General features: G+C 46.1%; 1 protein-coding gene across 1 annotated transcript; it reads left to right on the plus strand.

The window, feature by feature from the left end:
- Positions 1-21,629: 21,629 nt before the first annotated feature.
- On the plus strand, positions 21,630-52,384 carry LOC146210079 (uncharacterized). The gene is made up of 4 exons (XM_084581772.1): positions 21,630-21,744; positions 25,349-25,404; positions 51,046-51,666; positions 52,286-52,384. Exons 1-4 carry the CDS (start codon positions 21,630-21,632, stop codon positions 52,382-52,384), a joined length of 891 nt encoding a protein of 296 aa, XP_084437898.1.
- The last annotated feature ends 19,705 nt before the right edge of the window (positions 52,385-72,089 follow it).

Here is a 72,089-nt window from a genome sequence, read left to right on the forward strand (position 1 = left end):
TGTTGAGAGTTGCCTGGCCTAGGCTGGTGTCTCATTATTTAAGCTTATAATGATTAAAGCTATATAGTTACATTTGAATTATTGGCTTCAAGAACAATTAGTATCAATAAGCAAGTTGTAAACTGTCTTCCAAAACAGCTTACAGAAATGTTTGCACCAAGGTGCCTTCTATTTTGCACATCTTTTTCTTCTCTGTCTTGAACGGCAACAAACCCAATAAATAAAGTATCTGCATGAGAGCAATTCCTCTACAATGTCCCAAAACGTGGCTTAGACAACAAAATCGGCTTTTGTCAGAAGTGCTCTCCATGGATTTGCATGATGTTTGTGAGAGATATGTGAGCAGCTAGTCATGAAGTTTGGAAGCCAGCTATGGAAATCATACCATGAAGCAAACATTGCGGGTAGCTGTTTTTCAGCACTATTTACAACTTTAGAACTGATGCTTTGCTCCTGGGGCCAATAAACTAGTCACTAATTAGTTTTTACTACCTGCAGAAAAACAATGGCATATGGAAAGCCACTGGAGACTAGGGCAATCACCTCTGAATAGTTTCAAGTTGGTTTCACTAGCCTGGACCACTCTACCTGATTTAAGGTTTGATCAAAATTCACCGGGATACTTGGTATGCATCGTTTGCTGGCATCTCTTGGGGTCAGCTTCAAGTGAAACGGTCGTGACGCAGCTGTGGTCTTAACTGATATGGTGGAAGCTGTCTTATAGTCTCTTATCAGATGCTTTGTATTGGAAGGGGATGCTTGCTTCTGGGATTATCATGAGAATAAGCAGCACTTTGAGGCCCGTGGTTTGATTTGGTTTGTGGGGTTTAACGTCCCAAAGCAACTTGCGCTATGAGAGACGCCGTGGAGGAGGACTCTGGAAATTTATACCACCTGGGGTTCTTTAACGTGCACTGATATCGCACAGCACACGGGTGCTTTGCTTTTCGCCTCCACGCAAAAGCGGCCGCCAAGGCCGGGATTCCATCCCGCATCCTTGGGAACAGCAGTCGAGCGCCGTAACCACTGCGCTACCCCAGCGTGGACTTTGAGGCCAATGTATATGAGATGGCTAACTCTAATGTGCATTACAAGTACACGTACACACTGCTTCTTGTACTTTCTCCTGTCGTGACTTTGAGTAAATTCTAAAGGGCTTGATCCCAGTGCACTGTAGGGATAGTTTGAGGGAAAAGAAAAGAGGAAACTGCATGAAGAAATAAGGAGAACAAGAATTGCTACATAGTTTCAATTGCATTTATTCTTTCCTACTGTCCTTGTCCTTTAGCAGTGTTTTTGCTAGTTCCTCATGACCCATTTTAATGTGTTGTGTAAAAGTTATAAAAGCAAGATAAACCGACATATTTTCCCCTGAACAAATTTTTATTCCATGAAACGCAGTGTTGTAACTATCTTGCACACTTTCCAAAGAGAAATGTCCTTCTTGAATCCCAGTTTAAAGGCCCACTGTCCACCCTCCGGTCGAAAATATTTTCTTCCCCGGTGACTGTGAGACTTCGCTCCTGGAACGCAAGGCCGCAAAATGTTTTTGAAAAGAGTAACTAATAATGCAGTTACAGCCACCGCAATCACCCGATTCTATCCTGCCTCTCTCCTTCCTTTCCCTCGCAAAGGTTTTTCACTCCCCTGCCCGAGGTCGTCTAGCCTCCGCAATACAAATTCCCCTTCCTCCTCCGCGTTTGGCGGGAGGTGGGGCGTGGCTCTCCGCGAGCGCGAAAAAAAAAAAAAAAAAAAACGGTCGAGGGAGCGCGCGCCGCTGGATTCAGTCTGACCGTGGGGAGGGAAAAGCGCGCTGCGAGCGGTAGACACCCATCCTTCTCCCGTCAGTCAGCGAGACGGACCAATGGACGTCGTTCCCGGTACGTACGTCCTTATCGGGGCCCGTCGGGCCAGCGCAGGAAGCGGTGAAGCTGGCTTCTCAAAGGAGAGCATGAGGGAGCTTTGAATTGTATTTTCGATGCTTTGCGGCGCGCGTGTCGCTGTAGAATTTTGCACAGACTATCTCCGGTACCTGATCAAAACACTGGGCTCCTTTTCTTAAAAGGGCCTTCCCTGGACAGTGGCCCTTTAAAAACACACAGCCTGGCTGTTTGTGTCATTACCGCAACTAAAAAAGAAATAAGTTCACATATACAGCTACACCTCGTTAAAATGTATTTTAGTGACCCATGTATTTTTCATTAATAAGCACAGCAATGCTTGCAAACAAAACTGCCACTGTGGTACCGAGGTTTATATTATAGTGTGTGAGGGCTTTTAAGGCTCTTTGCATTTGCGTAGGAAAGTAACACAGACTGAATTACATGGCTGTTACTCTGTGAAACTGCCATCATACCGTTCATTGCACTGTGTACAATATTTTTGTGAATTAATGAATTGTGAAGCACACTGAGACCTTCAGCTCACACACTCTGCTTCCCAAATCACTTTTTCTTATGTTAAATTAGCAGCAAGTCACCACTACAAGGCTTGGCAGCTCATTTACTAGTCATTCCACAAAATTAATTAAGCTGCCCGCTTAATTGTAACCATTCTGTTATAACCTTATCCTGCAAAGCTAAGGTAACACTCTGCATAGATGCAAAGCAGAGTAGTGAATCTGTCAATGCAAACAGCAAATCCAATCCAAGCAGAAAAGGAATGAATTCAGATTAAGTTACATGTGACCTCAGTGTCAACAAGTCAGGTGTTTCATCCATGCCTCAGAGCTTTCATAGTGAATCAACATCAGCATTATAGAACCAATACCCATGTGATAATGCTTAACACGATGAAAAGATAAGGTAATTAGTCTTTGCAAATGTGGTATGAGACCATGCACAGTGGTGGCCATACAGCAAATGTAAACTGATATGCGAGAAAACCCAGTTGATCACTTCATCATCATCATCATCAGCCTGATTATACCAACTGCAGGGCGAAGGCCTCTCCCATATTTCTCCACTTAACCCGGTTCTGACAAAGTTGATCACTTTGCAAGGTGCACAAAAAGTTTAGGCGAGCAGCAAATGTAACAAGGACTAAGAAAATCTGTAATGCATCCTACATTGTTGTAAGGTTCGCATACGTACAGGATCGATATCACTCAGTAGGCAAGTAATCATGGGAGTCCCAGCAAAATGAAAGCAGCAAATAGGCACGGACATGAGCATCGACGACATCTGATTTTGATGGCATCGGAAATATCTCACTGGTACACCTTAGCAAAGAAATGCAGCTGAATAGCCACTCAATACCAATGAAACTGAGTTGGCATGCAGTCTGGAGCACGGTGGAAGAATAGACTAGGTGCCTGAACGGCACCACCTCTCCAGAGGGCGATGTTGACGACCACCGGGTCGTGTTTTCAGAAAGTGCCGTGAGATGGCGCTGGCAGGTTAGAGGGTCTAGGGTGCTTCGATGCGCGCCCGCTCTCCGCTTAGGTGAGGACAACCACGTCGTCTGCTAGCGCGACCACCATTCTCTTGCATCCGCTGGTCGCGAGGCGCGCGTTTGCTGCGTGACGCGCCTAGATAGAGGAGGCCCCTCTACCAGTGGTAGCTTGAATTGAACTTTGCCTTTGATAATCATTCCTTTTATAGTTTAGATGAATAGTAAGAGTTAAAATTTCGTGATGTATTCGCTATTTCGAGACGATTAACGAAAGTGTAGCGGTTATCTTTGTTCTGCGATATGTGATCACGGCGGTCAACTGTTCGCCGTCGTTGTCACACCAGCGCCGTCAACTTTCTATCATAGCGCTTATGTGTGGATATAGCGGAAAGTGAAGTACGCGAAATGAACAGTTGCATATTCAAGCGCGAACGCATGGCATGCTTACGTTCACTTACACTATTATGCAATGGTGGCAAACTGTGTCATGCATACACTATGAAGCCAAAACAGACTCAAGCGCACGCAAGAACAATTATTTATTACCTTGATGCACAAATAGGTTGCGTTCTGTCTCTAGGTGGCTTTCACTTCTTTGGAGCAACTGGAAGCAGAAAGATGTACAAACCAATGATCAAATTGAGCACAAAGCAAATGGAAAAACAGGAATCATGTAATATGAAAAATCAAGGCAAAGAACAGAGCGAAAAGAATGCATGACTAGCGTGTCGGCAATATTTTTTCCCACAAACTAAAATGTCGCTTTGGTTAATTTCATTTGTATTAATTAAAGAAGGCGACCGATTCGGCCTTTCAAGTGGTAATGGGTTAAAGGGGTGTTTGAGATGAAGTTGTGTTAGCCGATCGACAGTCGAATTGAATAAAGGGAATGCTTCTGATAAGAGCGTGAGAAGCAGAATTGATATATACACACGTACACATAACCTGTTAAAGGCGAAATAAGTGACCCATGCCCTGCCTGAGGCTCATATGTCACTGAAATGTTTCCGAGAGACCCCTAAATTTTTGGTAACGAATATATGCAATTATGCAGTGAATCAAATGGGAAATACCTTCCCCTGAATGGGAAATTCGTTGGTACACCATTTTGCTTGTTTCTTTCATCAGTCTGCCTTATTTTGTTCAAAACAAGATTCATCAAAGTGAGCCTGTACGAAAAATTTTTGTTGCTATTATAAATGCATTATTCCCTGAAAAATAGGATTAAATTAGATAAATCAAGAAAATCACTCAAACGCACACTGACATGCATATGGGTTGAACTCCGTACACACGCACAAAATAAAGATCTACTTCAAATTATTTTTTTTTCATTTCTATGCGGTACTTCCGTGACATAGAATAAACGATAATAAATGCCTTGAATAGCATAGTTTTCGCAAAGAACAAAAGTATAAAATATCTCAATCTGACGCAACGTAGAGAACAAAGCCTAATGCATCGCATGCTATTCTGAGCTCCGAGGGTCACATAATTTTCACGCTGCCAGATGCGCCTTTCAAAATTAAGCGGGCTGCGAGGCTTTTTGTGAAATAGTCGCGATGAACTCCGGTTCAAGCTTCGTGGCTGAGAAAGATCGTAATATTTTTACCAGCCTGGAGCCTTAATTGTAATGCTAAGTGTATTAATGAAGGTGTAAATGCGTTGGAGGATCCATATCGCTCTCGAGCTCTAGGAGATTACGTCCGTTTACAGCGATCAAATACCAAAAGGCTGCAAAAGGATGATATGGCGCCTGCGACATGTACACAAAATGGTATGTCTGGTAATCAGAAACAGTCGCATACACACGCTTACATAAGATGAATTTAGCACTGCAGAGTGGTCGGATACTTACGCTGCATATGCAAGAGTAGTTCGTCGGCTGCCAGTTGTCACAGTCCATAGAAGAGGTGGGCTCAGAAAGGAAAACATTCTCCGGTCATTTTTAGCGCTGTTAGTGCACTGGATAACGCAGCACCCAGCAATTCTGCAGAGAATATGTGAAGAATGCCGCTTTCCGTGTCTAGCGGCGGGAGCGGAGTGGAAGAAAATGGCGGCGGCGCCTCCCGATAACCGGTTTTGGCGGCGACGACCCCTTCTAAGAGTGGCGCCACCCTCAGCGGAGAGCGGGCGCGCATCGAGGCACCCTAAGAGGGTCAGCAGGCAGCACAAGAGCGCGGGCGGCTGCAGTTGGTGGAGAAGCAGTGATCGCTGCACTTTTGCGCCACGTGTGTGTGTTTTTTTTGCCCATTACGTTTTTCGTCATGCACTCGTGTGCACTGTGGTGATGGGCAAAAGTTGTTTTGTTCCCCGCTGCTCTACGGGATACAAGTCCTGCCGCGACAAGTTCTCTCTTTTCTCAGCGCCAAAGGATGAAGAGCGACTACACGTGTGGCGACGCGCCATCCCAAGAAAGGATCGTCTACTGCAGGCGACAGACTACGTGTGTGAGCGGCATTTCGAGCCTCACCTTGTTTCAAAGACTTGGACTGCAGAGCACAATGGACACGTCCTGGTAAGCACGCCTCGTCGAGCCTTATTAGCAAAGGACGCCGTGCCCACGAGGTTTCCCGATTGTCCTGCTTATCTGTCTAAAACGCTGAAAAGTAGGAAGCGGCCAACCGAGAGACAGCTTCTCGCCCCATCGAAAAAGAAAAACAGCCCATCGTGTGTCAGCTCCAGTTGCGACAATTCCGACGAGGTTCAGGATCTTTGCATGCCATCAGTACCAGTGCGCGGTGATGGCTGCATGAACGCAACTGAAGTTCAAGGGGAAGCAGTGGCACCTTCAACTTTTGATATGTTGTTCGACGACCCGTCACTCGTATGTCTGCCCTCCAAATCGTGGGGATATCATCGTATTGAAATGGGTGAGGCAAAGAGCATCGTCTTCCTTGAGTTGACGCGAACTAGGACCCCTCAGAACCGCTCTTCCAAGTCAGCACTTGCGGTTTCTGTGCGAATCACATCGGAAGCATGTCCTCCAGAGAGTATTGGCGCCGGTGGTTTGTTTACCGCTCCACGGCTTGTTGAAATTGACGAGACTATGGAGGTCCGCACAGTACTGATGGGGAGGTCTGTTTCCATTGAAAAGCTCCAACATTCAAACAGTTTGGCAACAGTTGAGGACGTGAAGTCCTTTCTACAGTACGTGCCAAATATCAAACTTTGCGCTGGTGGACCAAGCACTGCTGAATACCCACAAGCAGAGCCAAAGAGTGCCTTCATCGACATTTGCAGCAAGTGGCGCCACAAGAAGTGTGAATTCTTGCCGAGAGGCGAGGCGTCAGTTTGCCAAAAATGTCTCAGCCTGTCAGACACTTTGCGGATCCACCAAGCACGGGTTCTGAAGAAAAAGAGCAGCTCAAATCCAGGTGGTATTCACCTTTTGCGTTCCCAGCAAAGCAGTGAAAGACTTGCTGCACTGCGGCGAGCAAATTATGCACTGAAGAGATCGAAAAACCGCCTTCTTCACCGCTCTAAGAATCTTTCGTTGCAGCTTAAGGAAGCCCGTGAATGTTTGGAAAAGATTTCTGAGGAAGAGCTTGAGAGCAAGCTTTGCAAGCTTGAGCTTCCAAGTGTGCAGGTAACTGCAATCAAGGAATGCTTAGCTGCAGCAAGGCTCGCCAACAAGAAAAATCGTCGCTACATTGAAGATTGGCTCCTGATGTGCCTCTTGTTACATATACGAAGCCCATCAGCGTACACATTCCTACGTGAAAACAATGTGCTCCCTCTTCCATGTGTGACAACAGTGCGGAAATATCTTAGCATGATCAGGGTGAAATGTGGCTTTGATAGCAGATTTTTTGCTGCATTTAAAAGAAAGATGGCTACCAAGGACGAATATCAGTGTCACGGTATCTTGGTATTTGATGAAATGTGTGTCAGAAAGGAAATGCGTGTGCATTCTAAATCAATGACCTATGTAGGGTTCAGCGATTTTGGTCATGGTGCAGGGGCCAGTGATGACCTCGCTGACCACGGACTCGTGTTTGCATTCCGTGCATTCGGAGACCAGTATTCTCAGCCCATTGCGGTGTTTGCAAGCAAAGGACCGACAAAAGGAACTATTCTTGCACAGCCTGTTTTGAAAGCTGTTTTTATGCTGGAGGAGGCTGGCGCTTTAGTTGATGCAGTGGTGTGTGACGGAGCAGCCACCAACCGGTATATGTGGAAAGAGTTTGGAGTAAGTGGCAGCTTAAACTGCACCAAAAGCTCCTTCACACACCCTGTTGATGACAAGCGCAGCATTTTTGTTTTTTCGGATGCTCTGCATCTTATGAAGTGTGTGCGCAACCGTTTGCATGCTCAAAAGGTTTTGAACTTTCATGGTGGTCGTGTCCAGTGGACACACTATGATAAGCTGTTTGTTGAGGACAGAAAGCAGCCTGGGCACTTGCGTGTTTGCCACAAGCTCACATATGCTCATCTAAATCCATCAAATACTGAGAAAATGCGAGTAAAGCTCGCTACCCAGCTGTTCAGTAGAAGTGCGGCTTGGAGTTTTACTCGCACAGAAAGACAATTGGACTAGAGAATGTTAAAGCAACTGTGGAATTCACTTTGAAATTTAACGATCTGTTCGATGCTCTTAACCGAAATCATCCTAAAGAAGGAATCACTGCAGGAAGCAAGGACTTAAGAGTTCTTGCCTCTTTCTTGTACTGGTTGAACAAGTGGGAAGGAGAAGTGGTGGCTGGGAGGATATCCCGTGCACATTTTTTGACCGAACAGACTGCAGCAGGGCTGCGTGTTACAGTTCTTTCAGCTTTAGAGCTAACAAGGTATTTGCTGAAACACTGTGGCTTTAAGTATGTTTTGACTGGCAAATTTAACCAAGATATACTGGAGCGTTTTTTTGGGACCATCCGCCAAGCAGGAGGTCAGAATGACCATCCCTCCTTGCCCACTTTTCTTCAGTTATACAATATGCTTTCAGTGTACACTCTGATTAAACCGCCAAAGTTTGGAAACTGCCAGGTGGAGCAAGCTCGAGAAGCACATGTGCTCACATTGGCTGATCTCAAGTTTGCATTTCAGGCAGACGAAAATCAAAAGACTCATCTTCAGCAGTTGAAATGCAAAATGGATGGTTTGGTTGCCGCTGAGGTTGAGTGTGATGAGGCTTTTGACGAGATCTACTCAGAGCCAGATGCAGTTGACTGCATTACCTGGCTGGTTTTATGTGCAGAAAAATTGTCAAGTATTCAACTTGCTCAGTGTGCCGACAGAGCCTCATAGAAGATACATGCTCAGCATGAAAGCATACTCTTGAATTCTAAAACGAGAGGTGGCCTCCTACATTTTTTCTTTACTGCTGGTGGCTGAAAAAGAGTTTCAGCAACATGCCACACTCAGGAATGCATATGAGCTAACAGTAGAGGCTATGCTGGAAAATCATACCTTCTCGTTCCCATGCAGGGACAACAAAGAAGACATTATGGTAAATTTGTTGCACTACTATATTGCTATGAGGATGACACAGGTCTGCAAACAAAGAAAGATGGAATACAAGACAAACATGCAGCATCTCAGGAAGCTTTCTAAGCTTGCCTAGGATGAATATCTTTGAGAGCTTGCAGAACCGTTTCCTCATGTGCTACCATGCTTATGGCGTGTGAATAAACGTCCCTTTTCTGTATCCCTGGCAGTGTTGCGTTAAATTTCAAAGGCACGGCCTGCAAATTCTACTTGGTGTGCGTTCGCAGTGAACCCGCAGCATCGGCGACGCAGGTAATCGAAAAATGCGGCTACCTGGAGCTCGCGCAGGGTCGTAATTTTTGCGTTAATATGGAGCTGTAAATCAAGACACCTACAGGCCTCTGACGAATAATGCGAGAGAGAAAAACGTGTGCGAATCAACGATCGCCTTCTTTTATTTAGCAGGAGCCCGTTAGTGTGACATGCGCGGCTAGAGACAGCCTTGACATCCAAATCGCGTGCAGTTAGAAACTGCTTCTCAAGCATTTTACATTCCGCAATAGGCGGATTGTTTTGCAATCGTAACGAAGCTGGGCGATAGTAAACACGCAGTCTCTACAGTGGATCACTACTTTCGAAGCACATTTAGGTCTGGATATGGCTACTAAGCTTAGATATTTAAAAAGATATACCTTATTTTGCTTCCCAAAAGCTCGCCAGAACCTTAGACTGGTATACAGGCATATATGGAATAATTTACAAACGATTCTTTAACGCGCGAGCAAGTTTGAGGTGCCCCGCGCGCCGCGCCAGAGGCTGTGGTTGACCCCCCAATGACCCGCGCCATCTGCCGAGAATGACGTAAACCACGACCAAGAAAATCGCCGGCGCGGCAGCCTCGTTCGCTGTCAAAACAACACGTATGGGATGTAATGTGTGCAACTCCATAACAGCATCATGTCAGTATAAAGCCTACATACATCATTTATCTAAGCAGTTGTTCAATGAACTTAACTCACCCAAGTTATGCTGGAAGAAAGCAGCTTGTAATCACAATTTCATTTTTTTCTTTTTAACCAAATATGTTTTCATGTTCAAAATGTCTTAGGTATACCAAAGTGTCCATATCATGAGACACAGTTGCATATGGTGTGCCTTTTTTCATAAGCATAACCTCCCGCCATACTGTACTTGTATGGCATCGCGTCTAAATGTTTTTTTTTTAAAGACCTGATGTGGTGATAAAGTGTTTAGGCCATCACATACACAACTGCTCAGTCGACCGATTCATCGCACAGATACTTATTGCAGACATAGGTGCACATAGCTAGCAGGAAATAAAAATAAACCGGAAGGTACTCTCAAAGTGACAGCTGCCGTGAAAGTACGCGATATTTTCAGTTTACACAGTGCCGTCGAGCACCCATATCAGCACAAAGCGCAAACCGCGGAAAAGTGGCATATTAGTAGCCCGAAAGCCATGCAGTTAACGTCGTCGAAGGGCTCGGCAAGCGCAGCATATACACGGACCGCGATCAACACAGGTGGTCGACACGTCGCGGAAACAACGTCGTGTGCTCGTTTCTGTTGCGGTCACTGCGACCAGCGGAAGGGGTGCCAGACTAGCTGTCACCAAGTTAATTTCAGCATTAGGAAAACACAGTGTGTGACGAACTTTGCAAACATGGACAGTCCTTTTCCTTGCTAGGAGGCAGTCGCTCAAATCGTAAACACTTTCGAAACACATGCACGGGCACTGTTCGATGCGCTGAGGAGCCGATTCGTGCGCATGAAAATCACCGTGAACTACTGTCGCTGGCCATCGGCCGTGAAGATCCTCGCGGCTAGCGATAATCACAAACACATCGTGATACCGGTGCGACCTAGTACACTTCGCCGGTTGGAAGATCACTGTCCAGCTCAGCGCAGATAACAGTGGCGCATATGATCTGACTTGAGGGGAAATCACAGTCGATAGGAACACTAGTATTAGCAATGCGAGCTAAGTATATTGGTTTTTGCGGCAAAGCAACAACTACCATCTACGCTTCGCTCGTCGCTTCGCTTCGCACCGCTGGCGGCCATGTTTCCCTGGCAAGATCGAGGAGGAGGAGCCAGAGACGTCGCCTACAGCGCAACCAATAGCTGCAATCCGGTCGCCTTGCTGATCAGTACGTGCGAGCAAAAAGTTGAGCATCTTGAGGTAACAGCGCGGAACACAGGACGGGAGCACGAGATTAGAGGACGACACAACGAGCGCTCGTTGTGTCGTCCTCTAATCTTGTGCTCCCGTCGTGTGTTCCGCGCTGTTACCTCAAGATACATAACCAACATGCCCAAGCTGCTATTCTAGCTAAAAAGTTGAGATTGAGTCAACTTTTCTGCGGACGAAGGATGCGGGTGTGCGCTATTGTATGCCCCTCCGAACCGGTCGTCTCGGTGCGCCCGCATTCGTGCGGAGAGGGTCTAAAAAGCAACCGTACAGCGGCCTTTAACGAAAGCGGATGTGCGTCGAGCCCCAGCCGCTTGGTGCGCTACAGCCAATTGGGCAGCTGAGCCCTATGGAAGTGTCCGCTGTTTACTAAATTCCTTTCTCTGGCCAAGGTTTGCTCCACGATGACAAGACAACCGCCGAGATGCGCTATCAGGCATAAGTTGCCGGTAAAGGTGTGTCCACACGACGGACCACGGACCTGCTTTGGTCCGCGGACCAAGCGTCACGTGATGTTCCACTTCTGGTTTATGAGGTCCGCTCCAGGTTCGCGACCCGGAGCGGGCGAAAATGGCTGGGCATTTTTTTCTCGGACCGCGACCTGCCGGCGTCTGTGAACGGGGGGGGGGGGGGGGGGGGGGGGGGGTGCGTTTGCGCCCGATTAAAGCACTTGAGCTAGCCCACATTAACAAAGTGCACTTTGAGCACGTTTTGAAGAGCACCAAGTAACATAGACCGTGTCTAGAGTGGCGTAAGACGGTTCTTTTATGCAGCATTCGAGCACCGCGTACCACGGTACGTGCAGCACTATACGTACTGCTGTCCCGTCACATCCCGGCGTGTTTAGGGAAAAGTGTCAAAAAACATCGGGTCCCTGCTACATCATGAAAGAGAAGTTCCCAAATGAACACGTGCGACGCCGAATGCCGCGAGTTTACCGGAGTGGTGCCGCCGCAAGCGCGGTGGACGACGGCGCACTGGCTGCGCCATACTCCCTAGTCGTCACTAGGCCTAGATTGTAAGCCACTGCGAAAGGTGCTTTTGATTTAACCAGCACTCTTGTAAACGGCCTGCCCAGTGAAAAAAAAAAAGAGAGAGAAGAGGTCTACCAACTGCCTTGTAAGGATATGGCTATATATGGGCGAGGGCTCAGCAGCGGCGATAGCGCACAAGAAGGCCGGGTGAGCAAGCGCTGCACATGTGCGGAAGCTGTTATGCAGAAACTTGCTTGTTATCACAGTGATCCTCACGAAGTCGTCCGTTCGGATACGCATTTATGTCGTGCTTGTTATTATAGGAAATACTATTTCACTACATACGTTGGCGCAAGAGATATCCGCCGCTGCCGTAGCGCGCATCTACGCGACGGTAGGGACATGCTTGAGCGCGCTATTGCCGCCCGAGTCGGAAGAAACTCCACGCACGGTGTTATACATACTTAGGATATTTGTAACCGCAGCTTCGTTATGCTGATCGCCTAAAGGATAACGGTAGTGCGCTGTGCAGCAGTGGTGGACTGCTATTCGCGTTAATGCGGCTAAGTTCGATCCACAGTTAAGGCGCCCGCTTATGTTGAGGTGGTCCTTATCACCTTCATCCTCGCGTCTGGAATTGAACGGATTAAGTGGAACGCTGTCAAATTAGGTACGTTGTTAGCGCTGCACTTCGTCCTAGGTTCGTCCATGTTTATAAAAGGCCAATATATATACTGTACTTGAATATGGCCTAAATTGCACTCCAAATTCGGTATTGTGAAATGATGTACAAAAAAAAAAAAAAAATCGGAGGCAGTGTGCAACGTGCGCATCGCGAAACGGCGAGGTAAATAGCGCATCCCTTCGGCTAGCCCCTGTGGTCCGACTTGTGGATACACCTTAAGTGAATACAGGTCCGGTGTCATCTATAAGATATCGCTCAAGTGCGAGAGTGTGTACATCGGCCAGACTGGCCGGTGTTTCAACGAAAGAGCTGGCGAACACAAAAGAACGATAAAACACAGTGAGCGGGGGAATACGCCAGATCACTGCAGAGATTGTAAAGAATGTGCACCTGTGCTGGAAAGGACGCAGTTTATCGGTAAAGGCAGAGAGCGGGTTGAAAGAGAAATTGTCGAGGCTCATCACATACAGAAAGCTGGGGCCACGTGTATTAGCACTTCGTCGGTAAAGCTCAGCGCCCAGGAACTGAAGTTTTAGACGGTCATTTGTAGATTTTCATATTAGATATTAGGTTTTTCGTGTTCTCAAATTTTGTGACTTGTGCTGGGTGTGTAATGAACTGGCATGTAGATAAATCGTGGCTATGGTGTTTTCCTGTTGTCTTGTTCGGAATATGATAATGTACTGGCGTATAAAAGAAGCAATTTTCCGCAATAACTTCTGTTGGTAGTTGGCGCTCTTAGTGTCCGTTTCTTTCTGTCGTTTCCTGTGTGTGTGCCTTTTGCGCTATTAAAAGTTTGTAGGATGAACCCCACAAACGTGCATCAAGTACTTTTTCTTAGTGATCTAATACTGCTGTCTCACGGGCACGGCTGAAATCCTTTTAACTCTCTTCAACCAAGGTAGTCTTTGTCCCAATGGAGATACGCACCGTGTCACACGGCAGTCCTTTAGGAAAGGAAGTTTGAAGAAGTTCCTAGCGTAAGGAGTTCCAATCATCTCCCTCGAGCAGGTAAAGGGAGTACTCTGGTTCCCCGTGAGCTTTAGTGCAGGTTTTAAAAGAAGCACTTAAGCATTAATTTTGCGTTTTTAACTAATTTTAATACTGTAGCACAACGTAGAGCATGGAAAAAAGGAAAGGCGCTAATATCCAAGCATACACGCAAGAATTTTGCAAGCACATTGTGGCCAGCAGAAAGGACAAACCCACTATGCTAGTAAAAGTAACAGCGCATTCCTTTCATATGAATGAAGGCAAATTTATATTTTAAATTCAATTCAAACTGTTGAAAAGAAAGGAGATAAAAATTAATTTACATGTTTCTAACTTGATTATTTTATATACATGCATGAAACGAACAGCGCCTAATGGGACCCTGACGGCGTCTTTGAGGAGCTCGTTCTTAGCCGTGTGACACGGTGACAACTCCTTTGGGGCTGAACTCCCTGCGTGGTCCTTTATGGAAAAGAAGTTCGAGGGAGTTGGGACTTGCCCGTGTGACAGAAGTATTATTCAGGTGTCGGCAATCCACGCAGAAGCGCCACGAGCCATCTTTCTTCTTGAACAGGATGATGGGCGAAGCCCGGAAACTATGAGAGGGTTGAATAATGTTCTTCAGACTTTTTGCCACTTCCGCCCGGATTTCTTGTCTTCGTGCATGGAAACCCGGTATGGTCTTGTTGGAATCATTTTGCAGCGGTAAAAAGCACGGAGACAAAGAACCCCCGCGAGACTGCAACTAGTTTTTACTGTACAATTACGATATATATATATATATATATATATATATATATATATATATATATATATATATATATATATATGATTATCAATGAGCACACGCAGGTGTCTCGTCAATCACACATGGTCTCAGCTCCTCCCCCCCCCCCCCCCACACACACACACACCCCCCCTCCTTCGTTTGTGGCATGCGATTACGAAGATAAATAATTTCTTTGCTTTGCCAAAACAAGGGAAGGGGTGCTAACACACATATGGCCCGCCTTGTCAATTTGATAGGCTTCAATAACCTCCCTTTCGTATTTCTGGGCCCCCACGTACATCACCAACTACCAACTAGCTCGACTTGGAGTTTTGACCGGTATGGTCGGCAGCGGATATGAGGAGAGTCACCGGTGTCGATGCGGTGCGTGGCAGAGCTTCGCCCAGGGTGCTGTTATGCAGGTCGAAGATATCGGATTAGGGCTCTGGAAGCTCACTCAGCTCACAAGATTGAGCAGGCAGCAAATCGGACGGTAACATTGCCATGATCGCGTCAGTCGGAGTAGGATCGTGTGCACGGTCTGCAGAAGCAGGGGCATGGTAAGTGTTAAATGGGGCAACTTGTTAGGAGCCAAGAGAAGAGAACATTGTCACGCATATGCCAGGTGGAAGCACTTGCTCTGAATAGCAGAAATTGAACAACGGCAGTGACACAGTGTTCCGCTTGGTTGTAGCGACGGTATGGAGCAGCGCAGCGTTGCGACGCAGCAGGCGATAGGAAATAGGCGCAACTAAGTAGTCTTCATCGGGGACAGATGAGGTAGGACGTAAAGTAACAAATGAGGCGGCTAGTGAGGGCAGAGAACTGGGTCGGGGAATACAGTCGGAGAGAATAATGCAAGGGTTCAGGATTGATCAGAGCAGGGTGTTCTGAGAGGAAACCGATGCCGAGGATGAGGTCTTGGGCACAAGGGTTATAAAGAGTGAACTGCACCGGAAGATCATGGCCAGCAACACTAACGCAAGCAGTGCAAATTCCTTCAACAACAACCGTTCTGCCGTCTGCGACACGCACCCGAGACTGAGCCGCCATGAGAACTTTACGTAAACGACGACCAAGATTTGCACTCATGACAGAGATATGCGTAGCTGCTTAGTGTATATGTACAAAGGAACTGAGCGTTTGTCCAGTTCCTTTGTTAAGCGCAATGTACCAACTGAAGTTTTATTTCTTAGAAAAGGAAAAAAGGAAACATTGTGAGGATCGTGGATACAGGGCAATCATAGCAAGAACAACTAAGAAATGAAAGCATGAAAATGAAAATATGAAAAATAAACACCTTATCTAATCAAATCGCACTCACCCCCAAGCAGCGCAAGCTCGTTCGTTTTCTTTTTTTCGTCTTCGTTTGTGTCCGCGTGCATGCGCCGCTCTGCATGCAGACTACTTCTCTCTAAATTTATCGTTACGGAGTGCTTCTGGATACCACCTAGGGTAACAATTAGGCAAATTTCTCGATTGGTTTTTCATATAAGACTGTTCGCGGCCTCGTTGGCCTACTGCACAGATATTGCTAGAACGCTATCAGCTGAATCAACAACTAGCAAAGCTCCAACTGATGCAGTAAGTCACATTTTTACGAGTACCTGCCAGTTTGTTATGTAAAAGTAGTAAAAGTCCCAGTGTTCACTGGGAAGCTTGATGGCTTGAAGAGAACTGCTCAGATAAAGTGTAAATATATTTTCTATAAGAGCACATTTAATGTTCAAATCATTTCCATCTTTCCAGGCAGCTGAGACAAACGGGAACACCCACTGGCTCACCTGGTGTCCCGTGGCTGTTTTACTGGCATCTTCACAGTTTCCTCGGTAGCCTCCCCATCTATGATGATGAGCGGGTCGAGGAAACGTTGGAGGTGATCTGTAACTTCCAACATTCCCATTATAAGACAACTCAATCACAGCATTATTCCTTCACTACTGATTTTTAAATGTACAGAATACTGTGTATAGAACGCCATACAATGGAGGCCAGCTGCAAATACTAAAGAACACTTGCACAGCCATGGGTTGTAAAAATACAACCACAGTGTCATACTATAGTTCCCACCTCTCTATCTACTTTTTGTCATTGGTATGGTCCTTGTCAAGGTTGTATATTACAAATGGCACACTCAATGTCTCACTCGTGTAAAAACGTACTATTCATTACTGGGTTTGAGTTCTCAGCTTACGAGACTGTATTGGTAAGTTGGTCACTAATATATTTATGCAGTTATGTGAAGATAAGTTTTCGAACTGTATCTTTTTTTTTGTTTTGGCCGGCATAGCCCAGAGCAGCTGATGATTGTTTGCCATTAAGTCAACTAACCCCTCACCCGTGAAGATGACAAATGCTATATGCTATACTTGGTCGTGTGCAGCTGCCAGTCATCACTGAGGCACCAGAAAATGCTAAGGTGCTCGCTACAGGGGAAGGTGGGCCCCCCAGAGACACTCTGGACCCCCAAGTCCTCGCTGGCACACATAGTAGCAGCACGACTGCTGCAGTGCTTAGTACTCCCCTGGCTGTACTGCCCCAATCCCAATCCCAATCCAAAGTCTCATTCCTGACAATGTTGGAAAATAAATGCAAAAATAAAGCGGAATGAGAAATTGCCTGCACCTGCGGAGCATTAACAGGCTTAAGCCAATTAAAACAAAATGAATAGGGCCCAGTCGGCCAAAATTTTAATTTAGTGGAAAAAGCCAATTGAAAAAATAAAATTGGGCACGGTAACGTATCTGTATCCTAAGGGCTCAGCGAGCACAGAGTGTGGGCAAGCCTCGCAGAGCTGTTTTATTTCAAATTTATATATCTTAAATCCAATAGAAGTGCCCTATAGGCAAGGAATCACACACACACAAGGGGGGAGGTAAATTAATCAATAAATGAAATAATCAAATGAGGGAGATAGTAAAGAATTTATTTTAGACATATTGACAAGTAAAGGAAAAGAAAAAAAAAATTAAAATTATTAAATGAAGATCATCCTTAGGCCAGGCCGGAATCTGGGTTCCTGCGAAGATAAAGAACAGAAAAGGAAAGACAAAGACAAAGACGAGAGAGCAGGGAAGCAGGGCAAAAGCAGAGGAAAGAAGGAATTTTCTGTATATGAGTATTTAACTGTAGTAATTATACAAATATTTAAAAGAGGGCTTAAGGAGAAATATAATACTGTATATATTTACAAAACTTGTTCTGTACAGATATTTACAAAGAAACATATTAATTGAAACAATGAAGCGGATAGTTACAGAAGGCTTGGAGAGAATCATATAACTGTACATATGTACAAGGAAGGAACTGTACAGATATTTACAAGGAAAGTTGTGAAAAAAAAAATAGCTGCATATTTCAATGCTTGAGAGGGCTGACATATGGAATGCCTACCTCCCTTGGTCGGAATGGCCCTCCCAAGGAAAAGAAAGTATGCAGGATTATGCATTTGAAGTGTTATGTGTACGTCTGTAGTCAGGGAGTTGTGTACTTATTATGGAGACCACACGCAAGAGCAGCGCACAATGTCTTTTGTTATCTAGCCAACCGCGCCAGTGTGCAGTTGGCTGGTCAGTAACTCTGTTAGATGGCAATTTTGAAATGATTTGTAATGTTAATGGGCAATCAGTTAAGTAATGGAATACGTCTCCATCCGGATGTCCGCAAGGACATTCCGATGAAGGTGTCAGTCCGAATCTGTGGAAATAAGCCGGGAAACGGCCTTGTCCTGTTATCAGTGTTGTTAATGGTTTCGCCGGAGGAAAATTTTGGGGAATATTATAAACATTAGGTATCCAATTATAAATTGTGGTACCCTGATTGTGCTCCCGCCACCAGGTTTGCCACATTGCTTTAACCGTTGCTTTAAATTTGGTGCGCACAAAAAATTTAGATTTTGCAGAATACCGAATTCGTGAGGAATTATATGCACCACATGCAACGGTGTCCGCAATTTCGTTGCCTAATATGCCGGAATGTGCCGGTACGTGAAATAATTTAAATAATCGGTCAGAGGCGATATCCCGTAATAATCGTTTGATTTCGTGAATTTTGGAGTCTGATGTAAAGTAATTCGAGAGAGTATTCAGTATTGACAGGGAATCAGTGTATATGTGTACCGGGATGTGTCCTCTGTTGTTTTTAATATAAAGTAATGCGTCCTCGAACGCAACTTTTTCGGCGCAATATGCGCAGTTTGCCAATTCAACCCTAAACCGGCCTACTGACAAAATTCGGCCGGTTTGATTCAGAGCTACAAAAGCGGCACCTGCAGCCGTGGAAGTATAAGAACCGTCCGTGTAGACATGCAGCGCCGGCAAGGACGCCGCTACCGCCGCCGACTGCATGTCTAAACGAACATGTCCGAAGGAATAGACTTCCGCCGGATGCCAGAGCGTCTCGTCAAAAGGCTGCACCATTTCCGTAGCAAGAAGAGAATTTGTTCCGAATGTGGTGTCTAATCTCAAGACGAATAGTTTGAACTCCGCATTCAGCCTGTCGAGGTCAAACTGAAGCGGAGCGGCATGCATTAAAATTTGAAGCGCCCTCGTGCTCGTGGTGGAGTAGGCACCCGCCAACGACATTAGCGGGGCCCGCTGCACCGATAATAATCTGGCACGAAGTCCTGAGTGGGGACACTCAGTCCACCACACAGGGGACGCGTATGTGAGAGTGGGCAGAACGACCTGATGGTAAAGTGCCCTGAGCTGATCCGGAGCCGGCGTGCCGCCCATGTGGACAAGCGCTCCGAGACGCGCAGCAAGCACCTCAGCGCGCTCCTTTAGGTAGTCGCCATGGGCTATGAAAGACAAGGTGCGGTCTATGAAGACTCCGAGCACCCGGATGGCTGGCCTGAATTTAAGACCGACACCATCCAGGCGAACGGTTGGAGGTGTGCGCCCCATGCCCGCCCTAGGAGGGGAGTCAAGGACGCACACAGTCTTCTCCGCGCTGATGGTAACCCTTGCCGATCCCGCCCATGTCGCTACTCGCTGAAGTGCCTCTTCTGCCAAAGTCTGCAGAGCTTTCCTGCCACTGCCAGGCACAAGGACGACGACGTCGTCCGCGTAGGCCTGTAGCGACACGCCCTCTGGCATGGGTAGCTCAAGCAATCCACGCACCACTACGTTCCAGAGGAGAGGCGACAGCGGAGAACCCTGCGGGCTGCCTAAGGTGGGACGCGCTACCGCGTCTCCCGCTCGAGAGCGGAACACCACCTCTCGGTCTGATAGAAACGACCTGAGCAGCGCGCAGAGATTTCTCGGGCATCCCCATTGTCCGAGCGAAGCAAGGAATAGGGGATGCCAAACGCTGTCGAACGCTCCACGGAAGTCGATGGATATTAGTAGTGCGTGCAGTCCCTCTGCCCTTAACTCTCTAATTTTAGTAATTAATGCGTGGAGAGCGTGAACTGCTCCGCGCTGTTTTGTAAAACCGAATTGGTTTATATGCAATAGACCTCTACTCGCCATGAAATGGTACAACCGACCATAAAGGAGACGCTCCAACACTTTGCCCAGTGTCGAGTTCATAACTATGGGTCTATATGAAGATGTCGCCTCTGGTGGTCTACCTGGCTTTGGGAGAAAAATGATTCTACCTTTTCTCCAATATATGGGGAAATATCCCAAGCGTAAGGCGGAAGAAAATATAAATATGAGGAAATTTGGTATTATTTTCCATAACTCCCGGACAATTTTCGGAGTAATTCCGTCGTGTCCCGATGCTGTTCCTTCCTTGAGCCTTGAAACTACCAAGTCAATCTCTCCATACGTGAAAGGAACGTCATCGGGACCTTCCAAATTCGTTGCACAAATTGCACAAAGCTCGTTGTTCTTTGTGCAATTGCGTGTCTATGTTATGGTCGTCCGATGCGACTTGTGTGTCCAATAATAATTGAGCTGTTTCTAGAGTAGACTTTGTCATTGATCCGTCCTCCGTCCTAATGGGAGGGAGGACTACTGGAGCCTGTAATTTGGAAAATGCTACCTTAAACGCATGTCCGAAAATGTTGGAATTTAAGGAATCTTTAGCTATAATTTTCATTTCGGAATTTCGAGCTCGTGCAACGTTATTTCGGTAAATTCGTAATGCTTCGTAATAATCTTTACCGAATTTTTGACGTAAGGTGTAGTCCTTCGTCCTTTGGTATCTTCGTCTCATGGCTCTGATTTTTGATTTCTCTATTGCCAATTCTTCTGTCCACCGATTGCACGGGGACTTAGTTTTTGAATTTTGGATAACTGTCCGGGAGGATAAATTCTTCCGCCTTAATCGGTCAAATATATCGTAGAATTTGGTTATTATTAATTCAAGTGACTCCGGCGAACCCAAATGTGCACCAACCACCGCTTTAAAGAAATGTAATTTTGATATTGTTGCAAGAATTCGTTTAGTACCTAATTTTGTCAGTATTTTTTGTTTAGTGGTGTGCTCACTTCCAATTCTGACGATAATGTGTTTGTGTTCGGAGAATGTGTGTGTGTCTGTGACGTGCCATGTCGTGTCCATTGATGCGATTGCAGGTGATACTAGTGTTATGTCAATCCAACTGTCTGTGTATGGTGTTGTATATGTGGGAGGGGATGCAGGATCGTTAAGTACGATGAGCCCGGAAGCCATGGCGAATTGGAGGAGTTCTCCGCCGCGCGCATCGCTCTGTTCCGGGCCCCATACTACATGTTTGGCTTCGAGCAGCTCGAAGCGAATGGACGTGCTGGTGCGCCGCTCCCGAGCCACGCGCTAACGTTAGAATTTTTTTTCAAACAGCCGCTGCTGCCTGGACCTATCGGGGCCTCTTCCCGGGCGCTCCTGTCCTCTCGCTGACGTCGCGGACGGTGCCGCGACTTCCGCCTGCGGTCTTCGAGGTCCACGGGCGGTTTTTAGCCGCTTTTTTGCGGCCTCCGACTCCTACCTGCTGCCGGCGGCTGCCTGCCGCCCCTGGAACTGACTGCGACCTATCAGCTGCCTCGGGCAGCCTTCCCAATTACCTTCCGCGGTTCCGCGGGAGGTTGCGACATTCGTTCGCGGCCGTTACGGCTGCGCTGGCGGTTTTTTTGCCGCCTTTTTCGACACTTTGGACCAGCCTGGCCTCGCTACCCCTAGCGAGGCTTAGGCCTTGCGGACGCACTGACGTCCAGGTGGTGGCCGGGTAAGCGGTCCCCGGCGGCCGCTACCATGCCTGCGACGCGTCCCACCGCGTCGGACACCGGCTCGGACCAAACATCTCAACCGACGGCGGTCGCCACAACATCGGCCGACCTACAGCCTGCGACAGGGACACCGCCATCAGGTGAGCCGTTTCACTCGCCGCACTCTTCCCTTTCGGAGAGCGGCGAGGCTCCCGTGGCAGGGGTCCCCCATAAAGAATCAGTGGACACGAGGACGTCGACACCGACGTCCGGAAAATCTAAAACTTCGAACCCGGCGATGCAAACACCACCCGCCAACATCCCCGAACGCTCGCCGATGGGTGGCAGTGTCTCAGCGCCGCATGACGTAGCAGATTTATCTACCGCGTCCGCGGAATCCGAAAAACCATCGCAGTTCAGATTAAATTTAAGATTTACTGATATGCCAGAATTTTTGGATATCACAAAATTACAAGACCAACTAAACAATGTACTCAACGCTCCAGAGAGCAAGGTTTCCATCGCGGTGCGCGCCACAATCACTAGCATCTGCGGCGCAATAGTGGCTCGTTGCTCCCAGTACCAGGCACTGGCGACGGACGCCCGCGGCCGTGCCGAAGTATTAAGAGATATGTGGACAACAGAAAAGAATTAATCTCTGCACCTGCGGAAAAAATTAACCATAGCAGAAGAAAAAATTAAAGTCATCACCGCGCAACAAACTACTGTCCCCACGTTTGCGCAGGTACTACGAACTAACGAAAACGACCAACCTACGACTACTTCAACTCAGCCATCCCATCGGCCTACCGAACAAATCGCGACCACCCAACCTAACCACGTCGCGTTTCTAACCGCGTCTTCACCAAATCATACAACACCAGCTCATTCAGGCATTAAAAACAAACATAGTGCCTGAAGACGCCGGAATTGGACCCGTTATCTTAAAACAAACAAATAACGGAGTCACTGTTCTTGCGAAGGAACGGGACACTATCGAAAACCTTAAAACAGCTATCGAACGAAACGAAGTCACACGAAACTCTATGGCCATCAGAGTGATAGAAAAACGCCGCCCCCACATCCGCGTGTGGGGTGTAGATCCAGATGTCCCTGACGATTCGCTAATCACAAACATCGCAGCTAAAAATCCGGACCTTAAAATTAACCCATCAACAATAACGCGGAAATATACATTCAAAGCGCGCGACGTCTCTAAAACGCATGTTTTGAGCCTAGAACCCGAAGTTTTTAAAAGAATAATGGACAAATGTAGATTAATAATTGGGTGGTTGTCGGCGTCGGTGGCTGAGGACGTGCACATACCCATGTGCACGCACTGCGCCACATACGGACACTCGAAACGAAATTGTAGGTTCGCGGCCAACACTGCGCATGCAACATGCACGAAGTGTGCCGGTGCACACGCTGCCGCTGACTGTCCGGTATCCCGGACGGCGTCTGCCTTTGCATGCGCGGTGTGCAGGCGTGCGGGGAGAGAGGGAGCGCCTCACCCCGCGGGGTCTCCGGAGTGCCCCATATTAGCAGCCAGATTGGCTAGACTCCGCTCGCGCACAAATTATGGCGCTTCTTAAACCAGTGGCTGCATTCTCGGACGGGCGAGGAACCGTTCTTTTAAAATTTCTTAGAGTGGGGCGCTGCCACGCTACACCGCCCCGCTCGTTAAATAATTTCAATTCTATGGTCCTTTTCTTTTCCCCTTTATTTCCTTCTCGGAGTGCGGGTAACTTATTTCAAGTAACTCCTTCCGTATCAACCAACTTCACATCGAAAATTTTAACTTTACATCCCACACTTCTTTATTCACCCTCACGGCTTCTAACCCGCACCACTTTTGAAATGACTGCACAACGGTTCCCTCGTCCGTCCGATACTACCGCAGCGAAGAGAACTGTACAGCATTTTTTTTCTGTGAAAACATACAAGCTACATGGCACAGCGAGGCTCTATCTCAAGTTACCATACGCCTTCAATACAAGTTCAACAAGAAAAAATGTAATTTACGCATTTAAATGTAGACTACGGGGATCGTCACAAGGTTCCTTATTAATTTCCATTAAACGCACGTCGATTAAAATAATTAAAAATGGCTAACAACTTACAATTATCACTCATTCAAGTAAACTTAGATCACTGTAGAAACGCGACCCCCGTATTAATAGACACAATAATAAACGACAAGCACGAATTTGCATTAATTTCAGACCCCTACGTCAAATCCGAAAAAATTACAGGATTTCCTCCTGACTGGATAATTTTCTCCGCTGCCTCACATCCTCGCTGTGCCACAGTAGCAACACAAACAACATACGACATGTTCCCAATTTTAACCACACCGAGAGCAGTTGCAGTAATATGTGCATCAACCACCGCTAAATTCGTACTAATATATGTCACCTACACTACACGACATTAAACAAGCACTTACACTCACGGAGGGAATGCAGGTCATACTCGCCGGCGACTTTAATGCCAAACATGTAGTATGGGGCCCGGAACAGAGCGATGCGCGCGGCGGAGAACTCCTCCAATTCGCCATGGCTTCCGGGCTCATCGTACTTAACGATCCTGCATCCCCTCCCACATATACAACACCATACACAAACAGTTGGATTGACATAACACTAGTATCACCTGCAATCGCATCAATGGACACGACGTGGCACGTCACAGACACACACACATTCTCCGAACACAAACACATTATCGTCAGAATTGGAAGTGAGCACACCGCTAAACAAAAAATACTGACAAAATTAGGTACTAAACGAATTCTTGCAACAATATCAAAATTACATTTCTTTAAAGCGGTGGTTGGTGCACATTTGGGTTCGCCGGAATCACTTGAATTAATAATACCAAATTCTACGATATATTTGACCGATTAAGGCGGAAGAATTTATCCTCCCGGACAGTTATCCAAAATTCAAAAACTAAGTCCCCGTGCAATTGGTGGACAGAAATATTGGCAATAGAGAAATCAAAAATCACAGCCATGAGACGAAGATACCAAAGGACGAAGGACTACACCTTACGTCAAAAATTCGGTAAAGATTATTACGAAGCATTACGAATTTACCGAAATAACGTTGCACGAGCTCGAAAATCCGAAATGAAAATTATAGCTAAGGTTTCCTTAAAGTCCAACATTTTCGGACATGCGTTTAAGGTAGCATTTTCCAAATTACAGGCTCCAGTAGTCCTCCCTCCCATTAGGACGGAGGACGGATCAATGACAAAGTCTACTCTAGAAACAGCTCAATTATTATTGGACACACAAGCCGCATCGGACGACCATAACATAGACACGCAATTGCACAAAGAACAACGAGCTTTGTGCAATTTGTGCAACGAATTTGGGAGGTCCCGATGACGTTCCTTTCACGTATGGAGAGATTGACTTGGTCGTTTCAAGGCTCAAGGAAGGAACAGCATCGGGACTCGACGGAATTACTCCGAAAATTGTCCGGGAGTTATGAAAAATAATACCAAATTTCCTCATATTTATATTTTATTCCGCCTTACGCTTGGGATATTTCCCCATATACTGGAGAAAAGGTAGAATCATTTTTCTCCCAAAGCCAGGTAGACCACCAGAGGCGACATCTTCATATAGACCCATAGTTATGAACTCGACACTGGGCAAAGTGTTGGAGCGTCTCCTTTATGGTCGGTTGTACCATTTCATGGCGAGTAGAGGTCTATTGCATATAAACCAATTCGGTTTTACAAAACACTGCCCAGTGAAAGTGGCAGCAGCCAAAGGAATATTGGCAACAATAGAGGTGGAAGAGGTGGAGGTAAGAGGAGCCCACGGAAACGGGAGATGTGATCAGCAGTTCAGCAGCTACTTGCACTGAATAAAGAAGATTCGGCACAAGCAGCAAAACAGAGAAAAGGGCTCATAAATTGCGAAAACAAATGGTACGCCTTACCCAAGAGGGTAACGACAATAATGCTAGCATGGTGCGGCTGTTAGATAAGTATCTAACATAAAAAAATAAAGAAAACAGACTAATAAAGATGCATCATGAATGCCTATTCTTTGTGTTTTGCAGTGCATGATATAACGTGATGTGGTATATGACATTTTACAGATGTACCTTCGAACCATTAAGCATATGTACTACAAGAGTAGAGCGTGAATAAGGAGTGGGTGCATGTAACCAATAACATCACTGTAGCTTTCAAAGAACTATGGGGATCAGTGCATTAATACACCTTCGGTAGTAGTATTGAAAAAGTAAATAGATTTTCTTGGTTTACCGGCAGAAAGATAAAGTAATGAAAGGAGTTAGCTGCAGAGATGAAGAGAAGGAAGTGCTCGGCTCTTGAATTATACAGTTGTCGGTGCATCGTAGTCCTTGTCGGCGCTTGTTCTGTTTCGTCGTTTGCTTTGCTGCTTTTTACATCATATATGACCAACTAACTCAATGTTCCACTGTATGATTGTTTTTAGAGCATTTAAAATATAGAAAACTGCAAAATACAAGACATGAAAACTTTATAGAAGAATGAATATTATTACCCTTTTGAACAATTACTTTTGTAACTATGCTTAAGTCGTTCAAATAGGCTTCTACTTTAGCTCAAAAGTGCTTACCAATTCATCCTTCAATCTGTGACACGATATACACGGCAAGAAAAGATTTTGGTTGGCAGTGCTTGATGAAAACAATTACAGTTCAAGAACAAAGAGCATATTCGCTGCATACATTAAGCAGAAGTTGTACAGTCTCGTAATTTTGTATTTCTTTCTCAAGCAGGCTGGCCTAGCTGCTGAATGTCCAGTAATTCAAAGCTCCCTCCTTTTATTTGGCTTTCATATATTTTCGTGATGTATGCCCTATCACGAAAAGGAGCACATGTCTTAAAAGGCGTAACTGTACCTGTACCCATTTCTACAGATTTAGAGTACTGCTTAGTAATATATACCATGGCAACTCATTTATCCGTAAAAAATTTCCTACCTAATAGTGTTTCCCTTCTGAAACTATATATTTTGCCACAGGTGGAATAAAATACCAGTTCACAGTTAGCATTCTGTTTCATCCAGGAGAAATGCCCTGGAGAGATGAAAGTTCCAGAGCGTTCTCCGTAACAAGTGCTGGAGCCACCTTGTCTCTTTCGGCACGCAGCTGGCGCTGACAACGCGCGTCGCTGCAGATTAAAACTGCTAATCTTCGAGTATTGGTCCACATGCCTCACCACAGCAAGTCAGTAGCCGGTGCACTGGGTAATATTTGTTACAGAGATTTCATTTTTTTGCAGCCGAATAGGCTTCCTTCACGGCAAGTGTGTGTTGAAGCTGATATTTGGGAGTTTAAAAATAGCAAATTAGTTTTCGCTTAGAATCATGCAGGTCTAATGTATATTATTTGCTGGTGGTTCATTGCAAATATATTTATTACATCACGCTTCCGTCAAAGTGCTGTTTAGAGCAAAAGCCAATTAAGAAGCCAAGAATGTTGAGATAATGGACTGGAGATTTATTGCAGTTTGGTTAGGACCCGCGCTCTTGATTGACAGATTGCAGAAGAACGAGAGGTATTGTTATGGAGAAATAATTATGCACGTGTTGTACAAGCTGTCAATAATCAACAAAACAAATTTGAACTTGAAGGAAGCTAGTAAAATTCTGAAATAAATTTGAGCAAACCATGTCATGATGATGCTCCAACCATTCCCCAAATGTCAGGTAACAGCAAAAAGTATACAGTTGTGTACCGATATTGATGGCTGTTCGTTAGGAGAATCATTCACAACAATAAATTGTGGCAAGTAACACAAAAATAAAACAATCTCCATAAACAGTGCATAATGATAGAACTTTCCCACTGCGCTTTACTGGAGGCTGGACTAAAAATACAGGACTAAAAACATATGGCTGAAGACATTCAGGTTGTTACAAGGGTCAATTCCTGTAGCATATTTGCAAGGTATCCCAGATAGTACCTCCCCGCTGTGCTCCACAACACACTCCACTCCATCGTCACTGGCTGCACTGTCAAATTTACTACCACAATTGACTGAGGAAAGAGGGAGCCCTCACGACAACTCCAGAAAAGGGCAAAACAGCCGGCTAAAAATAAGGCTCCAGAGGATGAGTGCGAACAGTCTCTCACATGGCGTCTCAGATTTGAAAAAAAAAAAATAGGCAGTACAGGCTTGGCAACATAATTCTCCACAGAAAGGTAGTTGCGAACAAGCGTACAATTCATGGCCTATGCCAACAATGTCACCATCTGAATATGCACTGACATTGTCACCATCTGTGGGCAAGCGCAGTGCACCACGCATCGAAGCATCACGTGGCTATAGGAAGCTTTAGATCCATTTGAAGAAACACTGTTTGCCGCAGGCACGCATTATCTGAAGTCTAAAATGAAATACAAAACAATCACAAAGACACCAACAGAAATATGCTAATGGCAGCTCAGCACAAGAAACAAGAAGTTGAAATGGCCAAAGGAAGGGTGCAGTGGCAGAATGGCTGCAGCAGCAGAAACTCGAGTCGTTAAAGGAACTCATAAATGGTACCTGCTATATCTGCGATGCGTCAGGTCTGCTGCAATGTGAGCAAAGCAACCTCGAGCAGAAATCCTTGTGCGTGGACCTGCAGGCACCGCCTTCCCCTCATCCTCAAGATAAACAGAGCAGATTTCTGTTAATTAGTGCCATCTGTCCAGCTACTACGCAGCAGAACCGCCTATGTATTCATCTTGAGCACATCTATGCAGCACGGAACAAAACTAAACTTCAACTAGCCCAAGCTTTTGTAACTGCTAGTTCATCGAGCCATACGGTATCAAAAAAGGCAAACACTGACTCGGGAGTGTACTGTTGAAAGAAATCAAGCCAGAATCAAACAGCGTTTTTAGAGATCCAAATCATACCTCAAAAGGTTCAATTCCAGCCTGGCATAACTTGATGTGTCAGTGTGTAAGAATGGTTTTACCCTATGCAGCATATCTGCTCCAACCTATATTAATAAAGGGGACGTATGAAAAACATGGCAGAACGCAAACATTAATGTACCAGGAAAGACATGCAAAGGATTACCCAACGCTAAATGAAGGTCATGATGCACCTGTCCAACCAAGTAGAAACTGAACATTGATGAAAAGTGTGACAAAAAGAGGGCCGCCGGTGGTACGAAGTCCGTATTCATGAGAAGCCCACCTGTGATAACAAAATACGACGAATTGAACCAGAGTCCAAGAAATGGAAACGATGAAAAAATTCAGCAATGCTACAGCAGACATCTTGCGTTAAAGAGCATCGCTGTAGCTGCCATTCAGAAGAAGACTGTATTCACGCTGAGCATATTTGTGTGGCCCATAAGAGAATATATATTCGTTAACCCAGCTAAAAAATATCCAGTTCATTGCGCCATCCAGTTGTAGATAGGCATGAAACAAACAACACAACTCTTCCACTTTATCAGGAGAATTGCTTCTTTGTATGGAGGTGCCATAACGGAGCATGCACACCTGCGCAAGCCATTCTGGTTTGGGGGTTGCATGTGGCATTTTGTTTTGACTTTGGCCGAATGTAGACAGCCCAACTAAAAGTACAGTATCAGGGACGTTTTTGTGGTGGTGGTTCTGTGTTGTCAGCCTCGCCCATTCACCACAACTGTAATAATCCTTAGTCGACTGCTCACAGCATACTTATGTAAAATGTTTCAGTTGCCTGCAAGGTGCTTTTCCAGGGCATTCCTTACAGCTATTCCTGACGGCTCTGTTCTGGTACTCATGCATACTGGCTGCGGGCGCCTTTGGTCTGTGCTTTGCACCGCACTCAGCCAACCTGCATCATCACATTGATCACTCGGTTGCGCAGAAATATTTTGCAGCACACAGGCAGCACGAATTACATTGTTCACGTTGTAAATATCGCACTCCAGGCCCTTCAGCAAGCTTCTGAAGCTTGCCTTCACACGTCCAAGAGCATTTTCCATCGCACGCCTGGCACTTGACAGATGGTAGTTGAAGGTGTGCTCGGGCGACCCAGCAGAGCCAGGAAAGAGGTACGGCTTCATTACGTGCCCTGCAGGGGGAACGCTTGGTCAGTGAGGAGCACTGGGCCTACTTGTACTCCCTCAATTACTTTTGTTTCTAACTGAAACAAATGACTGGCTAAAATACATGGAAGTCGTGATGTATGAAATACTGCAGAGTCATTATTCCTTCCAGGACTCCCACAGTTGGTGCAAAGAAACCTTTGATCCACCACAGCGAGTAGGATGGTACTATACCAACCCTTGCAGTTGTAGTGGCCTCATCGTTTGGAGTCATCCAGAGCACCGAGGGAATCCACAAATTGCAGCGATTGCAATTTGTTCGGAAAGGCAACAAATCGCGCCTCCAGGTTCTGCACAATCACACCACAGAGGTATCTGAAAATGATGTTGACGGAGACAGGGCTCACGCCAAAAAGGTTTGCGACAGTCCGCTCTTCAACTGACGTTGAGTGGCGGTAAAGGCCAATCGCCACGTGTTTTCTCAGCTTCTCGTATGTTCGTGTCTTTCCGCCGCATTCCCTCACAAACACCCACAAGGTACTGAAATGTAGAGCGGTTGAGCTGAAAATTTTGGCGGAAGTCACTATCTGAAAGATGCGGCAGCGTCGACTCGTACCACAAGTTTGCGCGCGGATACACCCGCTCGCTGCCGCTTGGATTGCACCATTGCTGCCAACAAAAGGCGTTTGGATCGCCTTCGATGACGCCTGCTCTTTGCTTCCAGCATGCCGATGTCGGCGCTAAGAGCAAGCTGCTGCAAGCGGAGACGTTGAAGAGCTGCCTGATGCGCTGCGAAGACGGCCCAAAATTCAACGTCGGCGTCATCCCCAACGTACGCCACAGGCCTTTTTAAAGCCATCGCAGCGCTATAGACACACTGAATAGTGCGGGACAAGATATCGCCAATCCAGGTCACAAAACGGCAATGAGGCGCCGCACTTGACCACACTTCAAACTGTAACCGCACCAACGAGGCACACGCGTTGCTACTGCAGTAAAGACGCACACTGAATAACGGTACCAGCGCGAGTAGCGTGAGTCTGATCACAATAGTCCGGTGGAATTTGCGGCTAGAATAGGCAGCGCTCCTAGGAAAGTAGTGGCAGCTATCTCTACGGCTCTAAACGCAACTGCAATAATTGTCTGAAGGCTGCTTTTTTTTTGCGTTTCGCTATGTGGACAGGACATGTAGTGCGAAGAGAGGATAACCGATGGTCGCTAAGGGTAACAAACTGGATTCCAAGGGAAGGAAAGCGTAGCAGGGGGGGCAGAAAGTTAGGTGGGCGGATGAGATTAAGAAGTTCGCAGGGGTCAAGTGGATGCAATTAGCACAGAACCGGGTTAATTGGAGAAATATGGGAGAGGCCTTCGCCCTGCAGTGGGCATAGTCAGGCTGATGACGATGATGCTGAATGTTTGCCACATGCCCAAGCAAAACCTAGCCCTGCAGGTGGAAGTGCGATAAAAAACCTTTTTTTCTTTTATTTATGCTTTTTAAAGTAACCTTGTTTATTGATACCGCACTATAGGTGCAATCACAAATTAATAAGGGCAGTGATCACGTGATGGCCTCAGTCACACTAACCGACATGCCCAAGCCGCGTGTAAGCGCTGGCAACTACAGTTTGCGCTAACCATGGTTAAGCCCTATAACTATATTTAGGCTGTCCGTGTAATGAGGGTATAATACCCTCTTTACACGCACAGTTACTACACCAGGCTGGCCAAATTCTGTTGTGGTTTCCGACAGTGTGAACCGGATAGGTCGCCCCCCAAACCCGTTTATGCAATTCTATCACCACGCAGATTTTTCTTTCATTCTTTTATTCCGGCTGTGAATTGCGGTGCACCAGGTACATGGTCCTCTTGCACGCGAGGCGGATGTTGTACCTCTACACCACCGCTACACCTGAATGATTAATTCTATGCTCCTAACCTCATGACATCTTTCTGCTTTACAGACGCCAATATTCCAATCGCCTTTAATAATAACTACCAATGCAGAATCATTGAGAACACCACTAGCTGATATCATGACCATTTCAGGACTTCAGGCAGAGTGGCTCGGCCTGCATCGGTGGATACCGCAACATTTCAGCATGCAGTTGTTTTTATGGATACACTGCATATCTGTCATCATCGTGAGTAAATTTCGTTTTCTAGTTATGTGTGCCTAGGCAGCTTCTAGCTTCAAAAAGTAGGTTAAGAAAGAATTCCTTTTGCAATTACGACTAGTCCTATAGTCTCAGTGTTTTTCGCTTTATTTTCTTCTATAATTCTTACCTTTTGTGTTTTTACCTGCTGCTATATGCTTTTTGTTTAACACGAGACCTGTCATCTCTGCCAAGGATAAATAGAGAGCTCGAAGGAAAGGTTGTTGGTTATTATTGCCTGCCCCTAATTCCTTTACACTTATAATTGCCGGAATAGTTGGACAGCTTCAGCTTTTAAGGAAATCAAATGTTGTTCGGGTATTCATCTTCCACATGTTTTTATTTTTTTTTAAGTGTAAGCGTATATGACAGTGGATAAATACTCTACTTAAATTTATTGTGTGCCGCTTGTGTGTTTGGTATTAAATTAGTTTTCTGGATGTATTAATCCGCCTAAGGACGCCGCCGGTAAATCATTAAGGATTTATGAACAGAAAGTGTGCCAGCTTTATGCGTAAAAAGGGCATGTATTCAGGGTTTTCCACAGATTTCATATCTGGCTACAAGGTAAGAAAATTGGTAATTACTTGCAGGACCGCGCCTTTTATTGCTATTACCGCTCGTAGTGCCAGGTTGCTTTGCATACCTCAACAACTTACTTTTTTCATTCGATCGCTGAATATACCGCACATAATTTCAGAATTCCCGATCAAAACACTAAAATGCCATTATTGCTTCCTAAGTACTCCCTCCATCTAATTTTATTTATAGTTATTTATTAAAGCCAGAGCAGTGCGACATTTGGATCGACAAAATATTGTATTCATAATAACGTTGGTTACATGGGGCTATGAAACCCTTGATATCTTTATGCCTTAATTTCCTGTTCAGAAAGGACGACTGACGGCCCATACAATTTCTCTCAAGCTTTCCTCTCAGCTATATTTATGTCGACGGTTTATTTATAAGAGCTAGAGCTGTTCTGTAGCATTGCCACGACTGCATTCATTCGACAGGCCTTGCTATTCAAGTTGGTTGTGGTGAGGCATGGAAGCTGTCAAGAAGACCGTATGCGCAGCCTAAAACTACTCTCCTGTCGATCCGTTTGGTTCTCCCTCTACCTTAGTCATTTCAGGGAAACCTCAGAGAAACGTTCATCTCGCCGCACGAAGAAATTTTCCGGCCGACATTATCCAGCCCTTACACAGTGAGCAAAGAAGCCGCGTCTCATATTTGCTAGTTTCGTGGTCGTAGGCACTTTTGTGCAAACTCGTATTTTGGCCATTATTTGAGGGGGTTGGTACTTTTTCGGAAATGCAAGGACAAGAAAAGCTGCAGAATAGGTTTTACGACCAAGGGCTGGCAAACCATAAATGTGGGCCGACTGCAATCACTCACAAATGACGAGAAATAGTGAAGATAGCCAGGAGACAAACCAGTTAATTTGCGGAGTAAGACGACGGCCTATTAGGAAGTTTCCGTTGATTATATTAGACGAAGCCCTTTATTCGATATGGTAAATTTGTTTGGATGATAAAGATGGTCGCCTTTGATATTCGTCCATATCCGCAGTATATGTGTGTTCGTGCTCTTCCGGGGTGTGAAAAAGAATGCATCGCACCTGCAGCCACTTTTGAGGAAGTAGGGAATTTTGTTTAATTTATTTCTTCGAAACAATAATGCGCAGCTATTGTCTTGATGTACGCTGGGGCAAGCAATGGTCGAAACTCAAGCCCAAGTCAACGACAGAAGCGATGTCCTTGCAAACGCAGCAAATAACGTTTAACAGGGCAGAAGTTTCCAAAGGCAGTTATACAAGAATAGGATAGAAAATGTGGCACTTGAAAGCGACATCGGCAGATAGACCACCATTCCTCTAAGAAGTGTTTTTAAATATTTCCTTAACATTTTTTAGTGAACAGGAGTCGGTTAATAGGTCCTAAATGATTGGATAGCAGTTCAATAAATCGGGAATCTGAGAGCTCAATTTTGATATCCGTATTTGTTTTGAGGTCGGGGCTTTATTATAAAGTTTCCTTAAATCTTATGCCCTTTGTTTCCTGGTATTTTGTTCGAAAGCCTGTTTTACCGAACCCGTATTGGCGAAATACTTCGACTTAGTCTGTATGTATATAGCTTACCAACTTTCAGTATTGCATATGATTTGAAGAAGGGCGCACAAGTACATTGGACAGCTCTAGGTTACAGGTAGCCCGCATTTCTTTTTGCAATGATAATAGGGCATACATATTTGTTTTCGTCGTGGTCTGGCACATGAGTGAGCAATAGCTAGAGGCGTGAGGGTATGAGAGAGTAATATACCGCGGTTTCAGAGGAAATTGAAGATAACATCGTAGCCTGTTCAAGATAGCTGCGGCTGGAGAAAGAGCGGCTTTGATTGCGTCAATGTGCGCATTCCGTAACACATTTTCCTGAAAAGTAACACCTACAAATTTGCTAGTTGAAGTCTGTTTTATATCCACCACCATGAAATTATAATAATTCGCCTTATTTATATTCAGTTGGACGCGGTTACTTTGTAACCATGACGTCAAACCCAGCATCCAATTGTTTGTCTCCTTTCAGGAACAAATTTAGATACATTGTATACAGATTATGTAAATCTGTTCCCGAAAGGAAAATAGTTGCATTATCCCGATATGAAACTGCATCCGAAGCAGCACACGGTATATTAAGAATATTGATACCGAGCAGAAGGCTAGCACAGGAAACCACAGCAGGTGATGAGCAAGTGTCCACAGCACACCAGAGCAGAACACAGCAAGTGTTAAGGCAAGCCGGAAAGGTTTCTTCAGCTTCGTCGTCTCTCACTCTATTTTTGTCGTCGTCCTCTTCGGTCGCATATATGTAACATTACCCCGCCACGAAAAGCACCGTCCTGGTTTGTACTACGTCGAGGAACTACAGCTGGAGTGGTAGGGCTTCATGCGAGCGACATGAACGATTTCGGAACGTGGCATATCAAACTGTTGGCGTGGGTGCACAGGGCTGACTTCGTATGTCACAGAAGTGACTGGCCGTAAAACACGGTAGGGGCCTGTGTACCGCGCCAAGAGCTTCTCACAGACCCCAATTCTACGAGCGGGGGTCCAGAGCAAGACGAGAGAGTCCGGAGAGTAGTGGACATCGCGATGTCGAGAATCATGGCGCTGTTTTTGGGAGTTCTGGGAAGAAGCCGGTCGGCGGCGAGCAAGAACATGGGATGGCGTCAGCACGTGATATGGCGTCACGAACATAGGAGCTTGCATCAACGGTGTGAGACAGTACGCTGTCAAACGGAAGAGAGGGGTCACGGCCGAACAGAAGATAGAAGGGCGAATAGCCTATTGTATCGTGTCGGGAGGAATTATATGCAAACGTAAAAAATGGTAAAGGAATATCCCAGTCACGGTGATCAGCCGATATATACATTGATAGCATGTCCATGAGTGTGCGATTGAGGCGTTCGGTGAGGCCGTTCGTTTGTGGATGGTAAGCGGTGAAGTAGTGCTTATTGGAGCAGTATCGCAGAATTTCTTCGGCTACTCGAGCAAGAAAGCAACGGCCACGGTCAGTGAGCAGCTGGCGTGGAGCACCTTGGATCAAGATAACGTCGTGGAGGAGAAATGCAGCCATGTCAGTTGCACAGCTGGTGGGTATCGCTCGTGTAACGCCATAGCGTTTAGTATAGTCCGTAGCCACCGCAATCCATTTATTCTCCGAAGCAGACAGAGGAAAAGGCCCCAGGAGATCAAGGCCAACTCGGTAAAATGGGTCTATTGGGATGGCGATCGGCTGTAGGGATCCAGCAGGCACAACCGAGGGCTTCTTCCGCCGCTGGCACATTTCACAAGAAGCGACGTAACGACGAACAGAGCGGTAGAGGCTTGGCCGAAAGAAGCGCCGACGGACGCTGTCGTAAGTACGAGATACAACGAGATGACCTGCAGTGGGCGCATCATGCAGCTGCTGAAGAACGGTGGCACGCAGGTGTTCGGGTACTACGAGCAGAAGCACAGCGCCATCTGGTCACATATTCCGCCGATATGAAGTGCCGTTGTGGAGCACAAACTAAAGCAAGAGTGGCATCAAGGTATTCAGTGCTGAGGCGGTTGATAACGCCGCAAAGCGCTGCTCATGACGAATGTTTAAAAGATCAGAGACGGACAGCATACAGGTGTCATCATCAAACTCGCTTTCTGGCGGCGGATCTACCGGGTTGCGGGACAGGCAATCGGCATCAGCGGGTAGCCGGCCGGACTTGTGAACGACAGAAAAAGTGTATTCCTGAAGACGCAGCGCCCAACGCCGTAGACGACCAATAGGGTCCTTCAGCGTAGAAAGCCAACATAAGGCGTGGTGGTCGGTGATGACGGCCAAACAAGCCAAATAAGTAAGGGCAAAATTTTGTAATGGCCCGCACGAGGGCTAAACACTCACGTTCTGTGATACAATAATTCCGCTCAGCCGCTGAAAGGAGGCGACTGGCATAAGCAATGACGCGAGTGCGACCGGTCTGCAGTTGGGCGAGAATGGCGCCAATACCGTGGCCACTGGCGTCGGTGCGTACCTCCGTTCGTGCTCAGGGGTTGAAGTGTGCCAGGACGGGCGGGTTGGTAAGGGCTGCGTTGAGCGCAGAAAAGGCTTCAGACTGTTCTTGGCACCAGCAGAATGGAACACCGTTCTTCAGAAGAAGTGTGAGTGGACGAGCCGTGTCCGCAAAGTTGAGGACAAACCGCCGAAAATACGAGCAAAGGCCAAGAAAACTACAAACGTCACTTGTACAGTGGGGTGTAGGAAATACACTTACAGCACGAAATTTGTCGGGGTCGGGTTGAACGCCGCGGGCATCGACCAGGTGTCCGAGCACTTTGAGTTCACGTCGGCCGAAGCTACACTTCTTTGAATTCAGATGAAGGCCAGCTCTTCGAGGGACTCTAAGAATGGCATCACGGCGGTGAAGATGGCTCTCGAAGGTCGAAGAAAAGACAATGACGTCATCGAGATGACATAATCACGTCGTCCATTTGAAACCATGTAAAAGAGAGTCCATCACACGCTCGAATGTAGCAGGCGAATTACACAGGCCGAAAACGCATCCCCGGTCCTCTTGAATGCGAGGCGGATGTTCTAGCGCTACGCCACCGCTGCACCTTTGGACAGGCCGCCATTGGAAACTGACCCTGGCAACGTTTAACGCTAGAACCCTAGCTAGTGAAGCTAGTTTAGCAGTGCTGTTAGAGGAACTAGAGAGTGTGCTGTTAGAGGAACTAGAGAGTATGAAATGGGATGTCATAGGGCTTAGTCAGGTTAGGAGGCCGAATGAGGCATGACTGTACCGAAGCATGGGCATGTACTGTGTTATCGAGGTTTACCAGATAGGCGACAACTCGGAGTAGGTTTCCTTGTCAATAAGTATACAGCGGGTAATATAGATGAATTCTATAGTATTAACGAGAGGGTGGCAGGAATCGTAATTAGGCTTAACAAGCGGTATAAACTGAAGGTTGTACAGGCCTATGCACCTACATGTAGTTATGATGACCAAGCAGTTGAAAGCTTCTACGAAGATGTAGAATCGGCAATGCGAAAAGTAAAGACGCAGTATACTGTACTAATGGGGGACTTCAATACCAAGGTACGGAAAAAGCAGGCAGGAGACCAGGCAGTAGGTGACTACGGCAGTGGTTCTAGGAATAGCAGGGGGGAGTGACTAGTTGAGTTTGCAGAACGCAATAACTTAAGAATCACGAATACCTTCTTCAGCAAACGGAATAACCGGAAATGGACATGGAAAAGTCCTAACGGGGAGACTAAAAATGAAATCGATTTCATAATGTGTTCAGCCCCCGTCGTTATGAAAGACGTGTAGGTAATCGGGAAAGTGCGATGCAGTGACCACAGGATGGTGAGGTCCCGAATTAGCCAAAATCTGAAGAAGGAACGCAACAGATTAGTAAGAAAGAAGCCGATCATCGAATTAGCGGTGAGGGGGAGGGCAGAAGAGTTCAGGATCTCGCTACAGAATAGATATTCAGCTCTAACCGAGGATGGCGACATTACCCTAGAAGCAATGAACAATAATGTCAGAGATATCATTACAGAGTGCGCGGTAGAAGTAGGCGGTAGGATAGTTAGAGAGGATACCGGTAAGCTGTCTAAGGAGACGAAAGATTTGATCAAAAAACGCCAGAGTATGAAAGCTTCCAATCCAGCAGACCAGATCGAATTGGCCGAGATATCAAAGCAAATCCATAAACGCAAACTGGCCGATATAAGGAAGTATAACATGGAGAAAATTGAGGGAAGCCTAAAAGCGGTAAAGAAGAAATTGGGCATAGGCAAAAACCATATGTATGCGATAAGGGACAAGGCTGGCAACATCACGAATATGGACAAGATAGTCAAAGTAGCCGAGGAGTTCTATACAGATCTCTACAGTAGCCAAAGTAGTCAGGACCGTAATGAGATTGGCAGTAGGGAGAAACAGTCAGACGTTCCACCAGTGACGAAGGACGAGGTCAAGAAAGCATTAGAAACTATGAAAAGGGGGAAATCAACTGGTGAGGATCAGATAACTACAGATTTGCTGAAGGACGGGGGGGATATCGTGCTAGAAAAACTGGCCACCCTGTATACGCAGTGCCTGGTGTCATCGACGGTACCGGAACCATGGAAGAATGCAAAACATCATAAGAAAGGGGACCCTAAAGACCTTAAAAATTACAGACCAATCAGCTTACTGTCTGTTACGTATAATGTACCCAGTCGAAAAAAACTACTGAAAACTTTCTGTCATTAGGCCAGAATTTCTGCGCGGTTTCTGACAGAAAACCTGTTGTGACAACAGAATTTTCTCTAGTAACATCAGAGCTTTCTGTAGTTACAAAAGAAAAGTGCGACAGAACTACAGACAACAGAAAGCTATTACAGGAAAACTACAGAACTACAGTAAAGTAATACAGAACTACAGGAAAATCTGACGTTTACAACAGAACTACACAATATTCTGTCGTATTTTTGGCATGGTTCTGTAGTTTTTTTCAACTGGGTATTTACTAAGGTAATCGCTAATAGAATCAGGACAACCTTAGACGTCAGTCAAGCAAAGGATCAAGCAGGTTTTCGGAAACGGTACTGTACTATCGATCATATCCATACCATCAATCAGGTTATAGAAAAATGCTCGGAATATAACCAGCCCTTATACATAGCATTCATTGATTACGAAAAAGCATTTGCCTCAGTTGAAACCTCGGCGGTGATGCAGACATTGCGAAATTAGGGGGTAGACGAGCCGTACGTGAAAGTGCTGGACGATATATATAGTGGCTGCACAGCAACCATAGTTCTGCATAAAGAAAGTAACAAAATTCCTATAAAGAAAGGTATTAGGCAAGGAGACACAATCTCCCCAGTACTATTCACAGCTTGCTTAGAGGAAGTATTTATAGACTTGAAATGGCAGCAGTTAGGGATAAGGGTAGATGGAGAATAATGCCTCAGTATTCTGCGATTTGCTGATGACATTGCCTTGCTAAGCAACTCGGGGGATCAACTGCAAATAATGATTGATGACCTAGACAGGAAAAGTAGAAAGGTAGGCTTGAAAATCAATATGCAGAAGACTAAGGTAATGTTCAACAGCCTTGGAAAGGAACAGCAGTTTACGTTAGGTAGCGAAGTACTGGAAGTAGTAGGCGAATATGTCTACTTAGAACAGGTAGTAACCGCAGATCCGGACCATGAAAAGGAAATAACAAGAAGAATAAGATTGGGACAGATCGCATTTGGCAAGCACTCACAGATTATGACTAGTAGCTTACCGGTATCGCTAAAGAGGACAGTATATAACAGTTCCATCTTATCTGTACTCACCTATGGGGCTGAAACGTGGAGGCTAACCAAGAGAGTTCTACTTAAGTTGAGGACAACCCAGAGGGCTATGGAACGAAAAATGCTAGGGGTAACATTGAGAGATAGGAAGCGTGCAGAGTGGGTCAGAGAAATAACTCAAGTTACCGACGTTATAGTGGAAATTAAGAAGAAGAAATGGGCATGGGCAGGACATATGTAGTGCGAAGAGGGGATAACCGATGGTCGCTTAGGGTAACAAACTGGATTCCGAGGGAAGGAAAGCGTAGCAGGGGGCGGCAGAAAGTTAGGTGGGCGGATGAGGTTATAGGAAGTTCGCAGGGGTCAAGTGGATGCAGCTAGCACAGAACCGGGTTAAGTGGAGAAATATGGGAGAGGCCTTCGCCCTGCAGTGGGTATAGTCAGGCTGATGATGATGATGATGATTAGCGAGCATGATGGTTGCGTCCCAGTGGTTGTTGCGGCTGCAGCGCTCGTACTCATCTTTGCCAGTCGTCAACGTCTGGGTGGTCGTCGCCATTAAAGATGGGAAGGTGGCGAATTTTTGTGAGTACAAGATGAGGCGATGTTCTCGTGGTAGTAGGGGCTGCTTCAGAGGTTATCGTGGCTGTTTGTGGCGTCATTTGTATCCCAGGTAGGTGGCGGCTGCAGCGCAAATCCAGTTTTTTGCAGAGTAAATGGGCTAATCGGTGCGTATCGGGACCTTGATTCACCTCCACCAAGATGACACGGGGCAGAAGGCTAGCACAGGAAACCACAGCATGTGATGAGCAAGTGTTCACAGCACACCAGAGCAGAACACAGCAAGTGTTCTGGCAAGCCCCAAAGGTTTCTCCAGCTTCGTCGTCTCTCACTCTATTTTTTATACGTAATAATATCATTATTGTATATCAGAAATAAGACTGGCTCGAGTGTGGACGATTATGGCACTCCGTACGATAACGTTTTCGTTTCAGAACATACACAATTGATTTGAGTATGTGCACGCGGGAAATTAAATAACTACTAAGGAGGGTTAAAGCTATGCCACGGATGCCATAATGTGGAAGGTTTCTTAGCAGTAGTGCTACGCTATCGAACAGCGGTTGACGCTGCTGCAATGGCGATGGACGTTCCAGAATTTGCCGAGCACTGACGGAAACTACTTTCGGTTCAAATAGCAGGGTACGCTGCCCGGCGCTGCGCGCTTATCCATCAGTTTAAAGCGCACCGTGTCGGGGACTATTCTAAATACGATGTAGAGGCTCAGAATAATTGAGAAATAAAAAAAAAAAAACAACTAAGGAGAGAACAAGGCGTCACGCTGCCAAACTTCCCAAGCCAAGTGCCATGGAAGCCCCTCCCTCCCTCGTTTTTTCGCTCTCCGAATCACACCCTAATGTTTTGATGTCGGTATGTTTTAGTTGAAACGTCGGAGGTGATGCAGGAATTACGAAATCAGGGGGAGACGAGCCGTACGCGAAAGTGTTGTAAGATATATATAGTGACTGCACAGCAACCGTAGCTCTGCATAAAGAGAGTAACAAAATTCCCATAAAGAAAGCAGTTAGGCAAGGAGACACAATCTCCCCAGTACTATTCACAGCTTGCTTAGAGGAAGTATTCAGAGACTTGGAATGGGAGCAGTTAGGAATAAGGGTAGATGGAGAATAATGCCTCAGTATTCTGCGATTTGCAGATGACATTGCCTTGCTAAGCAACTGGGGGGATGAACTGCAAATAATGATTGGTGACCTAGATAAACAAAGTAGAAAGGTAGGCTGGACAATCAATATGCAGAAGACTAAGGTTATGTGCAACAGCCACGGGAAGGAACCGCAGTTTAAGGTTAGGTAGCGAAGCAATGGAAGTAGCAGGCGAATATGTCTACTTAGGACAGGTAGTAACCGCAGATGCGGACCATGAAAAGGAAATTACAAGAATAAGATTAGGATGGAGCGCGTTTGGTAAGCACTCGCAGATTATGACTAGCAGCTTACCGGTATCGCTCAAGAGGAAAGTATACAACAGTTGCATCTTACCTGTACTCACCTATGGGGCTGAAACGTGGAGGCTAATCAAGAGGGTTCTACGTAAGTTGAGGACAACCCAGAGGGCTATGGAACGAGGGGTAGCATTAAGAGATGGGAAGCGTCCAGAGTGGGCAGAGAAATAACTCAAGTTAACGTCATTCTAGTGGAAATTAAGAAGAAGAAATGGACATGGACAGGACATGTAGTGCGAAGAGAGGATAACCGATGGTCGCTGAGGGTAACAAACTGGATTCCAAGGGAAGGAAAGCGTAGCAGGGGGCGGCAGAAAGTTAGGTGGGCGAATGAGGTTAAGAAGTTCGCAGGGGTCAAGTGGATGCAGCCAGCATAGAACCGGATTAACTGGATAAATATGAGAGGGGCCTTCGCCCTGCAGTGGGTATGGTAAGGCTGATGATGATTATGTTTTAGTGCACGCGTCTGCCCTGGCGCGGGCGTGCGGTTGTCTGCTGTGGCGAGCCTTTTTCACAGCGTCGATTTCCCGGTGCTGTGCGTACGGCGGACCATATTATCCCGTGGGGACTGACTCGCACTCTTATTTTTTATGACTAGGCTCCAAGGGTTTGCTGCGCGCTCCCTCCTTAGATTTTGTACCCCCCATGCTCAGAATCTGCATATGAGGGTCAATGCCTCAGCTGTCAAAAACAAACACAAAACTAAAAACAATGAGCTTAAGTTGATTCTTTGTCAAAAGTATAAGGCCCAAAGGTTTCGCTTCTATGTCCTGTTAAGCGGCTCCTGGTAGCAATATTGGAATATGAATGGAAGCTAGAGCAGAATGAGGGCGACATTTGTCTTCTATCAGACTACGAATGCCAGAGTTGCGATACGAGCAGCGTTACGGTGCTTAGAAGCAAATTCCTTGGGCCGTAGACTATTGAAAGAGACTACATTCTTACAACGCTGCCATTGAGATACGTAGCCAAGGCAAAATCTTCTAGAAGCGAAGGAAGCATTCAGGGCTTTAAGAACTGAGGACGTGGAAAGTTTAGCGGGTTACCTTACTCCCCCACCCTCAACGAAAAACCACAAAATGTCAAAACCCAATAAATGAGCACATTGCATAAAGAAGACCCATACTTATAATACACAGTGATGAGCAGACGTACTTAAGCCAACGGCCGTAATCTACGGCTGACCTGTCGCCAATGTTCATCTTAAAGCAGCGCGAAACACAATACTAAAAGAACAGGAGACGACACAGAAAGCGCTTGTGCCGTCTCCTGTTCTTTTAGTCTTGTGTTTCGCTCTGCTTTAAGATGAATCCCATCCAACTCGCCCAGGTTTCTATAGTCGCCAAGAGTATCGTCGCAAAACTATATATTAACTTCCTATGCCCAATATTCATAGCTTTTATAAGCTTTTTTCTAGCATTTTGTTCACGGGTGCGGTCCGGACGTGCTTGTTTACCTATAAATCTCAGCTTGCCGCCGATCTCCTGGGCGTTTTGTTATTCTCAACTTTCAGGTGTTCAGTCAGAATTACAAGCTCTTTTTTTTTAGCGTAAAACATTTACAACTTTTGGTGGGCTACCTTGACAATATTGTTCTAATAACGAGCGTAAATTTAATATGCTTTAGTAAGCGATTTATCCATTTGATTTTCCACCATACCATTTTGAACAGTGTGGCATTTTGTCGTGCATGAACACGCCCTAAAATAATAATCATCATCGTCAGTAGCCAGACTATACCTACTGCAGGGCGAAAGCCTCTCCCATTTTCCTCAAATTAACCCGGTCCTGTGCTAGCTGCATTCATTTGACCCTTGCGAATTTCTTAGTCTCATCCATCGACCTAATTATCGCCTCACCCTGCTACGCTTACTTTGCCTTGGAATCCAGCTGGTACTCTTAGAGACCATCGCTTATCCTAAGAACTACATTCCCATTTCTTATTCTTGATTTCCACTAGAATGTCAATAACTCGAATTGTTTTTCTTGCTGATACTGCACTCTTCCTTACTCTTAACGTTACACCTACCATTTCCGTTCCATAATCATCCGCGTTGACCTCAACCTAAGTAGAACCCTTTTCGTTAATCTCCACGTTACAGCCCCAAAGGCGGTTACAGGTAGGATGCAAAAATTTATACACTTCCCTCTTAGGTAATACTGGTAAACTGCGAGTCATAATGTTTGAGTACGCTCTAAATGAGCTTCATTCTAATTTTATTCATTTGGTTGTTTCCCTTTCATGGTGCGGGTACTGCCTGTCCTAAGTAGACATATTCGCCTGCTACATCCAAACGATTCGCTATCTATTTTAAACTGCTCTTCCTTTCCCAGGCTGTACAACATTGCCTCAATCTTCTGCATAATAATCTTTAGGTCCTCTCTGCTTCTCCGATCGAGATCATAAAACATTAGTTGCATTTGGTCCCCTTAATTGCTTAACAAGGTAATATCATAAGCGTATCGGAGATTACTGAGATATTGACCATCGACCCTGATGCTTAACTGTTCCCACCCCATGCCTGTGAATGCACTCTCTAGCAAGCTGTAAATAGCACTGAGGAGATCGTGTTTCCCTGCCTAACATCTTTCTTAATTAGAATTTTATCACTTCCTTTTCAGAACTGTGGTTGCTGTGCATCCACTATAGATATCTTCCAGTACTTTTACATATGGCTCACCTATACCCTGATCACGCAATACCTGCATGACCGCTGAGGTTTCGACCGAGCTAAATGCTTTCTCGTATAGTCAATGAATGCTATGTATAAGGGCTGGTTATATTGCGAGCACTTTTCTATCACTTGATTGATAGTGCGGATGGGATCGATAGTAGAGTGCCCTTTCCGACTCCCGCTTGATCCTTCGGTTGGGTAAATTCTCAGGTTGTCCTGGTCCTATTAGCGATTATTTTAATAAATTACTTGTACGTGACGTATAGTAAGCTGAGTTGTCTGTAGAGTCCTTAGCGTTCCTTTTTTATGAATTAGGATAGTGCTAATGTTCTTTCATGACTGCGGTGCTTTCGAAGCACGATATCCCCTCCGTCTTACCTGACTTTCCCCAGCTGCTTTCCCCATTTTCTAATGTTTTCTTAACCTGTACTTTCGTTACAGGTTGAACGTCTGATTGCTCTTCACTGCAGCCAATTTCATTCTTATCCTGACTACTTTGCTACTGTAGGGGTCTGTATGGAACTCCTCGGCTATCTTGTCTATCTTTTTCATGATAGCAATGACACTGCCCGCCTTGACTCTCCTTATGCCTAATTTAATCTTTACCACTCTCAGGCTACGACGATTCTTTAGAGCATGTTCGATTTACCCCATGTTATACTTCCTTATGTTGGCAACCTTGCGTTTATTTATTGCTTTTCATATCTCTTCCCGTTATATCCGGTCTGGTGTTTTGGAGATTTTCATACTTTGGTGTTTCTTGATCCAATCTTTCGTCCCCTTAGATGGTTTACCGGTATCCTTTCTAACAATTCTACTACCTACTTATACCACGCACTCAGTAATGATTTATCTGAAATTATTGCTCATTTCTTGTAGGCTAAGATCGGCTTTCTTTGATAGCACTGAGATTCTTCTGCAGTGGCTGCCTGAATTCTTTTATTTTTCCCATTGCCGCGAATTCGCTGATTGACCTTCTTTCACACTAATCTTTTCCATTACCTATTCAAATCCAGATTAATTTGAGACATTACAATCCTGTGGTCATCGCATTAAACCTTTCCTCTTACCTCTGCATGGTGCACAATCCCAGGGTTAGAACAGATTATGGAGTCAATTTCATTCGTATGCCCCCGTTAGGGCTTTTCCATGTGCACTTCCGGTTCTTCAGTTTGCTGAAGGAGGTATTCATGAATTATAAGCTACTGCGTTTAGCAAACTGAACTAATACTTCCCCCTGCTATTCCTTAGCCCAATGCCATAGTTTCTCTCTGCCTGGTCTCCAGCTTGCTTTCCGCCTACCATAACATTGAGGTCTCCTCTCAGTACAGAATATTGTTTTTACTTTCCCCATTGCCAGTTCTACATCTTCGTAGGATCTTTCGACTGCCCGGTCATCATAACTGCATGTGGGCGGGTATGCCTGTAAAACGTTCCGTTTATACCGCTTATTTAGGTTAATTAAAACGCTTGTCCTGCTTTATAATTAACATCATAGCGTTCATTTAATTGCCAGATAATCCCGTATTGCCAGGAAAACCGACTCCTAATTCCCGCCTCTCCGTTAAACCTCGACCACACAATACATGCCCACCCTTCAGTAGAGTATATGCCTCATTCGGCCTCCTAGCCTCAATAAGCCCCACCAACTAAGGCCGTATTATTTACGGTTCTAGCATTAAACGTTACCAGGGTCAATTTCTAAGGACGCACTGTGCAGATCCAGAAGTACTTAGCGCCCTCCGCGGGGTCACATGTCTGACCACCCCAGTGGTCATTTGGTCCGCAGCTGTAGGTGACAAATGGCCGGGGTTTTATAAGAATATTCATGGGATGTTGTGGCCAATACTGCACCAGGGTTGTCAACTCCTGTTCTGGTGAGGGAGCGCGTTGCCGGAGGTTTTCGCTGGCGTAAGGTCGCAGCCCAAACCTGTTTATATAATTTTACTGACACGCGTTCTTTTTAATCCAGTGGAAAATTGTGGGGCACAGGAATTGGAAACATGGTCCTCTTGCATGTGAGGCGGACGTTCTACCGCTACGCCACCGCTGCCACCTAAATAAGAAAGGAATTCTTAGCTTTTGCATCTCAGGACTGGAATATTTCGATTCATACTCGTAACCTCTCAGTCTATCAACTGTAGAGCTGGGACGAAAACCCCCGATGTTGGCTCACCGTACATTCTCCAATACCCATACAAAAAAGAGGACCAATCATTAAGATAACTATTGTGCAACGGTGACTACGCTATTTCCTTAGAAAGGTGCTTTGTATGCGAGACAAGAGGCAGCATTTCTCTTCATTATGCCTGCAGGTATCGTCTTACCATGTTCAGCCATCTCTTTCACAGGGTAACAGCTCTCAGCAGCACCATGACCGCGCTTGGGATCCTCGCAAATATGCCCGACGCCTTCCTGCAACACCGTCTTGATGTCATGGACTATTACGGGTTTCACGTGAATTATCCGGTAAGCCAAATTGACGACATTAAGCCAGTGCACCATTGCCGCAGTTCACTTGTGCTTAAAATTAAGTGGTAAGAGAGAAAAAAGTAGATAATTAAGGGCTGGGGCGTTACACTTTCTTACTTCCTGTATCCTGTTTTGAAATTGAAAAACGTGGTGTCGTTTTTTGAATAGGTTGTTAATTGTATGATTTCCAGAAACAGAATAATATAACACCATAAACTGTATGCTAGCGAAAGTGCACAATGTCCAAGCAGGCAGCAGAAAGGCGAAGAATGCATTCCTCATTAAGGCTCCTAATAAGTGTAGGTTCATTGCGTATACTTTCAGCCAGAGCTTGACCTGTAAACAGCTAGAAATTCGGCAGAAATAAATAATTACTGCGTCGTTGTATAGTAAATGCGATGTATCGTCTTCGCCAAAATTAATCGAGCAACTCGGCCGGCGGAGTACACGCGGGCGCCGAGCGGCGGCGGGTGTAATGTAGACGACGTAAGTATGCTCCCTCGCTATTTTTAGGGGGGGGGGGGGGGTAAAAATGTAAGCGGGAACATAGGCTGTGAGTTCGTGCCTTCAGAGTGCTGTGCTACAGAGAGAGGGCGCTGGTCGCAGCAAAATTAGCTCCAATCTCATTCTTGACTAGCAAATGCACTCTTTGTTACAACACTTTGTGCGTTTATTAAAAGTACGCAGATCCTGCATATGCAAAGATTTGAAAAACACACGCTGTTATATTATTTGGAGTGTTAGCAATGCAAGATGGGGTGCGATTTTTGAAAAATAGATGTGGTTTTTCTCGCGATTCCTAATGTTCGGCAAGGAGTACGTTCCACACCTTTAGGCTTGAAAATGAGGACCAGAAAAAGGATTTCAAGTCTTTATACCTGAAGTTTGAACAGCATTACAAACCAGCAAAAATCTCACGTACAACGAGTTCCGGTTTGGTTCCAGGAACCAGAGGGAGGGCGAGTCATTTAGCAATTGGCTCACAGAGCTCAGGACTCTCGCGAGGCCATGCGAGTTCAGAGAACTGCAGGATAGACTTCTACGCAGCAGAATGATCCTTGGTATAAGAGACAAAGAACTACAGCAAGGACTCATCCCGGAAAATCCCTCTTATGACAAGACGGTAGAAATTTGTCGAGCTAAGAAACAGGGTAAAGAGTAGTTTTTTTTTGTTTTTTTCGAAGAGTTTGCCACAAGGCATACGTTGAGAAAGGGGGAACGGGATGCAGGAGATAGAAAGTTAAAAGAAGGAGTGAAGTCCAGTTGCGCTTATGTATTCGAGAAGGCTGGCAGTATAGCGATTGTCCATTGTCTACTTCTCGTAATCACAATCGTGATTCCACCGCAGGCCTACCTTCGTGAGTATCCCTTGTCTTATTGGAGTCGTTGATGGACACGTCCACAACAAGTGACGCACATCGCAGACGTCAGGTGGAGTATCACAGTGAGGGCTGCTGTCAGTCACTGGTAGATCTTTTTCCCGCCATCGATGTCGAACAGATGGGGTCAGAGCCGCCCTTGCCCGGATCCGGCGCACTGTCACCTCCTCCTGCCGAGTAAGACTACGGGGGAGAGGGTGCGAACACGGAGAAATGAGAGCGCGTGTTCGCTGGCGCAGAACTTGCGAATCGGAAACGTGGGACAGGAACGGATCTGGGGGAAGAGGGGAAGGTGGTGGATCGCCTGATGTGTTTATATGCGTCATAGCATCCGCTTGAATATTATGTGGATCGCGGAGATTCAAGCAGCAACCGTCCCGTCGTTTGCATCTGAAAGAAGTATAGACGTGGTAAAAACCAAGATGCAGCTTGCAACAGTACAAAACCGGAAGGTGTCCCGCATTAAGAAGGTATTGAAACAATTACCGAAACCATTTTGTGTGCCGCTCGAGAGCGCCGCCAGAAGGATGGCACGTACGGCAAGTTGAAATCGTCGATGACGAAAAGTATTCTTCAAGTGTTGGAGTTTCATGCAGTCGCCAGCGGTGAGAACTGGTCAGCAACGGTAAATGTCGCCGGTGTCACAGTTAAATGTAAAATAGACCCCAGAGCGAACTGTTGTGTTATGCCTGAAACGATCTTCCGAAAGTTATTAGCAGCGCCAGTGTAAAATTGCTCGGCTAAGCCGCGCACGTTCTTTGGCCACACAGAAAGGCTATCGCGAAGATAAACCTTCTTGTCTCTAACCAGACGAAAAGTACAGAAGCTACTTTCTTCGTTGTTCTTCAAAATGTGGCAGCAACGTTGAGTGGAGACGCCGCTGAACGATAGGGCTTGATACATCGCATGAATGCGGTCCAGGCAGATAACTTCCAGGACTTGCCAAAGGAGGTTGAAGACGTCTTACAAGACCTAGGACAACGTAAGGGTGTCGCCTGTCACCTACAGCCGAAGACCGAAGCACGAGCTACCATAAAACTGACAGGAAGAATTGCTGTCGCCCTTCAAGACCCTGTGAAGACTAAGATAGATGAAATAGAACGCGACGGCGATCATTGCAAAGGTGACCGAGCCGAGCTTTTGGTCCAGCTATGTGGCCGTAGTGTTGAAAAATGCTAAAGTGCGAATTTGCCTGGATCCTTCAGATTGAAACAAGGCCATCCTGAGAGAGAACTACCATATGTCTACTTCGGAAGATGTACTGTTACGACTACGAAGAGCCAAATACTTTTCCACCCTCGATGCTTCGTCAGGGGCTTGGCAGATAAACCTTGATGAAGTAAGTTTACGTGTTTGCATCATTAGCACTCCCTTCGGAATATATAGGTTTCTGCATCACATCGGCACCAGAGGTTTTTCATCGAGTCATGCACGAAGTGGTTGCAGGGTTGGCCGGCGTACCTGTCGTCATGGATGACATACTGGTCTGGAGAAACTCGAGAGGAGCATGACATAAACCTCGCCGCCTTGCTTAACCATGCAGACAACGCATCCTAAAGCTTAATAAAAAGAAGTGCCAATTGCTGCAGTCCAGGGTGCGTTACATGGGCCACATCCTCAACGCAGAACGGCTTTCCTTGGATCCTGACAGAGTGCAAGAAATCATGCAAGTGCCAGCACCAGAGAACCGTAAGGACCTTTAAGTGTTCCTTGGTATGATAAACTTCGTGTCGCGGTTTATCTCGACCCTGCCCGTTACAACCGCACCTCTTCGAGAGCTACTGAAAAAGGACGTCGCGTAGACGTGGACCGATGTACAGGAGAGCAGTTTACAAAGGATGAGAGCTAGCTTCCTCACAGCGACAGGCATTGCTTACTTCGACATATCGAAACCTGTTAAGCTGTCTGTGGACGCGAACCAGTACGGTGTCGGTGCAGTTATTTTATAAGACGACCTTCTTTTAGCCTATTCGTCCCGCTCGTTAACTGACGCGCAGAAGCAGTATGCACAGATCGAGAAAGAGGCACTAGCTATTGTTCAAGGACTACATACTCGGGCAACCAGTAGTCACAGTGGAGTCAGACCACATGTCGCTTGAATCAATTTTCAAAAAGCCGCTTTACGACTGCCCTCTCTGCCTTTAACGCATGCGGCTGGTGCTTCAGATTCCCAATCAAAGTAACATACAAACTAAGGAAAGAACTCGCTTTGGCTTACGCCCTGTCGCGCTATCACTGTAAAATAGAGCTCGTGGACCAAATGGAGCAATTTCAAGTCAGCGTTTTGTGATTTCAGATCGACAGCTCTTGAGCATGAAGGATGTAACCATTAAAGGCACCGTCACGACCGAGCTCTGCCGCTATGCAAGCACCGAGTAGCCACAAAGCAAGCAGCAACTGCCGGATGCCTTGAAGACATACTGGCGCTACCGCGACGAGTTGCACGTCGAAGATGGGCTACTTCTCAGAAACAACAAGCTTATCCAGCCAAGTGCAGAGAAGTCCTGGGCCTGCTGCAAGTTGCACATTGTGGCGAAGATAAAATGAAGGCGAGAGCGAGACAGGTACTGGTCAAATATGAACGCTGAAATTGCAGTTGCAGCGAACTCGTGCATTGTTTGCGATAAGTACGAAAAGGAATGTAAACTACCCCCGCTTAGCCACGAGTTACCCAATTTGCCGTGTCAAATGGTGAGTGGCGACCTTTTCCACCACGAAGGCAACGAATACTTCAAACTAGCAGATGCTTAGTCTTTTTTTCTTCGAGGTTCGCAAGCTCAATCGGATCACCGCTGGTGAGGTTATCGAGGCAAGAGCATAAATCTTCGCGACGCATCCCAGCCAAGGTGTGTACTGGTAACGGCCCTCCCTTCAGCAGTGCAAGCGTTCAGACATCACATCGAGCCCATACTACACGCGGGACAACGGGTTGGCAGAACGCACCGTTAAAGAAGCTAAAAAGCTGCTTAACAAGTGTCCGTTTCCATCCCTAGAATTTTACAATGCCTTGTTGGAATGGAGGAACACTCCGAGGGACGAACATCTGCGAATCCCAGCTCAAAGGCTAATGGGGTGTCACACCAGAACACAACTTCCGGTTCTCAGTTGTCACCTGGAGCCAAAGACGGTCCCCCCTGACGCGGTTCGACAGCGACTGCAAGAAATACGAAACAAGCAGTGCTGCTGCTACAATAGAACAGAACGCAGTCTACCAGACCTTCACATTGGAAACCGGCTGCTTGTGTACGACACACACAGGAGAACGTGTGCTCCGGCTATAGTGGTTGGCCCTGCCTGGCCAAAGCGATTGTACGTCGCGGCTATAGACAGCGGACAGCAGTTCCGCCGCACGAGAAAGCATCTGAGGGTCACAGAAGCCGTGGCGCCGGTCTCTGCATACCAAACAGAGCCCCCAGCCCGCCTACGGACACACTTCACGGCGTCCTTCGAAGAAGTGAACGCATACGCCGAGAGCAGCAGCGTTACTCACTGGCAGAACGTAAAACGTAGCGAAAAAAGTCTAGTTTCCAGTTCGTAATACTGTTCTATTTTTTGTTTTTTTTTCTTTACAGAGAAGAGAAGATGGGGGGGGGGGGGGGGTAATGGAGCGCAATGCTATGCTTGTGATAACAACCACGCATGTTTCCTGCGCAGATCGCCTATTGTACGCGTCCTTTAATATGGCTGCATTGCTGAATAAACGGTTTTTCGTTCCCTGCTGCTCGTCTCGTTTACACTTATGACATCCTTCAAGGGAAAGGGAACGTCTGGGGCCCTCGCTGCAGTCAGGGAATAAATTATTGTAAGCGGGGATTGCTTAAAGCTCATGTCCACTCAAGGAAATGGCAAATAATTTTCGTGCTATTCACAGTCCGCCAACTACGAGAATTAAGGGAAACACTGGTTTTAAGAAAGATGTATGCTAATAAGTGATTTCGGAACTTTCGTATTGACACACGTTTTCAGCAAATACGCTCTCTATAGCGCAGCCGGTTGTGACATGGAATTTTAAACAGATGCCATCGTTGATCCAGGAGAAAATGCGCTTGTACATGAAAGCTTTTATCCCGCCAGATATCATGTTTAATGTTCTGTGTTATGTTTATTCCTGCCCACAGCATGGCCGAACACTCAGCAGTGCTATAAGCGGACAGCTCAAGCCACCGTTATACCGTGGACTGACCTTCCGTGTCTTCTTTTACGCTGCTCAACAGTGAGTACTTATACAAGAATGCAAAGTGCGATCCGGATATACTGTATGCACATTCTCCGGTGAGGACTGAGCTAGCTGCTATCAATGAATATCTTGCTGTATAGGTTCATTAGGGAGGCATACAAGCACCTTGAAAAGCGCCTAATTGCAGCGCTTCGAACACGGTGTCGGAGAACATCACCGCGTAAGAACTCCACCACATTGGCATGCACATTTTATATTTTGAAATGTTTAGTCTTATTTAAGCGGTGCAGATATAATTCATAATTAGGAGACACCAGAAGGCGGAGGGAGAACAGGCTGAGTCTCCTTTATACGGGGTAGACCTCCTTTCGGTGTGGTGACCCAGTAGAAAAGTGGCGCTGTTCTTCGCAGCGTAACTTTCTCGAACGGCTGCTTTTAGCAGCTCTCGATGAGTATCTGCTACCATTTACCTAATTAGCGTGCAGCTCTCTGCTTTTATTCGTCATACAAAAGACAACTTATAAATCTATGTGTATTGTTAGGCGATTTGTGGCAGACCTCTAACAAAACCTGCAAGGGATCAAGGGTATGCCCAGGAAAGAACTATCTGTCCGTGTTTCTAGCGCTGTTTTAACATTATAAAACTAAGTTGGACTAGCACAAAGTGGTCCTGCATATTGAATGTAATACAAAGAATATTTCTCCGGTAGAATTAAGTATAAAAAATATAAGAACACTTTCATTTGTGAACGTTGTTGCCGGTGTAGCAGAAAGGCAGACATCGGCGTTCTCGTTCTGCTTGTGTCATGAAATTCATTGTGTCACAAACATATAAAATAAGATTTCTCGACCCTAGGAAACCATTTCGGTTACTAGAACGTAATTTCTATTAGTTATTGGCGCAGCGGTTCTTTGTGTAGCGTATAGGGTCGTGTCACCATGTTACTTTGCTTCCTGTTGATTTTCAATCTGCTAGTCAAGTTTGAGGCTAATTTTCGATATTAATTTGAACAGGTCATGTATTTACATTCAGGTCTATGCTGTAGTCTGGAAATGTAGGTATTCAGTAAAGAGTTGGCACAGATCCTTCCTATCTGCAAAAACAACTACAACAAAAAATAAATATCGTAATAGAAAGGTTATTTTAAAAGTGCTGTTATCTACTTTAATAGAAACCTTTAGTGCCCCTTAATTTTTGGTTCGGCAAAGATACCAAAACGTAATATTTGTGAGAGGTGTTTGCTCATTTGGTTGCAGTACGAAGCTATGCCACCTTTCGAGAGACGATGATTGTGTCGATGATACACTGTGCTCTGCACCCAATGCCGGAAAAATATCCGTGTTAAAAGGAATAACAGCCGAGTTCAAAGCAGTTGAGTATAGGCTCGCACTGGTTTTTGAATATGTAATAGATTTCGTTGATTTTCAATCCACTTTGCTTCAGTCAAATGTTTCTACAATCCAAGGCAATGCAGGCCATCTGCCTGTATTTACAGTCTATTATGTGTGCTAGCTAGCCTATGCAAATGTCTCAAGATTTCTTGCTCGGAACAGGTTAATACACTATCAGCTATGAGCAGTTTGTCGTCATCATTAGACACGTCTAAAATAATTTTAGGAACTTCTGTTACCTGACCGGAATTCTAATGTAAGAATCATCATGAAGACCCTTCACTACCTTTTACAACCATTGCTATTGAAGTCAACTATCAACGGAACCATTTGGACGGACTTCGGAAGGAGTTACCAGTACAACCATGTGAAACATGCCATCTAAGACAGAAACACAGCTAATTAACAATGTCGCCGGAGAAGTATCAATTAAAAACGCTCTTAAATCCTTCATTAAATAGTTGAGATCGCAAGGGCCGTCAAATTTATAAAATAATACATGCTGCCCCGACTAATCTTAAGCCCACAATATCATCGCGTAACGCATGCACCTCGCAGCATGCATGGAACATTAAATTCAAAATCCTGTACGCAGTCACTCGCCACCTTTTCACCTACTCTCAAGCGGGTGTTTATCCAGCCACGTATAAGGTATTTACTAAGGTAATCGCTAATAGAATCACGACAACCTTAAACTGCAATGAAGCAAAGGATCAAGCAGGTTTTCGGTTGGTTTCACCGCGCTAACACATTGGACGACAGAAAAGACAAACACCACGGACAACCACAAACACCTCATGTTTCCTCGTTGCTTATGTTTGTTTGATGACGATCACGTTTTGTGTATAAAATGTCTTCCGTTTCAACCATTAAAACCAGTTGCTAGTTCGCGCTCCGTGGTGTTTGTCTTTTCTGTCGTCCAATGTGTTAGCGCGGTGAAACGAATATGAATAACCAACTAGGCTCAATTTTCGCCATTTTAGCAGGTTTTCGGAAACGGCACTCTACTATCGATCATATCCATACCACCAACCAGGTGATAGAAAAATGCTCGGAATGTAACCAGCCCTTATACATAGCATTCATTGATTACGAAAAAGCATTTGACTCAGTTGAAACCTCGGCAGTGATGCAGACATTGCGAAATCAGGGGTAGACGAGCCGTACGTGAAAGTGTTGGAAGATATATATAGTGGCTGCACAGCAACCCTAGTTCTGCATAAAGAAAGTAACAAAATTCGCAGAAAGAAAGGTGTTAGGCAAGTAGACACGATCTCCCCAGTAATACTAACAGCTTGCTTACAGGAAGTATTCAGAGAGTTGGAATGGGAGCAGTTAGGAATAAGGGTAGATGGAGAATACCTCAGTAATTTGCGATTTGCTGACGACATCGCCTTGCTAAGTAACTCAGGGGATGAACTGCAAATAATGATTGATGACCTAGACAGGAAAAGTAAAAAGGTCGGCTTAAAAATCAAAATGCAGAAGACTAAGATAATCTTCAACAGCCACGGGAAGGAAAAGCAGTTTACATTAGGTAGCGAAGCACTGAAAGTAGTAGGCGAATATGTCTACTTAGGACAGGTAGTAACCGCAGATGCGGACCATGAAAAGGAAATAACAATAAGATTGGGATGGAACGCGTTTGGTAAGCACTCGCAGATGATGACTAGCAGCTTACCGGTATCGCTCAGGAGGAAAGTAGACAACAGTTGCATATTACCTGTACTCACCTATGGGGCTGAAAGATGGAGGCTAACCAACAGGGTTCTACTTATGTTTAGGACAACTCAGAGGGCTATGGAACCAAAAATGGTAGGGGTAACATTAAGAGATAGCAAGCGTGCAGAGTGGCTCAGAGAAATAACTCAAGTTACTGACATTCTAGTGGAAATTAATAAAAATGGACATGGGCAGGACATGTAGTGCGAAGAGAGGATAACCGATGGTCGCTTAGGGTAACAAACTGGATGCCAAGGGAAGGAAAGCGTAGCAGGGGGCGGCAGAAAGTTAGGTGGGCGGATGAGGTTATAGGAAGTTCGCAGGGGTCAAGTGGATGCAGCTAGCACAGAACCGGGTTATGTGGAGAAATATGGGAGAGGCCTTCGCCCTGCAGTGGGTATAGTCAGGCTGATGATGATGATGGTTAGTTCAGCCAAAACGCTGGTCTTGAGCAGCGTATGGCAGATATCTAACAAGGCCTGCAAGGAATCCAGGGTATAACGAGAGATACCTACACAGTATGTTAGAGGCACGGAAGAAGGGCTTAGGTGGAGCGGCAGATCGCAAACCGAGCTGGTTTTCACAAGGGGACTTGCCCAGACTAAGACAAGTACGTTGACAAAACGTTGGCTCGAGGGCAAGAACGTTGGCTCAGCTTGCGTACTTAGGCATCCCTCAACACTAGATCATTTCTCTTTCCAACACCGCAGAAGGCATCTTGCAAGGCGTTTTCACTACGGTAAAATGTATACCCTAGATCGCCCTTGAGTATTTCGCTCCGAGTATTCCTGTGCGCTTACGAGGCTACTGGAGCAAATCAGTGTTTTGCTTGCCTAGCAGGAAAAAATGTCAACCGCTTTTTAACAAAACCAAGATTAAGTTTAGACACAAAGACCAAATGACTAGAGAACTGTCAGAGTCACATCACATCCATAAGAACAGTGACACGTGCTTGAGCTCACCATCTGTAAGCATCCAAGATTGTGAGATTTTATATCTGGATACCTAGGAAAAATCTGTGAAGCGCGTGTGCCTTTGGTTGTCTTCTGCGAGTATTTAATCTGTGTTCTTCGAATAAACGTTCAGTTGAAAGTAGCGCCTGTCCTTGTCATTACTCTCTCGTTGTTGTTCTCCGTCGCAGCGCTCGTAATTTGCAATCATGTACCAACTAGCTCAACTTTCCGTATTACTGCAGTATTGCTGTGATGTTTCACCATCGAGGGATTCCCGTATGGAGAACGCGACGCCACGCTAGCTTGTTGCAGACGGTCGTCATCGCCGGAGCCCGATGGTGTGACGTACGCCGCGCATACCAACCTTGGCCTGGAGCTCGTCTGGCTCTTTTGGACCTTTACAACACGTCATGGTGCGACGGTACAGTTCCCAATGACCGGAAGACCAGCCGACTGATTCCACTACTGAAACCTGGGAAATCACCTCTCGAGCGTTCATCGTCCAATACCACTTGCCAGCTGTGTCGGCAAAGTTATGGAACGAATGCTGCTCACGCGTATTGAGTGGCACTTAGAGAAATACCAAGTGTATCCAGGCTTTATGTCCGGTTTTCGACGCGGCCGTTCGTCTATCGACAACTTGATTGACCTGGTCACATCCGTTCAGGTGCAAAAAAATTTGAAACGATTGACTGCGGCGTTGTTTTTGAACATTCAGGGCGCCTACGACAACGTTACACATCAGATTATTATGGAAGTATTGCAAGCCGCTGAGATTAGAGGCGTATGTTCAGCTGGATACGCAGCTATTTATCACAGAGGTCGCTTTTTATCCATCCTCTTTACACCGTTGCTCATGCGGAGTCACATAGGGTGAGGTGTTGAGCCCAACCCTGTTCAACCTTGCTCTCATCGGCCTGGTCGATTTGCTGCAACAATCTGCTCAGATGTCCATCTATGCTGATGATATCTGCATTTGGGCGTCAAGCGTGAATCGTCCCCAAGTCCGTGCGAGACTTCAAAGGGTAGCATCAATCGTGACCCTTACCTATATTTGCATAGCTTTAGCGTTTCAAGTGAGAAATGCTCTCTTGTGGCCTTCACACGAAACCCAATGCCACACTATACAATATCTATAAAAGGGAAAGCCATTCCCTATGAAAAAAGCCGTCGCTTCTTGGGAATTGTCATCTACAGGAAGCTCTCGTGGAGCCCACCTCTGAATGACATGAAAAGAGACTACTTGCAATTGTCCATGTTCTCTCCTTCCTCTGAGGAAAGTCATGGGGCGCATCAGTGCACTTGATGCTACATTCTCGATCATTATTTATGGGGTACATGCGGTACAGCCTTCCGATATTCAACATCATGAAGACGAACATTCGGACTCTTCAAAATGTGGAGGCGTAAGTTCTCCTCATCCGCCTCGGCTTGCCTAAATGCACCTCAACGGCAGCAGCTGTTCTTCTAGCCGTTGAACATCCTGTCACTACCTATGTTGCTATGGAGACCATGAGAACACACATTAGACACCTCGCACGAGTTCCCAATCACCACCTGGCAAATCTCCCAGCAACAAGACCATGCACTGCCTTTTCCAAAACCATTGAAGCTCACTGCACTTATCTTCCCTCGCATTTCACCCCTGCTTAAAGACCGTGCGCACCCATGTGGCGCCTACATGAACCTCAGATTCACCTATCAATTCCTGGCATAAAGAACAAAGCTGGGGTACCAGTGCTTGCCCTGTAACAAATGACGCTGGATCACCTCCACTCTAAGCACAATCGCCGAATACATGTGTAGTGTACACGGGTGGCTCAGTTACGTCAGCCAGCTCCGCGGGATCAGTGCTAGTACCGGCAAGGTCCGTCTTGATAAAGCTAAAGACTACACATCTCACCTCTTCGACTGGCGCGGAACTAGCTGCCCTAGGGCTACAGTCGAATACATCGCCAGGAACTCCTCCAAGAATGGTCAGTTTTCACTGACTCTAAAGCACCGCTTTAAGACAAGCAAGCGGCACTACGCCACGGCTCAAATTGACAACTAATTGCAGAGATCCGCACGCTACACCACGCCGAAATATCCAAAGGCCATGACATCCTCTACCAGTGGTTGCCACGACACTGTGTCATTGCAGGAAATAACCAGGCGGACGATGCTGCCCATTCTGCCCACAACGATGGACTTCCAGTCCAAATTCCATTAACGAGAGCCGAAGCAGCGAGCGGGCTTCGCTGATTGGCTGTGGAGCTGATACATTCAGCGTGGAACACCGGAGAATTCTCCAACCGTCGCCTCAAGGCATTGGACCCCGTGCTGCGCCTGCGTATTCCCCACCACACAGCACGTTGTGAAACAACGTTAACTTGCCGCCTATGGCTTGGCGTTGCTTTCGGAAACAAATACGCCTTCCTGATTGGGATAGCTGACAGCCCTGCTTGAGAACAGTTTGGCGTTGATGAAACGATTGAGCCCTTCCTTTGTGATTGCCCTGTTTTTGCAACTGAACGACATGCGCTGCATACTGCATTGGATCGTTTGGACGCTCACCCTTTAACGGAAGAGAAGATCTTGGGGCCATGGCCACAAAAGTCATCTGCGTTCAAAGCCTACAAGACACATCTTCGCTTTTTAAGAGAGACTAGCCTGATTGACAGACTGTGACTTTCTCACCTCCTCTCCTCTTCTACCCTTCCCCTTTATTCCCCCATTTTCCTTACCCAGTGCAGGGTACCCAACTGGAATTCATTCTTTCTGGTTAACATCCCTGCCTTCCGCCCTTCTTTTCACCTCCTCCTCCTCCGACATTCTACTGATTGAATTTATTTTTATTCGACTACAAAACCAGCTTTTCCTTCAGGTTAATATTGCAAGGCTGTTGCTAATCAACAATACCCTCAAGACACACATTATGTAGGAAAGGACGTACGGCATGGTCCAATCTCGAACTTCATCAGATGTTTAAACATCCTCGAAGATATATCGCACGAGCTTACCTGTTGAGCAGTGCAGACGTTCTCAATCTCACTCACCGTCATTATAATAAGTCTTGTGCTCATCAAATGTTTAACAGCCTTGAAATCCAAGCTAACAGATTTAGGGAGGCTGCTTATCCAGACCCAGTGCTTGTTGCTAGTGCCAATAAAGTTCTGCGTGCTCTGAAGTATTCCGGACAGCTAGAAAGAAGAAATGAAAGAAATAAAATTGCAGTCGTGCCTTATATACATGTATTGTCATGTCGGTTTAAAAAGTACGGGCCAAACATGGTGTACAGGTGTTGATTTCCGCCCCTAATAAGATTGGCAAGGTAGGGGCAGCAGTTCAAAGAAAGCTGGGGGGCACAAGAAAAGATACCAGGTCAATCACATCAAGAGTTTCATTAGTTGTAGGATGGGTGTAGTGTATCCAATTCTATTGTCCTGTGGCCGTACAGGCCGTTGCATAAACATTACGCTGATGGAGCATGCACAGTCTTTAAAAAAGAATGAAACTAACTTGGCAAAACATTGGAACGCGTGTGAGTCTGTACCTATCTTTCTTGAAACCAATATACTATTTCTTTACAATGACCAGACTACTCGAGAAATCGCCGAGGCTTTTCAAATGAACAGGAAGCAAAATGTTTGTGTGAATAAAACGTCCGTTGCGTTCACAGGAAAAGAGATGACCATGCTGCACAATGGATAATGCGTCGGCAGGTTTTACCACGTGCGTGTGATGGGGGGCGTTTTACATGTGCTTTTATTTTATTTTTTCATATTTGACTATGCGAATGTGCGTCCACCGAGTGTGTTTATATATATTGGCATGTGGCGGCAAACCGATGAACACAGGAGAACAGAGGACAGAGAGATGTTCGGTGACAGTGAGATGCCGTTTAATTGTTGGCGGGCTTAGCGCGAGTGCTCCGGCCTGCGCCACTGCCCGCTTCTTCCTCGTCCGTAACATGACCCGGGGCCACCGGACGAAGACGTTTATCGATGTTGATGATTCCATGGCATGACGAAGGGCGTGTCTAGATTTTGAAGAAGAGGAAGAAGGAAGAATACAACGGCTTGCCGGCACGATGATTCCCGATGCACCTTGGCCCAGGACCTACACTCTCTGGCGACGCGTTATCACGACTCGATGGCGGCGACCAAGGCACGCGGCGACCATGGCATAGGCAGGGAAGGATGTCTTCAAGTGTAGCGGTGTCTTGGGTCATAGGGCTTTGGTCGGCACATCTTGTTAGTGGGGTCACATATGGTCGTTCGGGTCTTCTTGTGTCTTGTGGTCATATGTGACGCCTCGGGTCAGCTTCTCATTCGTCAGGCCTTTCTGGGTCCGGTAGGCTGGGGAACAGCCATGCGATGCCTCCTTATCTTCAGCCGACGGCGCAAGAACTCGCAGGGCGCTGAAGCTCCGGACCAGGATAAGGGGTGGTGATGACGTATCCCGCACCTCCAAACGAATCTTACGTGGCGCCAAGCCGATAAAAACAGGAGAACAGAGGACAGAAAGAAGATGTCCGATGACAGTGAGATGACGTTTAATGAAATGTTAGCGAGCCTAGCGCGAGCGCTCCTGTCTGCGCCACTGCCCCCTTCTTCTTCCTTGCTCGTCCGTAACAATACAGTCTTCCGTTCTTGCATTAAATCAGCTGTCAGTTCTGCGCCGTCGTTGTCCATTTCTCCTCTCTGTCACGTTTTTGTTGCGTGATCGTTCACCAACTCGCCCGATCAGCCGTTCTTCTACAGTTCATTTTTTGTACATTGGCTTCTATGTTTTGTCGAAAAATCGCTCTGTCTAATCCAGCAATAGTCTCCCATCATTGCCGTATCTGCCGATCCCACACTGCGTCGTGGCATTGTCGTTATGATACCTGCCATCTGGATTTACAAGTACTTTGTGGCTGGCTTCGGCTTTCTACGGGGCACAACAGGAGAATATATAAAATTCTCAAGAGTGAATGGTGGCGGTAGACGAGGTTGTACAAGGACTTGCTTCGCACTAAGTGCATGGTTGAGAACACTCGCCGTAATCGGCATGTTTTCTGCGAAGAATGTGGTCGCCTTGCGGCGGCTATATGATGAAGAGAAAGTTCACATGCGGGGACTCAAGGCTCTAGACATCGAGGAAGGTGGCTAGAAGGCGATGCTGTGTCCCGTCCTTCTCCAAGATCTTCCGAAGGAGTTGATCCTGGACTTTCATTGCACATTTTCTGAGGCCCACAAGGTAACGGCGTCAACGATGGGCGATGATTCTGGGTGAACAACCTCGCCGTCGTCGAGCTGCAGAGCCGCGAGAGGACGCTGGAGGATAGGCCCGACCACACGCATGGTAAGCCTACTTCTCATTTTGATGGGCACAAAGAATGGAACCAACGAGGGAACTTTCACCCTTCTTCCGTATCAACCCTGCATGATGCAGCATCAAGCATAGAATGCGTATTCTGTGAAGCGAAAGGTAATGACAGCTAAGAGTGCCAATCGAAGATGTGAGTCAAAGAAAGAAAAGCGATGTTAACATCGAAAGGTGGATGCTTTCGTTGCACGAAGCAACGACATCGTTTGAGGCAATGCAGAGTGCGTATCAGCTGCAAAACGTGCAAGCGCAGACATGCTACATATTTATGTGACCCTGCAATCAACGAAGCCGAGAACGCACAGTCGGCCAACGAATGGGGTGCAGCCAATAAACCTGCATGCTTCAGGATAAGAAGACCCCACTCATCGCACCGTCCTAATGCCAACCGTGACAGCCCCGAACAAGGGAAGTAAATCAAGAAAGGTGTCTCGAGTTTTCTTTGACAGCGGAAATCAGAGAACATTCGTAACAGAAGACTGCTTCAAAAAATTGGCTGAAAATAGCTCGGAACATGGATACTGTCGATTGGAGTCTTCGGAGGACCGTACGAACAGCGCACATACCGGTGCGTCGAGGTATGTCTATTGGCAAAGGAAGCTTCTATAACTCATTTCAAATTCGAAGTCTTCTGAACACCTATTATATGCGAACAGGCCATTCCTTCTCCGGATGAACGAGTTAGGAAAACTTTGCAGGAGCTTTCTTTCCTATCGGGTGAAAAATGCCACTATCCCAGTACCGCAGTGATCGATGTGGTAGTGGGCTTTTATCACTTTTGGGAGTTTTTAACTAAAAAGGTTACGAAACTGGATTGCAGATTAACGGCAGTTGAAACAGTTATTGGCTGCGCAGTGCAGGGGCAGGCTTCATTCCCCTGCAAAGAAGTCACATGTAACCAAGCAGTCGTGCTAATTACAGGCGGCGCTGAGAAATGGACAGCCGAAGAAAAGCTGAGCATTATCACCGCTGAGAAACTCGAGCAGAAAGGAGATGCTGATGTAATAAATTCCATCTGTGATCAAGAGGAGTTCTTGGATCTGAAAAAGTTCAATTTGTGTGAAATTTAAGGACGGCTGACAAAACATTAGGCCCTTTAACCGCTGAAAGAGCAAACACATTTTGGTGAAAAGGGCTTGGAAGTCAGCGTGCGCTGAAGATCTCGAGCGCACAAAGACAACTGCATTCCGACTGACTCGCCCTTGAAAACAATTCACCCTCGGGACTGAAAGAAACGAATTCAAGGGAGGATCTGCTCAGCCAACACAACGCTCGACGAATGACCACAATTGTGCTTCCCCAACATCGATACACATCTCTGTTGGTGCACCAAGTCCATCGACAGCTGCTCCACGCATGCGCTAGGAACACCCTCGTGCAGCTTCGAGATAAGTACTGGATTGTGTGCGGCCGTCAGCTCGTGAAAATTGCGGTGAGGGCGTGTGTGATGTGTAAGCGGCATAGTGCTTCTCATTTCAATGCACCGACTGGGCTCCTTCCACCTGATCGAACGTCTCAAGTGGACCCGTTTCAGGTAGTGGGCCTTGATTTGCCGAACCCATCAAGGTGAGGAAGGGCAGTCGGACGCTTCAGTCCTATATTGTGCTGCTTACCTGTGCTATGACGTAAGCCGTGCATCTCCAACTTGTTGTGGACATGAGTACTGAGCGACTAATTCAGGTTCCGGCGATTTGTGTCGCGAAGGGGGCTTGTGCCGAATTATTTACTCCGACAACGCTCTTTCGTTTAAACGAACCTAGAAAAATGTGGGCATTTCGTGGAAGCTCCTGCGAATCGAATAGAAGGCATAGAATGGACATTTATCGCTGAGCACGCGCGGTGGTGGTGCGGGTTCTACGAGAGGCCAGTCCGTAGCGTGAAAACCGCGCTGAGGAAAACGATCGGACCTCACTGCCTAGACGCTATTGAGCTGTCAACTGTTTTGGCTGAAGTAAAGGCAGTGATACATTTCAGACCCCTAACCTACACTTACGAGGACCCTAAAAACGGCGTCCCACTGACACCGGCTAGCTTCTTAACAGTTAGACGCTTAACTAGTCTGCCTGCGCCCGTAACACGAGCCATCGAAACGTCCCCTGCTTGGCTGCGTGCGCTCTGGAAGAAAAGAGGTCAGATGTTGAACTTTTTTGGCAGGTATGGCACAGAGAATACTTGGGGCAGCTGCGCTCGCGTGCGCCTCTAAGCAGACCAATTCCGCGAATCCTCGAGTAGGAGAGGTTTTGGTCCGAGAAACCGCCCGCGATTGCTCTGGAAGAGCGGCATTATCGCTGCTATAAATCCTGGGCAAGGTTCGCTCTTGTGATGTCGCAGAGCCTTACACCGTGTCGCAGAGGAAGACGATACGATGCCCCGTTCACTGTACCCATTAGATGTCTTCGAAAACGTAGAATGAGCGAGTTCATTCGGCGGGGCAGTGTTGAAACTTGCGTTTTTCTCGCTTTCTAGCACCCTCGACCCGTGTACTCTCCCTTTGTTTAAAAGTGTTTCGTCTGGCATTAAACAGACGGCTTTCAGTTATTTATTAGCGACATCTCCTCCCCGGGTGATCCTCTGCTGGATGCCGTGGGAGACGGGCCAAGGCCGGGTGAAGTGGACCCGCTCCGACCGGAGGGAAAAAGAATGCGGGCAGAAGGAACAGGGAGCCCCATCGATGAGCATGCCTCTTTCCGAGCGCCCTCGTAAAGAAGTCGTATTTAGTTCATTATATGTTTTGCTGTAAATAAACGGAGTTACTTAAAACGACTACAGCCTAAACGAATTGCATCAGTTACAACACCTGGGTCATCCTCAGTAAACTGCGTTCTTTGAGCGCTACTCTTGTGAAGAGGTCAGGCCGCGGAAACTCAGCAGCACTTTCGCGTCACCTTCTTACAGACGGGGACGAAAGCGTCAGACATGGGAGGAGGACTTCTCCCTCACCCCTACATTTTCCCCTCACACCGACGGCGTGGCTTCGTCCTCGCGCGAATAGCTGCAACCGTTAAGACTTCGCGGGTTTTGAATTAGTCGCCTGCGTAGCCTAGCACTGTAAATTCTCGGCGTGTTGGCTTATCGGCTAAAGTCATGACTGTTCTTCGCGGCTTTTGTAGTCTGTGCATCTGATTTCTACTGGCTGTCCGCCCCTTCGTGAGACGAGAGACTTGCCTCCGTGGAGCTCCAGTTCCATGAACCCACCTCTTCTGCTGATCGTGCTGGCTATTACAGTAGGCGACATCCGCTGTGGTTGGTATTGTTGAACGTTGTTACAATCACGTGCTGTGAAGACGACTGTTCTTCCAGGAAGGGTAGGGTAAATTTTTCATCATGCATTTTCGTATTGTATAGCACGGTGACATGTGAATATTTGCATCAAATACCAACTACGAGGCAAACTAAAACACATGTATTTACCATATATTTCTGAACTGCTTTGTTGGTATGGAATGCGTAGAATGAATGGTGTATAATTTATCAACTGTGCACATGCTGGCAGAAGCAGGGCCGGCAAACTGGATATTTTTGTATTGATAAAGCAAGCATGCAAGATTATGATGTTAGCACAGAACACAACTTTAAACACTTTGGCTCTTTAAAGCGTGTGTGTGAGAGAGTTAAGTTAAATAGCCAAAGTGTTTATTTTTATTTTATTATTATTATTAATAAATAATAATAATAATAATCATTATCATCAGCCTGATTATACCCACTGCAGGGCGAAGGCCTCTCCCATATTTCTCCACTTAACCCGGTTCTGTGCTAGCTGCATCCATTTGACCCCTGCGAACTTCTTTATCTCATCCGCCCACCTAACTTTCTGCCGCCCCCTGCTACGCTTTCCTTCCCTTGGAATCCAGTTTGTTACCCTCAGCAACCATCGGTTATCCTCTCTTCGCACTACATGTCCTGCCCATGTCCATTTCTTCTTCTTAATTTCTACTAGAATGTCGGTAACTTGAGTTATTTCTCTGACCCACTCTGCACGCTTTCTATCTCTTAATGTTACCCCTACCATTTTTCGTTCCATAGCCCTCTGGGTTGTCCTCAACTTAAGTAGAATTCTCTTCGTTAGCCTCCACGTTTCAGCCCCATAGGTGAGTACAGGCAAGATGCAACTGTTGTATACTTTCCTCTTGAGCGATACCGGTAAGCTGCTAGTCATAATCTGCGAGTGCGTGCCAAATGCACTCCATCCCAATTTTATTCTTCTTGTTATTTGCTTTTCATGGTCCGGATCTGCGATTACTACCTGTCCTAAGTAGACATATTCGCCTACTATTTCCAGTATTTCGCTACCTAATGTAAACTGCTGTTCCTTCCCGAGGCTGTTGAACATTCTTAGTCTTCTGCATAATGATTTTCAAGCTTGCCTTTCTACTTTTCCTGTCTAGGTCATCAATCATAATTTGCAGTGGATCCCCCGAGTTGCTTAACAAGGCAATGTCATCAGCAAATCGCAGATTACTGAGGTATTCTTCATCTACCCTTATCCCTAACTGCTCCCGTTCCAAATCTCTGAATACTTCCTCTAAGCAAGCTGTGAATAGTACTGGGGAGATTGTGTCTCTTTGCCTAACACCTTTATGGGAATTTTGTTACTTTCTTTATGCAGAAATATGGTTGCTGTGCAGCCACTATATATATCTTCCAGCATCGTATTCAGATATGTGCGCAAAAAACACAAATAAAAGAGAAGATACACAACACACGCGCACACTACCAACTATAAGTAGAATTTGAAAACACTTCCTCTTCACCACGCCTCCTCTTCTACACTCAGACGCATTTCATCTACCTCTTCTTCTCATCTTCCTCTTCTTTGCGAAGGGGATAATGACACTCTCTTCCTCGGAGACTTTAACATCGTCCAAACATGGTATTGACCAATCTCGTCTTCCTCTTCTTCTCTTCTTCCTCTTCTTTATCTGGGGGATAGTGGCACTTTCTTCCTCACAGACCAAATACCTCTTCCAAACATGACAGTCACAAATTCTCACTGTCTTGTTACCCCACACTCTGCTTTGCCCAGTAACTCATACCACGCTGGACAAGCAAATATCACCACATAGTCACATAGTCATACACTAAACACCACCGCCACACATATCCAGTAGAACATGTCCATCCACACCACGTAGCTTGTGTCCAAGAATAACAACTGAAGGCCAAGAATAACAGCTTGAGGCCCGATAATAATCTCGTGCTTTGCATTATTCTTGGACACAAGCTGTGTGGTGTGGATGGACATGTCCTACTGGATATGTGTGGCGGTGGTGTTTAGTGTATGACTATGTGACTATGTGGTGATATTTGCTTGTCCAGCGTGGTATGAGTTACTGGGCAAAGCAGAGTGTGTGGTAACGAGACAGTGAGAATTTGTGACTGTCATGTTTGGAAGAGGTATTTGGTCTGCGAGGAAGAAAGTGCCACTATCCCCCTGATAAAGAAGAGGAAGAAGAGAAGGGGAAGATGAGATTGCTCAATACCATGTTTGGACGATGTTAAAGTCTGCGAGGAAGAAAGTGCCATTATCCCCTTGGCAAAGAAGAGGAAGTTGAGAATAAGAGGAAGATGAAATGTGCCTGAGTGTAGAGGAGGAGACGTGGTGAGGAGGAAGTGTTTTCAAATTCTAATTACAGTTGGTAGTGTGCGCGTGTGTTGTGTATCTTCTCTTGTGTTTGTGTTTTTGCGCCACATATCTACATACGATGCAGCACCAACTAGCCTCTCAAGCCGTTATTTTGATATCTTCCAGCACTTTCACGTACGGCTCGACAACCCCCTGATTTCGCAATGCCTGCATCACCGCCGAGGTTTCAACTGAGTCAAATGCTTTTTCGTAATCAAAGAATGCTATGTATTAGGGCTGGTTATATTCCGAGCATTTTTCTATCACTTGATTGATGGTATGGATATGATCGATAGTAGAGTACCGTTTCCGAAACCCTGCTTGATCCTTTGCTTGATTGCAGTCTAAGGTTGTCCTGATTCTATTAGCGATTACCTTAGTAAATACCTTATACGTAACAGACAGTAAGCTGATTGGTCTGTAATTTTTAAGGTCTTTAGAGTCCCCTTTCTTGTGAATGAGGATAATGTTTGCATTCTTCCATGGTTTCGGTACCGTCGATGACACCAGCACTGCGTATACAGGGTGGCCAGTTTTTCTAGCATGATATCCCCCCCCCCCCCCCCCCCCCGTGCTTCAGCAAATCTGTAGTTATCTGACCCTCTCCAACTGATTTCCCCGTTTTCATAGTTTCTAGTGCTTTCTTGACCTCTTCCTTCGTAACTGGTGGAACGTCTGACTGTTTTTCCCTACCGCCAATTTCATTACGGTCCTGACTACTTTGGCTACTGTAGAGATCTGTATAGAACTCCTCGGCTACGTTGACGATCTTTTCCATATTAGTGATGACTTTGTCCGCCTTGTCCCTTATCGCATACATCTGGTTTTTGCCTATGCCCAATTTCTTCTTTACTGCTCTAAGGCTTCCCCCGTTCTTTACAGCATGCTCAATTTTCTTCATGTTATACTTCCTTATATCGGCCACCTTGCGCTTATTGATTAGCTTTGATATCTCGGCCAATTCGATCTGGTCTGTTGGATTGGAAGCTTTCATACTCTGGCGTTTCTTCATCAAATCTTTTGTCTCCTTAGACAGCTTACCGGTATCCTCTCTAACTATCCTACCGCCTACGTCTACCGCGCACTCAGTAATGATATCTCTGAAATTATTGTTCCTTGCCTTTAGGGTAATGTCGCCATCCTCAATTAGAGCTGAAAACCTATTGTGTAGTGAGATCCTCTAAATTGTTGATGGGTTTCTTTCTTACCAATCTGTTGCGTTCCGTCTTCAGATTTAGGCTATTCGGGACCTCACCATCCTGTGGTCACTGCATCGCACTTTGCCGATTACCTCTACATCTTGCATAATGGCGGGGGTTGAACACATTATGAAGTCGACTTCATTTTTAGTCTCTCCGTTAGGACTCTTCCATGTCCATTTCCGGTTCTTCCGTTTGCTGAAGAAGGTATTCATGATTCGTAAGTTATTGCGCTCTGCAAACTCAACTAGTAACTCCCCCCTGCTATTCCTAGAACCAATGCCATAGTCACTACAGCCTTGTCTCCTGCCTGTTTTTTATCTACCTTGGCATTGAAATCGCCCATTAGTACAGTATACTGCGTCTTTACTTTTCGCATTGCCGATTCTACAGCTTCATAGAAGCTTTCAACTGCCTGGTCATCACAACTACATGTAGGTGCATAGGCCTGTACAACCTTCAGTTTATACCCCTTATTAGGCCTAATTACGATGCCTGCAACCCTCTCATTAATACTATAGAATTCATCTATATTACCCGCTATATACTTATTGACAAGGAAACCTACTCCCAGTTGTCGCCTCTCTGGTAAACCTCGATAACACAGTACATGCCCATCCTTCAGTAGTAGAGTACCGCATATGCGTCATTCGGCCTCCTAACTTCACTAAGCCCTATGACATCCCATTTCATGCCCTCTAGTTCCTCTAACAGCACTGCTAAACTAGCTTCACTAGCTAGGGTTCTAGCATTAAGCATTGCCAGGGTCAGTTTCCAATGGCGGCCTGTCCAGCCGAGCCAGGCTTTCTTAGCACCCCCTGCTGCGTCACAGGTCTGACCGCCGCAGTGGTCAGTTGTTCCGCAGCCGCTGGTGACTGAGGGCCGGGGTTTTATGGAGCTTATCATAGGAGGTTGCGGCCAATTACTGCACCAGGGTGGCCAACTCCTGTTCTGGTGAGGGAGTGCGTTCAGGTCGCACCCCAAGCCTGTGTATGTATTCAATTCCATTGACACGCGGATTTTTTTTTTCATCCGGTGGAGAATTGCGCGGCACCGGGATTTGAGCCTCGGTCCTCTCGCATGCGAGGCGGATGTTCTACCGCTACGCCACCGCTGCACTAATAATAATAATAATAAAATAAAAATAAACACTTTGGCTATTTAAAGCGTGTGTTTGTGAGAGTTATGTTTGCAGAGCGTAATTAGTTAAGAATCACGAATACCTACTTCAGCAAACGGAAGAACCGGAAATGGATATGGAAAAGTCCTAGCGGTGAGACTGAAAGTGAAATTGACTTCATAACGTGTTCAACCCCCGTCATTATGCAAGATTTAGAGGTATCGGGAAAGTGCGATGCAGTAACCACAGGATGGTGTGGTCCTGAATTAGCCTAAATCTGGAGAAGGAACGCCGCAGATTAGTAAAAAAGAAGCCCATCAACGAATTAGCGGTGAGGGGGAGGGCAGGAGAGTTCAGGATCTCGCTACAGAATAGATATTCAGCTCTAACAGAGCATAGCGCCATTACCATAGAAACAACGAACAATAATTTCAGAGATATAATTACTGAGTGCGCTATAGACGTAGGTGGTAGGATAGACAGGATACCGGTAATCTGTCTAAGGAGACGAAAGATTTGATTAACAAACGCCAGTGTATGAGAGCTTCCAATCCAACAGACCGGATGGAATTGGCCAAGATATCTAAACTAATCAATAAGCACTAGGTGGCCGATATAAGGAAGTATAACATGGAGAAAATAGAGCATGCTGTAAAAAACGGGGGAAGCCTTAAAGCGGTGCAGAAGCAATTAGGCATGGGCAAAAATCAGATGTATGCCCATGGGACAAGGCGGGAAACGTCATAACGAATAAGGACAAGATAGTAAAAGTAGCCGAGGAGTTCTATACTGATCTCTGCGATCGCAAAAGTAGTCAGGACAGTAATGAGATTGGCGGTAGGGAAAAAGAGTCAGACGTTCCACCAGTGACGAAGGACGAGGTCAAGAAAGGATTAGAAACCATAAAAAGGGTTAAATCAGCTGGAGAGAATCAGATAACTACAGATTTGCTGAAGGACGGGGGGGATATGTGCTAGAAAAACTGGCCACCCTGTATACGCAGTGCCTGATGTTATCGACGGTACCAGAACCATGGAAGAATGCAAGCATTATCCTCATTCATAAGAAAGGGGACGCAAAGGACCTTAAAAGTTACAGACCAATCAGCTTACTGTCTGTTACGAATAAGGTATTTACTAAGGTAATCGCTAATAGAATCAGGACAACCTTAGACTGCAATCAAGCAAAGGAGCAAGCAGGTTTTCGGAAACGGTACTCTACTATCGATCATATCCATACCGTTAACCAGGTGATAGAAAAATGCTCGGAATTTAACCAGCCCTTAAACATAGCATTCATTGATTACGAAAAAGCATTTGACTCAGTTGAAACATCAGCGGTGATGCAGGCATTGCGAAATCAGGGGGTAGACGAGCCTTACGTGAAAGCGCTTGAAGATATATATATATATATATATATATATATATATATATATATATATATATATATATATTGTGGGGCTCCGCAGCCCCTTAAGGTGTTTCAAACCGCGCGCGCGTCTTTCTATTTGTATTGTGTTTGCACGGGCAGTGCGAGTGCGCATGAGCAAGCAGATAATCTAGGGGGGCGTGATGTTAGCGGCGAGCGACAGACGAGGGTAGATAAGGCCGGCGCGGGGCAACCGGCGAGCGTCATGGGCCAGCAGGGTGTGCACGGACGACGGAAAGAAGATCGCCGACGCGAAGATGGAAGCAGTGCCTGCAGGAACAGCCTAGGCGTATTTCTGTGAGTTGCTGTGCCGCGAGGGGCAATCTTTCCTGTGTCGCCGTTAGCGCTTTGGCCCCATTGCTCGTTTTATTCGCTCCGCAGTGTGTGTTGTTTCGCCGCGGTAAGACCCTGACATTCTTGCGGCTTTCCGTTGTTCTATTGTCGCGCGCATGAACAGCCTGTTCTCAGCGCAGTAGCGCCTTATGTTTCTCTGTTTAGCTTTTTTGTTTATCCGGAATAAACCGGTGTTTTTAAGAGACTAGATTTCTCACTCGTCGGGCGAGACCATGGCTCGCGGACCCGTTTTTTGAAGGCGAGGCCTTCATCTGGCGCCCAACGTGATTTTTGCTCGAGCTTTGGTTTGCCCCGCGAGTGTCGCAACTTTAGTGAGAACATTCCATGTTTTCACGCGTAGCTATGGCGGATAATCTCAACTTACCTGGCGCAAGCGCCCAGTTGGAAGCTGAATTTCCACCCCCCACCCATGCGGGTTCTATGCATGAGCAATTAGGAGACCAGAAAAGTGAACCGTCAGATTTTCAAAGCGGAATTATTGGCCTACTGTCCCAGCTACTTGCTTCGAAGGCACAATTTAGAGAAGTGATAGGAACCGAGCCAGTTTTGTTAACGCCCACTCCCTTGTATCGCGATAACCATCTGCAGCTAAATTTGCC

The sequence above is a fragment of the Amblyomma maculatum genome, chromosome 1 (assembly GCF_055883805.1).
Source record: "Amblyomma maculatum isolate TAMU_Amacu chromosome 1, ASM5588380v1, whole genome shotgun sequence".
NCBI lineage: Eukaryota > Metazoa > Arthropoda > Arachnida > Ixodida > Ixodidae > Amblyomma > Amblyomma maculatum.

Coding starts and splice junctions, on each gene's coding strand:
- LOC146210079 (XM_084581772.1), top strand. CDS start 21,630: ATGCCTGCGACGCGTCCCACCGCGTCGGACACCGGCTCGGACCAAACA. Junction 21,745..25,348: donor GACAGGGACACCGCCATCAG/GTGAGCCGTTTC, acceptor AACACTGCCCAG/TGAAAGTGGCAGCAGCCAAA. Junction 25,405..51,045: donor TAGAGGTGGAAGAGGTGGAG/GTAAGAGGAGCC, acceptor TCCCTTCAGCAG/TGCAAGCGTTCAGACATCAC.